At 37.1% G+C, this 72089-nt stretch overlaps 1 pseudogene; it reads left to right on the top strand.

The window, feature by feature from the left end:
* LOC110262164 lies at positions 57487-64685 on the top strand (annotated as a pseudogene).

Below are 72089 nucleotides of genomic sequence, written 5' to 3'. Positions count from 1 at the left end.
GCTCTATCTAAAAAGGATAAGCATGCTTTCATTTCAACAGTGGAGGCTCTCTAGCACTTGAGATCATGTCTTAAATTTAAAACCTTAGTCTTGTAATTTTTTTTTCTTTTTAGGACTGCACCTATGACACATGGAAGTTCCCAGACTAGAGGTCAAATCAGAGCTACAGCTGCCAGCCTATACCACAGCCACAGCAACACAGGATCCAAGCCACATCTGAGACCTGTATCACAGCTCAAGGCAACGCCAGATCCCTGACCCACTGAGCAAGGCCAGGGATCGAACCCATATCCTCATGGATACTAGGCAGATTCATTTCTGCTTCACCACAACAGGAACTCCAGTCTTGGCATTTTTGTAAGCTCTCTGTAACAGTTAGAAATATGAATCCCACCTACAGTCCTTGTATTCCTCCATTTTACCATAGTGATTCATCTTAGAAATGTTTTAGTTTGAAAAAGCCATTTTTTTCAATACACACTTTATTCAGATATTCAGGTATATGCCTTACCAGTGTATACTATAGTTTTGGTATTCCATCCTCTGGTGCTAGTGGTATCTTTAAAGCCTTTAAACAACCAGATCAGAAAAGCAGTTCTATCTTCACATTTCCTTGAGAGTTTGTGACCTGCACCATTCTTGGTACTGATTTTGCATTGTGAGGATTCCAAAAGAAAGAGTTAAATTCACACTGAAATTGCTTAAGCACAAAGGAATTGATTTACTGGCCAATAAATGGCTTATATAATCACTGAGCTAGCAGAAGAACCAGAATGTAGGCTCAGCTTCCAGGAATGGAAAGTGACAACCCAAAACTGAACTGACACAGCAGGAAACCACTTTGCAAGTATACCAGGAGGCTTCCCCTACAGCTGCCAGCTCCAGAACCACACCACCTCTGGACCACGAGGAACCTAAATGCCAAGGTGAAAAGCAGCCACCTCCAGAAGAACTTTGTGGCCTCTGCTAAGAGCCACCAGTAAAACAGATCTCTCCACTGAGTTCAGTTCTGAATTGATGTCTCCTGTGAGAACACTTGACTAATAAATCCATCCCAGATCTCTGACTGCAAGGAAATCTAGAAAGTACAATTATTTGCTTTCCAGGCTCCGCTAAATAAGAAGGCTGATGAATAAAAGTAAATCAAAGGATGATGAATGAAAGTTAAACACATCAATCCCTATCTGCCCCATACATCAGGGGGAAACTGTACTAGGCATCTGTCCAAAAATGCTTATAGCATTGCTGTTTGCAATTTCAAAAAAAAATTAGAAATGGGAAATTAGTATCTAAGTGTACATCCAGTTATGTACATAGACAGGAAAACTCAACTCTCACACAGTAGTAAATTTATTAATTATAGCTATATAGATGATTCTTAGCAACATAATATCAAGAAAGTAAAGCAAGTCAAAACTATTATACACAGATGATACAATCTTCATAAAACTCCAAAGCAAAAAAACTGCATTGTTTAAGGATACATACATATGTAGTATAACTTGAAAAAGCAGAGAAATGATAACTATCAAATTCATGAAGAAGGAAAGATTGGAATTGAGAAGAAGTATTCACCTTTCATGGAATTGGTATTAGTCTTGGTCAATAGATTGGCTATGGGTACTCATTTTATTATTTTACTTCAAGACATGCTACATTCCATACTTATGTATTATATAGTTACATGCTAAAATTTTAAAGCTTATGCAAGTTTGGTTCCATTAAAAATCATGAGGTTCAAATAAAATAATAAAATAAAATAAAATAAATTAAAATAGCTCTTCTACATAAGCGCTGTACCCACTACAGGTAGTAAAGTTTAAGGAGACTATTGACAAGCTATAGGGTCTTTATAGAAGTGCTTCTCAAACTTCACTGAATGTTGGAATCATCTGGAAGCTTTAAAAATTCCTGATATTAGCTTTCCACCACTGGGAAGATAATATAGTGAGTCTAGAGTGCAGCCCAAGTACCAGGAGTTCATAAAACTCTCCAGGTGATAACATTTGTTTGCAAGGTTGCAAAATATTGCTTTAGAGGAATAAACTGAGGTTTAATAGTTCCACAAGAGAGCCATTAAATGAGTATTGATCTCTAGAGAAGGAAATGGCTAAAGGTAGGGGCAACTTTGGTAGGGCTATCATGTTAAATGGTGATTAGATTTATTCTGTCTACTTCAGATAGTCTTCAGTGCTAGCCTCCCTTATCTTATGTTTCGCCTCAAAACATAAGTCATATGTCTAAGAAATTTGGAGGTTCCTTAGGATCATATTTTCATGTTTCTGGGATCTTAAAGTAGCCAGTTATGCTCAATATACTGAGTTAAGCATTGCTAGAATTTTATACAGGGATTCAAGGAATTCAGCATTCCTTTTTGGTGCAGGTACCTGTTAATCAAGAGAACAGACATATGGAGAAAAGCTGTTACAAATGCACTCTAGAGACAGGCAAGCAGAGAGCAGGGACCCAGATCAGGGGTGAATTTTCTCAAACAATAAGACACTTTAATAACCTAACCTAAAGATCTGGGAATGTGTGTATGCATTTGGGTTAGGCAAAACTTTAGGAGATGTGACAGCATACTTACAGAAGACAAGACAAATCTATGATATTGTGTTCCCTTAAGTACATTTAATAAAAAGCATTTTTTGTTGTCTTAACAATCAAAATAACCTGATGGGGAAGCTCATGGTTCAGGGATTCTCTCCCTCCCCAGGACATCCACCTTACACATATTTCCATACATCCAGATTATCTATGACTAGTTAAGTCACTCAGAAAATAATATTAATATAGCCCCAGTACTGGCTTCCAGCCCCTTATCTGTGTAAACTCTTTTCTGTTTCACAGAATTCACCTCAAATCTAGCAAATGTGAGCCTCACTCAATAAAAAAGGATAAATAAAAAGCAAATGTAGACGACTATGGCAAACATATCCTGCTTGCTAAAGAAGCATATGGTAAAATACATACTTAGTAGAAGTTGTGATGGGAGAAGAATATGACCAATTTACCAAGTTTTAGAAAGTACAACTTAGAAAGACGCACAAACAAAGCAAATTTTCCAGTTACAGATGGGGGGCCCCTAGTCCCAAACTTCAGTGCACAAGTCAAAAAACTACTCTGGACCACATGGAGATCTCTGTTACCTAAGCAAAGATGGCTGAAATGGATGAAAATGAATGATATAAAGCATTTAGTACAGGCATGCTTTGTCAATTTACCCTGCTGACCCCAACCAAGCCTGTGATTTTACACAAGGTGTGTTATGTGGAAAGTCTACTCCCAAACCAGAAAAAAAGCAGATTGGAACAAAGACTAAAAGAGGAAGTAATTGATACATGCATAACCCCACCTATTCCAGGACTTCTCAGGCCAAGGTAAGAGGTCAAGTTTAAGCAAGAGAAGGAGCAAACCCTCCCATTTGTTCCTTATTCTTTCAGACTGAAGGACAGGAAGAGAGGAGCAGCAGAATACCCCCACATGATTTTCAGCCCCTTTGATGTCTCTGCCTTAGAAAATATGGCCCCATCAGTGTTCTTGGACTTGAGTAACTCCTCTCCTCTTTGTGGAATGAAGCTTATTTCCTTTCTTTCTTCTGATATTTTTTTGTGGAAATGGCAAAAGCAGGGGAAGAAGGGTCCTTGAGTTCCATTAAGTGATAAACATATCCTTTTTGAGAATGAAGCACTAATACAATCTTCAGATACAAACAGATGCATGTGTGGGTGTTTTAAGGCTCAACCTTAAAAAATAACCTTTGAAGATTCTGCATCTAAGATGTCCCTTTCAATACCAATTATCGAGGGGTAGGGAGGACAAAATAACATTCCTTGAGAATCTACCTACGTAGTGACAGGAACTACAATATGAGGCAAACATAACCCCGTGGAGTTCAGGGTTGTTATACCCCATGTTACAGACAGAAATAGAGGTTGAGGAAAGTTTTCCTTCCTGACCACTAGACTGACAGTAGCAGAGTCAGGATTCAACCAGACCATGTCTCCATTAGCCATGCTCTTTCTCTTGCAGTACAGGCCTCATTTCAAAGCTGAGATCCTAGAAATAGAATATAACATGTGAAAATGCCTAGAGGGAAGTAGTGATCTATTCCATCCAAAGCAAAGAGTCAAAAGCAACCACAGCCAGAACCAAATAAGAATGTTGCTCTCCCAAGCCCAGCAATCTTAACTGAAGAAGGAAATAGCAGAAATCAGAGAAAGGAAGTTCAGCATCAAGTATTTCCCCCATAAGTAATTGATCTGAAACATACATACTAGACAGGAAAGGTAGTTTAGAAAACTATAAAATCAGTTCTTTTTGGATAAAACTATTTAGTATAAAAAGAAATGAATTTAATATATAAATAGGCATAGGTACCCTTTCATTTAAGTCACCTGCATCTCAGGGGTATTTGTCCAGAAAGCTACTTCTGTGAAAATCCCAACTTTATACTATGAGGACAAGCTATGTTTCATATTCTAAAACCTGCATATCTAAATAGAATGAACAAGCCTGCCAGTACTTCTGACAGCCTGCCTGTTACGATTCACTCCCCATAAATGTATTGTACGTCTTACACTACACATGAAAGCTGCCCATTTTCTCTTCAAAGCTCTACCTTTATAAACGCTGTTGTTAAGTTTCTCTAATTACATTAGAGGGGAAGCTTCAGGCATATATTATTTGCATTTAACAGCTACCTATAACATTTGATAATCTCAGTCTACTAAGACCATGATGCCTTAGGCCCACGGCAAACTACAGGCAATTGCAGAAGGACCTAGCTAAAGGCAAAAAGAAGGGCCTAAGGGCATCCATGGTATGGGAGGAAGGGAATAACCAAGCTATGGATCCATAAATAAGAAGATTTCCTGTAAATAAAGGAACTCATTTAGAGAGAGAAGAGAGGATAACTCAATAATTCTGGCTGGGAGATAAATCATGCAGATTTTCTAAAACTTGGGCTTCTCCATTACAAATTCTCCCACAGAATGTTTACTTCCCAGGGCACAGTTTGAAAACCTTCACTTTAGCTGAGCTCTTAGGGCCTCCTCCACATGGGTGATCTCAAGAGCAAAGAACAACCCTTTTATGACAAACTTAGGAAGTTTTGTTACTGACTGAATATTCATGATAATGATATTTTTAGAAAAGTGTGCACAACAAATCTCATAAGAAGTGCTATTTTTCCACTGTATGTCATTTAGGAGATTTTTATGCAGGTCCCTTGTCTTATGACTCCTCCTGGGGTGGCTCCTCAAAGAACCACAATGCATTAAAATTGTATTTCTATATTAAAGGGAGTGTAACAAAGGCCCAGAAATTTCTTTTGATAAGATACCCCTCACAAGCCACAGAAGCCAATGTCAGATTCTTCACATAGTTCTAGGGTTGCTGGGGACCCCACATTTTAAAACTACATTTTGCTCCACAGAGAATACTTGGTAAGTGTGTGTCATCCCTACAAAACAATGACCACGTTTCATTTCCATTAGCAAAATTTGCAACCAGGCAAAAGAAATGGGAACTCCTAGAGCCATCATGCATTTCCCACTAGATAGACAGGCCCAAGGTCTTCGCCATCAATTTAATGCCCTAGGACAATTCACAATGTTTTCAAGATTAAGAGCTCAGATTGTGTTATTGATATCAATTAATTACACCTGGATGTCGACCAGCCCCTCAAATTCAACATGATCAAAAGTAACACATCATTTTTTCACCAAAATCTCTCTTTTATGCCTCTGTCATAAATAGTAACTTTACCATCTACTAAGCTAGAAAATTCAGCAGACTACTCCCCTTCCTCATTAAGTCTAATCAGCTCTGGCTCCAAAATATCCCTCATTTCTGAGCTCTTCCTCGTCTACATCTTCAGCCTGTGCTGTCGTCCTTTCTTACCTGGACCATTCCAATAGTCACGAAACCAAGTGCACTCCCAAAATTTCTTTCTACCCCCTGCCATCCATCCTCACAGCAGCAAAACACAAATCTGATTGTACCCCTACCCTGCATCAAAGCCTAGGCAGATTCCCATTTTCTTCAGGATGAAGACCAGTTCCTGGGAAAGCTTGTAAGAGCCCTTTACAAGCTAGTGTCACCCTGCATTTTCAGTCTCTTGCCCAGAGGTCTGAGCCTACATGCCATATGCTTCACTACACAAAACTCGTCATTTCCATAATGTGCTGTGTTTTAGCTTGTGATATCTGTTAAAATATTCTCTCATTCTTTATATACCGAATATCTACATTTCTTTCAGAATCTTGCTCCTACATTACTTTCCCTGAATGATCTCTTCTTCCCCAGACCCCTTATTGCTCCTTTTTCTGTACTGCCATCGTGCCCCCTACCTTCCTCTTGTGGGTTGAACTGTTGCCCTCAAAAATATATGTTTAATCCTAATCCCTAGTACCTGTGATTTTATTTGGAACTAGTGTCTTTGCAGGTGTAATGGAGTGGAAATGAGGTCATACTGGACTAAGTTGAGGTCTCTTCATTATAAGTGTCCTTAAAAGAAAAAAGAAATTTAGATGCAGACACACATGACTGCATCTAAATGAATGTGTGAATGCTGTGTAAAGACAGATATCTATATTGAAGTGATATATCTCCAAGCCATGGAACACCAAGTATTCCTGGCAACAACCAGAAGCTAGGAAAGAGGCATGAAAAATTCTCTCACACCCTGCAGAAGGAACTAACCTAGCTGACGCCTTCATTTTGGAGTACTTACCTCCAGAACTGTAAGAGAGTAAATTTCTGTTGTTTCAAGCCACTAGTTTGTGGTACTTTGTTACAGCAGCCCTAGGAAACTAACCTGCCCAACCTTTGTCTCTTTATACTTTGCTTTATACCTGTCTCTCCTATTAGACACCAAACTCCTGCACAGAAGGCTTGTAGCTTGTCTTTGTACCTTAATCCTGTTTCCAATTGTCCTCCTTCCAGTTTTCAGTGCATAGTTCCTGGCAACTTGTGGGCACCAAAAAAAAAAAAAAAAAAACAAAAAAAACAAAAAAAACAGAATAAAAGAAAAGAGATAGCAGTTAGGAGAGAAGCTAAGGAAAAGCATTGTCATCATGGTAGATGCATTCAACAAAATAACCTGTTTTACCATCCATCAATTGCTTTTAATTTTGTCATCATTAAACATTTTTCCCTAGAAAATATTCCATTTTAATGTGTTTGCTTACAGAGGAAAAGTATAGTTTGTCTATTGACAATAAAAACTTATAGCTAGTGTTTGGGACCCAACATGCAGATATGATTTCTGTTGTCTCCATAGTATGGGCCCACCAAACTTAAAAAAAAGAAAAAAAAATTTCATTGAATTTTATGAATGATTCTGAATGTTATCAAAGTTGGGGTTTCTCCATCACAAGATTATTGTAAAACAATGGGTCTTCATTTCCATGTGCCCACAGCTGTCAGCCTCCAAGAAGCAGTGCCTCCTCAGGTGACATTCACCCTCTCCTATTCATCACAGGCCCCAGCACATTGTCACTTCTTTTTTCTAGATCATCTCATTTATATTATCTGCTTGGGGTCTCCAGCCCACAAACCCCCATAGGAATGATGATGGTAAATATGTTTCAAATATGTTAAAAGAAGGCTTTTTTTTTCCAAATTATTATTCATATTTTAAACACTGCTTATAAAGAAAATGCATGTGTGAGTATGTGCATTAAGATCAATTCCTAGTGTTGTTGGCCAAGAGATTCAGGCTTTGAGAATCTCATTAATGAAACTATTTTATAATTACCTAAAACTTGGAGACGTGACCCTTTCATGCTTCTTCTCTCACTCTCCAGAATAGTTTTCCAACACTTTGAGGCAAAGGAAAGGGCACAGAAAGGAACTTTGCTATTCTCATTACCTAAATCACAGCAAACTTAGGTTCACAGTAAATGCCCTTGTGGTATTTATCGTTTTGAAAATAAGTTCACAAAAAACATGGATAACTCTAAAACGCCTTTCATATCACAGCATTAGCTCACAAACACCCACAGAAAGCGTCTCAGGCACAATTTACACGCGCTTTACTTGGTTCCTCCCTGCTCTTCGTTGTGTCCTTTTCCCTTGGAGAAATTAGAAACGGAGTAACAGAGCTAAAAGCTCAAGTTAAAAATTAAGGGAAAGAGAAATTTTCAGATACAAAACAACCAACAGCTCCAGTTTTAGTTCCTAAGAGATATACCATTGTTCTGGAATTGAACAGCGTTTGTTTTGTCAATTTAAGTTTCTCTCTCTGTATTGAACACTACCCTCCACAAACATACACATCCTTACATACATACTCCCCTTAATTTACCCCATTTTCTTCTCTGTGGAAGAAAAGCTTCCCTGAAAAATCATCCTTGTGGGGAGCCGAGAAGATGCAGGGACTCAAAAAAGGGACCTTGCCTGATGGCAGAAAAACCTGAAGGCAAGTTCCTAACCAAGGAAGGGAGCTCACCTGAACGGTACATGACGAAGGTGGGCTTCTGGTCAGGATAAAAAGCCTGCCTGCAAGATACAAGCCGAGGGCAGGCTGCAGGTTACATATCTCTCATTTTGATGTTGATGGGAAAGAATTGGGGCTTTCCTGGGAAAACAATTTCCATGTTTGCGCTGGAGAACATGGATTGTTTCTCGGGTGACCTAGTCTTTCCTGTTGTTTTATTTGTTATTCAGTTTTCCTCAGTCTTTCCTGATTTTTTGCTTATTATTCTTATTTCCCATTCTTATTTTCCTGTGGTGATTTGTGATTTAACAAAGTTACAACAATAATATAATAAGAATTTCATCCTGAAGGACTTTCCCCTATTTAAATCCAACTTAGCTAAAACATAACACCTAGCTATGAGTTATAGAAGCTTTTAAGTGATATCTAGTTAAGTTGGTTTATATTTTCTTACACTGTCTCCCTGCCACAACGTTTTAAAGATAAGCACCAGTCTAAAAACAAGATTTGTGAATGCCAACTAGTTATACAGTAAACTTTAGAGTTAGGATTTTAATGAGGTTCATAGAAGTTAGACATATATTATTTTTGACCAACAGACACATAGCTATGAGTTATAGAAGCTTTTAAGTGATATCTAGTTAAGTTGGTTTATATTTTCTTACACTGTCTCCCTGCCACAACGTTTTAAAGATAAGCACCAGTCTAAAAACAAGATTTGTGAATGCCAAATTCTTGTGTCTGTGAACTCTTCAAATGGTAAAGACTGGCTGTCCATGGGATTATTTGTACTGTCTCCTCCTTTCCATGATGTATTGTACCTAATTGCCCCAAATTGTACCCACTAAGTTTAGTTAAAACAAAGATCTTAAAACATGATGTATGGCTGCTATACCATGTAATAGTTGACCAATGTACTTTGAACACTGTGATGTAATCTGTAGCAAAAAGCTGTCTATATAATCAACCACTTATGCCAATAAAATTTGAGCAGTCTGGCGCCCTGAAAGAAGGGACAAAGAGGCTGTCTCCATTGCAAAAGCCGACGTCCGTCCCTCTCCTTTGGGAAAAAGTGCACGCTCCCTCGCCGCAGGAGCTGGCCTCCAGCAACACATTGTATGATTAATCTGCTCCTGAGGGAAAAAACTTGGAAATCAGGATCTCAGAATCCCATATTAGCAAATGTGGTTGCTAAAGACAGTACCACCTGAGTTCACAGAAATAACTTCCACGGGTACATTAGCCAGGAATCTCAACTTGTTTGCACCATATTGTTATTACTTTGTGTCCATATTTGAGATATGCATTTCTTTTCCTTTCCTTTTCTTTTTTTTTTTTAGGCCTACACCTGTGGCATATGGAGGTTCCCAGGCTAGCCTGTAGCTGCAGGCCTACATGACAGCCAAAGCAATGTGAGATCTGAGCTGCATCTGTGACCTACATCACAGCTCATGGCAATGCTAGAGCCTTAATCCACTGAGCAAGGCCAGGGAGCAAACTCACATCCTCATGGATACTACTTGGGTTAGTAACACACTGAACCATAATGGGAACTCCCTGAGATTCCCATTTCTTTAGGGAAAAATACAGTGATAAGGGAAAAAAATGAATCACAAGAAGGAGCAAACAGAGATTTTCAGATTGCTTCCCAAATATTTTGACAAATGATGGTTTATGTGTGTCATTTCTGACCAAAGTCCTTCCTACTTTATCCAGTTCTAGTCTAGTCTATGTATTACTTTTAATAGGATGCTGATGGACTAAATCAAGGCCACAGAGTGACTGCTTTATAAGATTTTCAAGATTACTTTCCCCAGTGGAAGGTAAAGGAGGCAGAGGAAACATTGGGGAAGGGGATTAAGAGGAACAAACTCTTATGTATAAAATAAGCTGCAAGGATATATTGTACTACATGGGAAATATAGCCAATAGTTTATAATAACTATAAATGAGGAATAACTTTAAAAATTTATGAATCACATACTGTACACCTGTAACTTACATAGTGTTATACATCAACTATACTTCAATTTATAAATTTTGAAAAATAAAATAAATCCCATAAAATAAAAATAAAGATTACTGAAGTTACCATTGTGGCTCGGCAGAAATGAATCCAACTACTATCCATGAGGATGCAGGTTCGGTCCCTGGTCTCGTTCAGTGGGCTGGGGATCTGGCATTGCCGTGAGCTATGATGTAGGTCACAGACACAGCTCAGATCTGGCATTGCTGTGACTGTGGCTGTGGCCAACAGCTGTAGCTCCAATTCGACCTCTAGCCTGTGAATTTCCATATGCCACAAGTGTAGCCATAAAAAAAACAAAAATAAAAAATAAAGATTACTCTCCCATTAGACATGTCATTGCACTAAAAACAATCTCTGTTCATCCAGTTCCCCAAACTTAACTACATAATAAAAGTTGATTCTACAATTCCCTTTCAGTTCTATAAAGAGAAAAAAAAAATAGAAAAATAAAGAAAATCCCTACTCCTAATTATTTAAAAGTTTCCTGTGGCACAAGAATAACTGAATTTTCAAGATACAGAACTATTACATGAAGAGAGAGCAATTAAAGCATGTGTACAAAGGCCTGGTTGACATCGACGTACTTAGAAAATAGGCCACAAGTTGTGTGTGTACAGAGCATGTTTCTGGTTATCCTAATGTATATAAAAAATAAATATTTTAGGCTATCTCTATGACACCTCTTACCAGACAGACTGTTTAGTTTGGAAGGTGGAAGGTGGGTAATTTTCCATTCTCAAATAAATAACTTCACAGATGAGCCCAAATCATGACTCCTTTGCAGCCAGGCTGCTCAGAACTGGGAATGAGCCAGAGAAGTATGTTGGGTCACAGGAGTGGGAGGGGTAGTGTTGAAAGATGTAGTCTATGATATAAGATAGAGTGTGGAGGATTTGGCAAGGCCAAGCACAAGGGTTCTTCTAAAACACCTTGCAAGCTAGGGGAACAGAGGTCAGACACATGTCTAAGACAAGGCAGTAAACCCTCTAGTTATCAGAAGAAATGGTGGGGTAAGCAGAGAAGCAGAGGCTGAAAAGACACATACACACACACATACACACAAACACGCACACACACACGCACACACATGCAAAGGGCAGAGGCCAGAAGCCTAGTCTCTGAACAGTAGGAAATCCCTGAAAATTGTACTGCCTTCTAAGAAACTGTAAGACTTCCTTGACAATTTGTAGGATTTGTAATTTTGATAAGTCACTGACTGGCCTTGACGAAGAATTTTCAGAGTCCCTGTGATGAAAATATGTGTGTGTTCAAGGAATTCAACATCAGGGCAAATTTTGTATAACCACATTGATTCATCTGTCAATACAAATGCCAACACCAAAATATTTGATTATTATAGCCTCATAGGACATATTACTATAATAATCACACCTATTGTTCTATTTCTTGAATTTCTCAAATGTTTTCATTCATTTTCTCAATGATATTTAGACTAAATGAATCCTGGGGAGAGATCTCTTTCTGAGCCTTTTAAAGATGAATCTCCTGTTAGAAATGGAAGTGTGTGTCAATTTTTCTAAAAAAACTTCTACTAGATTTTACTTGGAATAACATTCAACATACGAACTAACTTGGGAGAATTGACATGTTCAAATAGTATTTAATTTAAATCTTATTTCATGCCTTTTACTTAAGTGTTTGTTTTTACATAATTCTTACTAGAGTTGTTTCTTGGTATTTAATTCCTATTGCTTTTTGAATACAATTTTCCCTCATTTTGATTTCTAATTGGGTTTAGCAAGTTTAAATGAAAACAATTGATTTTTTAACTTACTCATTTTTTTCTTTTTATCTTTTGGCCCCGTTCAGTCATTTCTCCCACCCTCCAACCCACACCTCCAGTAACTACCACCAATTTGTTCTCTGTATCTATGGCCTTTTTTTTTTTTTAATTCCACTTATAAGAGAGATCATTCATACAGTATTTGTCTTTCTGTGACTGACTTATTTCACTTATTAAAATGCCCTCAAGGTCCACTGATGTCACTGCAAATGGCAAGATTTCATTCTTTTTCATAGCTGAATAGTATCCCATTGTATGAGATATATACATACCACATTTTCTTTATCCATTCACCCATCAATGAACACTTAGGTTGTTTCCATATATTGGCTAGGGTAAATAATGCTGCAATGACCATAGGAGTGCATATATATATATTTTAGTTAACATTTTTATTTTCTTTGGATAAATATCCAAAGTGAAATTTCTGGATCATGTGGTAGCTCTATTTTAAAATTTTTTTAGGAAACTCCATACTGCTTTTTGTAGTGGCTATTACAAGCCCACCAATACTGCACCCCAAAGAGTCCCTTTTGCTCTACATCCTTACCAAAATTTCTTATATCTTGTTGTCTTGATAATAGCCCTTCTAACTAATGTGAGATTATATCTCACTATGGCTTTGATTTTCATTCCCCTGATTTATAATTTTAGCATATTTCATGTACTTCTTAACCCATCTATATGTATTCATTAGCAAAAGGTTTGTTTTGATCTTCTACATGTTTTTAAATTGGATTGTTGGGGCATGTTCATTGTTAGTTTTTGCTACTAGGTTTATGAGTTCTTTATATAATTTCAACATTAGTTTCTTATCAGATATATGATTTGCAAATATTTTCTCTCATTCAATAGATCGTCTTCACATTTTGTCTATGGTTTCCTCTTTTGTGCAAAAGGTTTTTATGATATACTCAGTTATTTTTGTTTTTGTTGGTGGTGTCATATTCAAAAAATCATCTCTAAGATGTATCTCAAGATACTTACTGTACATTTTCTTCTAGGAATTCTATAGTTTCAGGTCTTATATTCTAGTTTTTATGTCATTTTAAGTAAATTTTTAAAATTTTTTTTATTTTTATTTCCCCAATACAATTTTTTTCGTACTGTAATTTTTTTTCCCACTGTACACCAAGGGGATCAAGTTATCCTTACATGTACACATTTTTTCCCCCACCCTTTGTTCTGCTGCAATATGAGTGTCTAGACATAGTTCTTAATGCTACTCAATAGGATCTCCTTGTAAATCTATTCTAAGTTGTGTCTGATAACCCCAAGCTCCCGATCCCTCCCACTCCCTCCCTCTCCCATCAGGCAGCCACAAGTCTATTTTCCAAGTCCATGATTTTCTTTTCTGTGGAGATGTTCATTTGTGCTGGATATTAGATTCCAATTATAAATGATATCATATGGTATTTGTCTTTGTCTTTCTGGCTCATTTCACTCAGTATGAGATTCTCTAGTTTCATCCATGTTGCTGCAAATGGCATTATGTCATTCTTTTTTTATGGCTGAATAGTATTTGAAGAAATTATCATTGGAAACTTCCCAAATCTAAAGGATACTGAGTTCAAGATACAGGAAGTGTAGAGGACCCCAAACAAGTTGAACCCAAATAGACCCACACCAAGACACATTATAATAAAAATGGCAAAAGTTAGTGATAAAGAGAGGACCAAAAGGCAGCAAGAGAAAAGCAGAATGTTACCTACAAGGGAACCCCCATAAGATTATCAGCTGATTTCTCTCTACTGTAATTTTTTAATATGATGTAAGATAGTGGTTGAGTTTCATTCTTAGAGTGTGGCTGTTCAGTTTTTCCAACACTGTTTATTGAAGGTACTGCCCTTTCCCTATTGTATATTCTTGGCTCTTTTGCTGTAAATTAATTAACCATGTGATTTTGGGTTGATTTGCAGACTCTGCATTTTTTTCCATTGATTTATGTGTCTGTTTTTATGCCAGTACTGCAATGTTTTGATTTCTATAGTATTGTAACCCTATGTAATAGAAATTAGGGAGTGTGATGCCTCCAGCTTTGTTCTTCCTTCTCAAGATTGTTTTAACTATTGAGGGGGTTGTTTCATACAAATAGTATTCTTTCTATTTATTTGAAAAATGACATTTGAATTGTGAGATGAATTGCATTGAATCTGTAGTATGCTATTAGTAATATGGGCATTTTAACAATATTCTTTCAGTTCATGGACATGGACTATCTTTCCATTTATTTGTGCCTTCTTTAATTATTTTAATAATTTGTTATACTTTACAATATACAGATCTTTTACCTCATTGGTTAAACTTATTTCTAGTTATTTTATTCTTTTTATGCAACTAACTATAAATGGATTGTTCCATTTATTCTCTATTAAATTGTTATTCATATATAAAAATGAAATGGATTTTTTATCTATTGGTTTGTAGCCCGTAAATGATACAGGAATTTACTGAATTTGTCTATTAGTTCTAACAGTTTTTTAATGGAGTCCTTGAGTTTTTATATATCATATAATATCATCCATGAATAGTGAGAGTTGTATTTATTTCTTTTCAATTTGAATGTCTTTTTTTTTCTTTTTCTTGCTTAATTGCACTGGCTAGGATTTCCAATACCATATGGAGTAAAAATTGCAAGACTGAGCATACTTTTTTCGTTCTCAATCTTAGAGGAAAAGAATTTCAGCTTTTCACAGTTGACTATGATGTTAGTTGTGAGCTTGTCATCTATTTCCTTTATTATGTTGAAGTATGTTTTCTCTTTGCTCTCTTTGTTATGAGTTTTATCATATATGGACAGTGAATTTTGTTAAGTGCTTTTTATGCATCTGTTGATATGTTTTTTGTACCTATTTTTTTTCTGCTTATTTTGCTTTTTAGGGCCCCACCTGCAGCATGTGGAACTTTCCAGGCTAGGGGTCAAATTGGATCTATAGCCTTTGGCCTATGTCACAGCCACAGTGAGGCAGAATCTGAGCCATTCTGTGATCCACACCACAGCTCATGACAACACCAGATCCTTAACCCACTGAGCAAGACCATGGATTAAACCCACATCCTCATGGATTCTGGTAGGGTTCGTTAATTGCTGAGCCATGAAGGGAACTCCAATCCTTCCTTTTCTTAATGTGGCGTACTACATTGACTGGTTTGTCAATCTTAAAGCATACTTTCATCCCTGGAATAAGTCCTCTTTGATTATGGTGTATGACCCTTTTAATGTATTGTTGAATTCTGTTTACAAATATTTTGTTATGGATTTTTCCATATTTGTTTCCCAGGTTTATTGGCTTTAATTTTGGAGTACTTGTCTTGTTTTGGTATGAGGGTAATTCTGGCCTTGTAAAATAAGTATAGAAGAATTCCCTCCTCTCAAATTTTTTGGAAGAATTTGAGAAAGATTCATATTCTTTTTTGAATATTTGCTAGAATTCACCAGTGAAGGTCCTGGGCTTTCTTTGGTGGGAGATGTTTGGTTAATGATTTAATCCTTACATGTTATCGGTCTGTTCATATTTTCTGTTTCATCATTATTCAGTCTCAGGAGGCTGCATGTTTCTAGGAATATATCCATTTCGTCTAGGTTGTTCAGTACGTTGGTTTATAATTGTTCATATTAGTCTCTTATGATCCTTTGCAATTCTGTGAGTATTAGTTATAACATCTCCTCTTTCATTTCTGGTTTTATTTATTTGAATCCTGTCTCTTTTTCCCTTGGTCTTGCTGAGTCAAGCTAAAAGCATATCAATTTTTTTCTTTGCAAAAATCCAGCTCTTAGTTTTATTGATATTCTCTTGTCCTTTTAGTCTCTATTTCATTTATTTCTAGTCTTTGCCTTTTCCTTCCTCCTGCTAACTTTGGTCTTTGTTTATTCTTCTTTATCTAGTTCCTTGAAGTATAAAGTTAGGTTGTTTATTTCAGACTTTTCTAGTTTCTGGCTTTTATCAGTCTGAACTTTTCTCTCAGAACTGCTTTTGCTGCACCACTCAAGTTTTGGCATGTTGTGTTTCCATTTTTGTTTCTATCAAAGTATTTTTTAATTTTTATTTATTTATTTGACCCATTGGTTTTTCAGTTGCACTGTTTAATCTCCACATATTTGTAAATTTTCCAGGTTTCTTCTTATAATTATTTTCTAGTTTCATACCACTGTGGTTGTAAAATATAGTTGATGTGATTTCAATCCTCTTAAATTTCTTGACTTGTTTTTATGTCCTAACATACTGTATACCTTAAAAAATGTTCCATGTGCACTTTAGAAAAATGTGTATTCTTCTGATTTTGGATGGACTGTTTGTATATATTTATTAAGTATAACTAGTCTAATGTGTCATTTAACACATGTCATTTGATCGATTTTCTGTCTGGATGATCTATCCATTTTTGTAGTGGGATATTAAAGCTCCCCACTATTGTTATATTATTGTCATTTTATTCCTTTAGGTTTGTTAATATTTATATACTTAGGTGTTCCCATGTCGGCTGCATAAATATTTTTATGTGTTATATACTTTTGTTATATTGACCATTTTATCATTAAGTATCACCTATCTTTATCTCTTATTAGAGCCTTATGTTTCAAAGTCTATTTTGTTTGATGTAGTATAGCTACCCTAGCTTTCTTTTGGTTTCCATTTGCATGGAATATTTTTTCCATCCTTGCACTTTAAGTCTGAGTGTGTCCTTAAAGTGTGTCTCTGGGGAAAAATTGTCATTTTATGCAAATGACATGGTACTCTATACAGAAACTCTAAAGACTTCACAGAAAAACTACAAGAACTGATAAACTCAGCAGGGTAGAAGCATACAAGTTTAATATACAGAAATTACTTGCATTTTTTAAACTAACAATGAAATATCAGAATGGAAATGAAAAGAAAATTCTTAAAATTGCATCAAAAAATAAACTATGTAGGAAAAAAAACTTGACCAATGTTAAAGTCTTATATGCTGAGAACTATAAAACATTAATAAAGGAAACTGAAGATGATTCAAAAAATATGAAGATATCCTATGCTATTGGTTTGGAAAAATTAATATTGTTAAAATAGCCACACTACCCAAAGCAATCTATAGATTTAATGTGATCTCTATCAAATTGCCATGACATTTGTCATAGAATTAGAACAAATAATCCTAAAATGTATACGGAACCACCGAAGACCCAGGATTGCCAAAGTAATCCTAAGGAAAAACAACAAAGCAGAAGGCATAACCCTCCCAGACTTCAGACAATACTACAAAACTACAGTAATTAAAACAATGTGGTATTGGTATTGGGACAAAACAGATATATGGATCAATGGAGCAGAATAGAAAGCCCAGGAATAAACCCACACACTTACAGTCAATTAATCTTTGACAAAGAAGTTGAGAACATATGATAAAGAAAAGAGAGCTTCTTCAGCAAGTAGTATTGGGGAAGTTGAACAGTCACATGTACATCAGTGAAGTCAGAACACACCCTTACACCAAACACAAAAATAAACTCAAAATGGCTTAAAGATTTAAATATAAGACATGACACCATAAAAATTTTAGAAGAGAACTTAGGCAAAACATTCTCTGACATAAATTATATAAATAGCTCACTATTCCAAAGCAAGAGAAAAAAAATAAATGGGACCTAATCAAACTTACAAGTTCTTTCACAGCAAAGAAAATAGTAAACAAAATGAAAAGGCAACCTACACACTAGGAGAAAATATTAGCAAATCATGTGACCAACAAGAGCTTAATTTCCAAAAAGTGCATAAAACTCAATAACCAAAAAACCAAACAATCCAATTGATAAATGAACACAAGAACTAAATAGACATTTCTCCAAAGAAGACATAGCCAACAAGCACATGAAAAGATACTCAACATCACTAATTTTTAGAGAAAGGCAAATCAAATGTTTGATGAGCTACCACCTCACGCAGATCTCAATGGCCATCATTTAAAAGACCACAAATACAAATGCTGGAGAGGGTGTGGAGAAAAGTGAACCATCCTACACTGTTAGTGGAAATGTAAGTTGATGCAGCCACTATAGAAAACAGTATTGAGGTTTCTCAAAAAACTAAAAATAGAATTACCGTATTACCCCACAACCTCACTCCTGGGCATATATCCAGAGAAATCTGTAATTTAAAAAGATACATGCATCCCAATGTTTATTGCAGCACTATTTACAATAGCCATGACATGGAAACAACCTAAATGATGATCTACAGATGAATGGATAAAGAAAATGTATGTATGTACAACAGAATACTACTCAGCCATAAAAGAATAAAATAATGCCATTTGCAGCAACATAGATGGACCCAGAGATTATCATACTAAGCAAAGTAAGTCAGAAAGAGAAAGACAAATATGATACGCTATCACTAATATGTGGAATCTAAAATATGACACTAATGAAGTTATCTATGAAACGGAAACAGACTCATAGACATAGATAACAGTATTCTGATTGCCAAGGGGGAGCAAGGTGGAGGGGGATGGTTTAAGAGTTTGGGATTATCAGATGCAAACTATTTTATATAGAACGGGTAAATAACAGGGTCCTCCTGTATAGCAGAGGGAGCTATATTCAATATCCTGTGATAAACCATAATGGAGAAGTATTTGGAAAAGTATATATATATATATATATATATATATATATGAATCACTTCACTGTGCACTAGAGATTAACACAACACTGTAAGTCAACAATACTACAATAAAATAAAATTTTTGTTTCAAAAAATTAAAAATTAAAAAAATAGTATTTTATATGCAGCCAGTAAATTAGTCTTTTTTTAAATCCATTCAGCCATGTCTTTTGACATTTATATTTAAAAAATATTTGTAAGTATTTTCTTATTGTCATTTTATTAATTGTTCATTGTTTTTGTATTTCTTCTCTGTTCCTTCTTCACTCTCTTCTGCGGTTTGATGGCTTTTTTATTGATATATTTCTTTCTATTTATCTTCTATGTATATGCTATAGAATTTTGCTTTGTGGTTACCATGAGGCTTACATAGAACAGCTCTTATCTACAACAGTCTATTTTAAGTTGATAACAACTTAAGTTTGATCCTACTCTAAAGCTCAACCTTTTTTATCCCCTCCATCAAGTTTTATGTTTTTTTGATGCCACATTTTACATCTTTTCATCTTGTGTATCGCTTAATTATTGTTATCGTAGTTATCTTCCCTACTTGTCTTCCAACCTTCATACTACCTTAATAAGTCATTAACCTAGTACCTTTACTATATATTTATGTTTCCTCTGAGATTTATTCTTTCATATGTTTTCTTGTCACTAACCAGTGCCCTTTCTTTTCAGCTTAAAGAAATCCCTTTAACATTTCTTATAAGGCTGAACTTATAAGGTAGCAAATTATGCTCAGATTTGAAGTTAAGGAGATTTACCTACTTATATTAAAGCATTATCCTGAGGGGCAGGTATGTAATTTAACATACACATCTAGGAGCCTGCTGGAACATGCTAAGAGAATATTGACTGATGGGCACTGTCTCCATGCTTTCCCTTTTCTGTGCTCAAGAGTACTAACATACCCTGTACAAAAGTTTTGCACATGTTTGGCCCCCTGTTATTAAGGCTTCCACCTACAGGACACCTCTTGGCTGCCTAATCTGGATGCCAGGGGGGTTACATTCCTGGTTCTATGAAATCATATTAATCAGTGTCATCCAGAATTGATCTAATTCTCTTCCTGGAAACCCAATTTTCTCAGCTGTTGCTAGGGGACACTATATTGCCTGGCTCTGGTGGCCAATGGTGCTTATACTTATGGGTCCCACAGAACCCTGTTGATAATAGAAAAATAGTTTTTAAACAACTACCACTGCCAGGGCATAGAAAAAGACACTGGATTCAGCAGACTGATCTTTCTGTGAAGGAGGCCTATCATCCAATTGTCATGGCTGCATCCAGAGAAGGCAGGCTTTAGTTAAAAATAAATGTAGTGGCTGAATATAAACCTTTGCAGAGAACTTTAAAGGAAAGCACCCTCTTTGTGCTCTCCCACTGCCATGCCCCAGAATGGGGATGTCCTACAAATTTCTCAAACCAACACATTCAATATAGACTTCCTTTTCCAATCACTTTTGTTATTTTTATTATTGGCAATATCAGTTTCTTTCTTCTCCAATACTAGAAACATTATTGCTTTAAATTACTTATTTTTCCTCATTGACTATGTCCAGCCTCACATAAACTCATGGCTCTTATTTATTGCACATGGATCTCAGATTCCTCACTTCCTTTGTCTTTTCAAAGTTATCAACCTAGTGAGACCTTCACTGTGGACCCTAGGCTGTATTTCTTCCTCCTTTTTTAAAAGAGTATTTTTTAAATTGAAATGTAATTGAAATGCAACATCGTATAAGTTTAGGGTGCACAATGCACTGATTTGATACATTTATATGTTGCAATATGATTACCATTAGCATTAGCTAGCATCTCTATCACTTTACATAATTGTTCCTATTTTGAGATGAGAACAATTAAAATCTATTCTCTTAGCAACTTTGAAATCTGTAATACAGCACTGTTGACTATAATCACTATGTTGTGCATTAGCTCTCCAGAAATCATTCGTCTACTAGTTGCAAGTTTGTACCCTTAAATAACATTTCTCCAATTTCCCCACCACTCAATTCCATGGTAACCATCATTTTACTTTGTTTTTACAAGTTTATCTGTTTAGATTCCACATATAAGTGATATTACAGAGTATTTGTCTTTCTCTGTTTTACTTACCTCAGCACCAAAATCCATTATATTGTTGCAAATGACAGGATATCATTTTTTTCTCATGATTGAATAATATTCTACTGTGTGTGTATGTATACACACTATATTTCACATTTTCTTTATCCATTCAACCATCAATAGATACTTAGGGTGTTTCTATGTTTTGACTATTATAAATAATGCTTCAATAAACATGGTTTGCAGATACATTTTTGACATCCTGGTTTCATTCCTTTGGAATATATATCCTAAAAGGAAATTCCTGGATCACACAATAGCTCTATTTTTAGTTTTTTGAGGACACTTCATACTCTTTCCACACTGCTCAATTTCTATTTCTTCCAACAGTGTACAGGGTTCCCTTTCCTCCACTTCCTTACCAAGACTTGTTATTTCTTGTCTTTTTTATAACAGCCATTCTAACATGTATGAGGTACTACTTCATTTTGGTTTGGACTTGCATTTTTCTCACGATTAGTGATGTCGAACATATCATGTACCTGTTGGCCATCTCTTTTTTTGGGGGAAAATGTCTGTTGAGACTTCTGTTCATTTTTATTTATTTATTTATTTTGCTCAATTTTTATGGCTGCTCCTGCAGCATTAGGGGTCCAATCAGAGCTTCAACTGCCAGCCTACACCACACCCACAGCAACATCAGATCTGAGTCTAGTCTGTGACCTACACCATAGCTCATGGCAATGCCAGATCCTTAATACACTGAGCAAGGCCAGGGATCAAACCCTCATCCTCATAGATATTAGTCTGGTTAATTACCAATGAGCCATTATGGGAACTCCTTTCTGCTCATTTTTAATTGGATTGTTTGGGAGGTTTTTTTTTCCATTGAGTTGTATGAGTTCTTTAAATATTTTGGACATTAAGGTCTTATCCAATAAATAGTTTACAAATATTTTCTCCTATTCTGTATTTTCATTTTGTCAATTGTTTCATTTACTGAGCATAAATTTTTTGGTCAAATAAAATATTAGCAAAATGAATTCAACAGCACATTAAAATCATCATACATCATAAGCAAGGTGAATTTAATCCCTGGGATACAAGGATGATTCAATATATGCAAAGCAATAAATGTGATACACAACAATAATAGAATGAAATGTAAAAATCACATGATCATCTCAATAGATGCAGAAAAAGCATTTAATAAAATGCAATACCATGTCATGATAAAAAAAAAACTTAACAAACTGGGTATAGAAATGACATATATCAACATAGGTTTATATGCAATAAACCCACAGCTAACATACTCAATATTTAAAGACTGAAAGTTATTCCTTTAAGGTCAGGAACAAGAGAAAAATTCCCAGTATCACTCTTCTTATTCAACCTAGAACTGCAAGTCCTAACTAGCACAATTATGCAAGACAAAGAAATAAAAGATATCCAAATCAGAAGGGAAGAAGTAAAATTGTCATTATCTGCAGATCCCATGATCTTATACACAGAAAATCATAAAGACTCAACCAAAAAAAAAAAAACCTGTTGGAACTAATCAATAAATTCAATAGTTGCAAGATATACAACCAACATTTAGAAATCTAAATGGCTATACTACACAAGGCAATATACAGATTCAATGTAATATGTAATTCCTATCAAATTACCAAAGACATTCCTCACAGAACTAGAACAGAATATTGTAAAATTTGTATGGAAACACAAGAGACCTCAAATAGCCAAAGCAATATTGAAAAGGAAAAACAGAAATGGAGGAATCAAGCTTCCTGAGTTTAGACAATACCACAAAGCTACAGTCATCAAAATAATATGGTACTGGCACAAAAAAAGAAATATAGATCAATGGAATAGGATAGAAAGCCAAGAAATAAACCCAAGTATCTATGGTCAACTCATCTGTGACAAAGGAGGCAAGAACATAAAGTGGAAGGAAGATAGTCTCTTCAATAAGTGGTGCTGAAAAACTGGAAAGCTACATGTAAAGGAGTGAAAGTAGAACACTATCTAATACCATATACAAAAATTAACTCAAAATGTATTAAAGACCTAAATATAAGGCCAGATGCTGTAAAACTCCTAGAGGAAAACAGGCAGAACGCTCTTTGACATAAATCACAGCAACAGCTTGTTGGATCCACTTCCTACAATAATGAAAATAAAGATACAAATAAACAAATGGGATATAATCAAACTCAAAATCTTTTGAATGGCAAAGGAACCCATTAAGTAAAATGAAAAGACAACCTACAGAATGGGAGAAAATCTTTGTTAATAATGCAAGAGACAAAGGCCTAATCTCTAAAATATATAAACAACTCATGCAACTCAACACCAAAAAGCCAACAACCCAACTGAAAAATGGGCAGAAGACTCAATAGACATTTTTCTATAGAAGACATATGGATGGCCAACAGGCATATGAAAAAATGCTCAATGTTACTAATTGTTAGAGAAATGCAAATCAAAACTATAATGAAGTAGCCCCTCCCACCAGTCAGAAATGCCATCATTAACAAGTCAACAAATAACAAATGCTGGAGAGGGAGTGGAGAAAAGGGTACCCTCCTCCACTGCTGTGGAAATTTAAATTGGTATAACCACTATGGAAAACAATATGGAGGTACCTCAGAAAACTAAATGTAGTAGTTCCCATTGTGGCTCAGTGGTTAACAAAACCGACTAGGAACCATGGGGTTGCAGTTCGATCCCTGACCTTGCTCAGTGAGTTAAGGATCTGGCATTGCCATGAGCTGTGGTGTAGGTCGTAGACATGGCTCAGATCGGGTGTCGCTGTGGCTCTGGTGTAGGCCAGTGGCTACAGCTCCAATTTGACCCCTAGCCTGGGAACCTCCATATGCTGCAGGAGCAGCCCTAGAAAAGGCAAAAAGACCAAAAAAAAAAAAAAAAAAAAAAAAAAAAAAAACTAAATATAGAACTACCATATGACACAGTAATCCTACTCCTGGGCATACATCTGGACAAAATTTTCATCGAAAAAAGATATATGCACTCCTATGTTCATTGTAGCACTATTCACAATAGCCAAGATATGGAAACAACCTAACTGTCCATAAACAGATGAATGGATTAAGAAGATGTGGTACATATTTACAATGGAATATTACTCAGCCATAAAAAAGACAAAATAATGCCATTTGTAGCAACATAGATAGAACTAGAGACTCTCATACTAAGTAAGCCAAAGAGAAAAAGACAAATATCATATAACACATCACTTATTTGTGGAATCTAAAATGTGGAACAGATTATCCTATCTAAATAAACAAACAAACAAACAAAACAGAAACAGACCATGGCCACAGAGAGCAGACTTGGAGTTTCTGGGGGTGGGGAGGAGAGGGAGTGGGATGGATGGGCATTTGGGGGGTTTTTTTTTTTTTGGATGCAAGCTGATATATTTGGAATGGATGGGTAATGGTACGCTACTGTACAGCACAAGGAAATGTGTGCGATTGGCTCACTTTGCTGTCCAACAGAACTTGAAGAAATATTGCAAATCAACTATACTTTAATAATTATTATTATAAATAAATGAAATTTTAAAAAGTAGGACTACATCAAATTACAAAGCATTTTCCTCTTTTTTTTTTTTTTTTTTTTTTTTGTCTTTTTGCCTTTTCTAGGGCTGCTTTCCGCGGCATATAGAGGTTCCCAGGCTAGGGGTGTAATCGGAGCTGTAGCCGCCAGTCTATGCCAGAGCCACAGGAACGTGGGATCCGTGCTGCATCTACCACCTACACCATACCTCACGGCAACGTGGGATCCTTAACCCGCTGAGCAAGGGCTGGGATCAAGCCCTCAATCTCATGGTTCCTAGTCGGATTCGTTCACCATTGCGCCACGACGGGAACTCTGCATTTTCCTCTTTCTTAAAACACCACTTTCAACTTGCTCTCCTCCTGCTCAAGATAAATGATGTATCCCTACCTTCTCCAACATCAGTTCCAAACTTTCCTACCCATGAAATTTCTGCAATCTGTAAAGTAAGCAAATAACATGTGCTTTACAAAGTTTTTAAGGGTTAAATAAATGAACATTCAACAAGACTTTATAGTGCAGGGAACTATATACAGTATCTTGAGATAGACTATAATGGAAGATATGAGAAAAAGAATATATATATATATATATATGACTGGGTCGCTGTGCTGTACAGCAGAAATTGACCCAACATTGTAAATAAACTTACCCCAAAAAGAAGCCAAATATGCATTGTAAGTGTAGGAATATAGTCTTTATTACTACCCAGAAAGAAAAAAAAAAAAAAAGAAAACTCTTTCAACAAGAGTTTCTTTAAAGATTAAAAAGAGGAGTTCCCATCGCGGATCAGTGATAATAAACCCAGCTAGTATCCATGAGGACATGGATTTGATCCCTGGCCTCAGAGGCTTAAGGATCCAGTGTTACTGTGGCTGTGGCTAGGCTGGCAGCTACAGCTCCAATTTGACCCCTGGCCTGGGAACTTCCATATGGCACAAGTCCAGCCCTAAGAGGACAAATAAAATAAAATAATAAAATAAAATAAAAAGTAAAAAGAATTCACCTTAATTTTCGAATCACTAATCCTTCACATTCCAGTCTCCATGGCTTTGCTTTTTAACACTTCCCTACTGGCCACTGACCAGCATTAACTGCCAAAATTCTTTTTCCTTTTTTTAAGCAAAAAATAAAAAATTCATTATTCTCAAGACCAGTTTATCTTTGAGACCCCTAAGTTACCCTAGACCACAGGAGCTCTCATTACTTCCAATTTTCAATAAACTAAAGAGTAAATTTTTCCCAGGAGCAGACAATGCAAAAATTATTTTATTTATATTTTTGAGTAGAGAATTATGCACAAACAATACAAAGTTCTAGTGTAAGTTTCCCTGGTCTTCTTGCCTAAAGGCTGTCTGTCACTCTTGCCAGTATTGCAAGGACATTTCCAGAGCTAGTCTATAAATATATCTATATAGTATGTACATTTTTTTTATAAATTCCAGATTTATTTATTTATTTTTGTCTTTTGTTCTATTAGGGCCGCAACCACGGCATGTGGTGTATGGAGGTTCCCAGGCTAGGGGTCGAATGGGAGCTGTGGCCACTGGCCTACGCCACAGTCACAGCAACCCGGGATCCAAGCCGTATCTACCTCCTACACCACAGGTCACGGCAATGCCAGATCCTTAACCCATTGAGCAAGGCCAGGGGGTCGAACCCACAACCTCAGGGTTCCTAGTCAGATTCATTTCCGCTGCGCCACGATGGGAACTCCATGTACATTTTAAACAAATAACACTTGCAGAAATTTTTTCCAGTTTTATTGAGAAATAATTGATACACATTACCGTGTTTAAAGCACACAGCATGGTGGTTTGATTTACATGTATTGGGAAATGATTACCACAGCAGGTTCAGCTAACATCCATTTTCCCATAGAGATAAAGAAGGAAAATAATTTTCTCCTGGTAATGAGAACTCATAGAATTTACTCTTTTAACTACTTTCCTATATATCATACAGCAGTGTCATATCTTACATCCCTAGTAAATATTTTGTAACTGGAAATTTGTACATTTTGGCCACTCGGTATTTGTCTTTCCTTGTCTAACTCATTTCACTAACCACATCGCTTTTAAGGTCCATCTATGTTTTCACTAATGGTGGGTTTCCTCATTTTTATGCATGAATGATATTTCTATATATGTATGTACACATATCACAGCTTCTTTATCCATTCATCCATTGAGACACTTCTGTTTCCATGTCATGGCTGCTATAAATAATGCTGCTATGAATGTGGGGATGCAGATATCTTTTTGAGTTAGTGTTTTCATTCCTTTGGATATGTTACCAGAAGCAGAATTGCTGGACCGTATGCTAACTCTGCTTTTAATTTTTTGACGATCTTCCATGCTGTTTTCTATAGTAGCTGCATCAATTTACAATTCCACCAACTGTGCACAATGGTTCCCTTTACTCTCCATCCACACTAGCATTTGTTATCTCTTGTCTTTTTGTTGATATGCATTCTAACAAGCATGAGGTGATATCTCATTGTGGGTTTTTTGTTTGTTTGTTTTTTGTCTTTTTGCCATTTCTTGGGCCGCTCCCACAGTATACGGAGGTTCTCAGGCTAGGGGTCGAATTGGAGCTGTACCCACCATCCTAGGCCAGAGCCACAGCAACTCAGGATCGGAGCCACGTCTGCAACCTACACCACAGCTCAAGGCAACACCGGATCCCTAACCCACTGAGCAAGGTCAGGGATCAAACCCGTAGACTCATGGTTCCCAGTCAGATTCACTAACCTCTGAGCCACGACGGGAACTCCACTCATTGTGGTCTTAATTTACATTTCCCTAATGGCTAGAAACATTGATCATCTTTTCATGTACCTATTGGATTTTCAGATATATTCTTTGGAAAAATATTCAGATATTTTTCCCATTTTTAATTTGGTTATTATAAATATATATTGATGTTTTATATATATTGAGTTACACGAGTTCTTAATATAGTTTAGATATTAACTCATCAGATATATGGTTTGCAAATATTTTTCCCACCCTATTGATTGTTTTTTCACTTTATTGATAATTTTCTTTTTATGTGCAGAAGTTTTAAGTTTGATGTAATCATCTTATTCATTTTTTACTTAGTTTCTTGTGCTTTAGCCATCATATCCAGAAAAAAATCATTATTAAAACCCATGACAAGTTGCTTTATTCCTGTTTTCCTCTAGGAGCTTAATAGATTCAGGTTTCACCTTAAGACTTTAATCCATTTTTAGTTACTTTTTTAATGTATGTGTCCAGATTTATTCTTTCACATGTGAATATCCAGTTATTCCCACACCATTTGTTGAGATGACTTTCTTCTCCATTGAATATTCTTGGCTTTCTTATCAAATATTAGTTGATCATACACACTTAGGATTATTTCTGGACACTTAAGACTATTCTGTTGGTCTCTTTTTCTTGAGCACATTTTTCTCCTCAAATTATTTTATATGTATTCATTTTATTTTCTTTGCTATTTCAAGCACAGGTCCTCAATGGGTTACACTCACAACCATTCGAGTTATTATCAGAGACCACTCCATATGCTTCCTTTGTGGTTTTTTTTCCTCTCACTGCACCTATTACGGTGCAGCAATTATGAGCAAATCTGTTAATCTTGTTCACTCCTCCTCATTCCATTTTGTTCAAACAGTTAAATTTTTAAATATAGTACCAAACTTTTCAAGTTTTTCATAGCTCAATTTGTTTTCCTAATAATAGGAATGGTAACTTTTGATCATTTTATATGCCATGGATGCTAATAAGTGTTTGAATATATATAAAGTCTTTTAATCTGTAATCTTATGATTACTATTATTATCATTTCCATTTAATAAGTGAGAAAGCTGAAGATCAGAGAGATGAAGTAATTTGCTCAAGTTCACATAGTTAACTGGAACCCAGATCTGTCACCAAAGCTCTTAATTACTCTCCCATTTGGTTTTAGTATAACTTTCAGGTATACCCAAGAGTGGGATTGTGGGGTCATATGGAAGTTCTATGTATAGATTTCTAAGGTATCTCCAAACTGTTCTCCATAGTGGCTGTACCAGTTTACATTCCCACCAACAGTGCAGGAGGGTTCCCTTTTCTCTACAACCCCTCCAGCGCTTGTTATTTGTGGACTTATTAACGAGAGCCTTTCTGACTGGTGTGAGGTGGTATCTCATGGTAGTTTTGATTTGCATTTCTCTTATAATCAGCGATGTTGAGCATTTTTCCATGTGTTTGCTGGCCATCTGTATACCTTCCTTGGAGAACAGTCTATTCAGTTCTTTTGCCCATTTTTTCATTGATTGATTGGCTTTTTTGCTGTTGAGTTGTAGAAGTTGCTTATATATTCTAGAGATTAAGCCCTTGTCGGTTGCATCATTTGAAACTATTTTTTCCCATTCTGTAAGTTGTCTTTTTGTTTTCTTTTTGGTTTCCTTTGCTGTGCAAAAGCTTTTCAGTTTGATGAGGTCCCATGGGTTTATTTTTGCTCTAGTTTCTATTGCTTTGGGAGGCTGACCTGAGAAAATATTCATGATATTGATGTCAGAGAATGTTTTGCCTGTGTTCTCTTCTAGGAGTTTGGTGGTGTCCTGTCTTATATTTAAGTCCTTCAGCCCACTCTTGAGCATATATCCGGACAAAACTCTACTTAAAAGAGACACATGCACCCGCATGTTCATTGCAGCACTATTCACAATAGCCAGGATATGGACACAACCCAAATGTCCATCAACAGATGATTGGATTTGGAAGATGTGGTATATATACACAATGGAATACTACTCAGCCATAAAAAAGAATGACATAATGCCATTTACAGCAACATGGATGGAGCTAGAGAATCTCATACTGAGTGAAATGAGTCAGAAAGACAAAAACAAATACCATATGATATCACTTATAACTGGAATCTAATATCCAGTACAAATGAACATCTCCACAGAAAAGAAAATCAGGGACTTGGAAAATAGACTTGTGGCTGCCTGATGGGAGAAGGAGGGAGTGGGAGGGATTGGGTGCTTGGGCTATCGGACACAACTTAGAATAGATTTACAAGGAGATGCTACTAAGTAGCATTGAGAACTATGTCTAGACACTCATATTGCAGCAGAACAAAGGGTGAGGGAAAAATGTATACAAATAAGGATAACTTGATCCCCTTGCTGTACAGTGGGAAAAAAATAAATAAAAAAAAGAGCTTGCAGGTATAATCCAAGTTTAATTTAAAGTAGTATTTCAGTAGAACATTATAAGCCTTTTTAAAACAGAGATGTAGATTAGCTTCCCCAGGAGTCCCAGCTATGGCATAGTGGGTTAAGAATCCAACCACAGTTGTTTGGGTTGCTAAGCTGCATGTTCGATCACTGGCCTGGCGCAGTGTGTTGAAGAATCTGGCATTGCCAGACCTGCAGCATAAGTCACAGCTGAGGCTCATATTCAATCCCTGGCCCAGAAACTTCCATATGCCACAGGTACGGCCATTTAAAAAAAAGAAGAAAAGGAAAAATAAGGTCTCTCCAAGAGTCCTGCTAAGATGCAAGGTATTTTTTAATGCAATAGAAGTGTATTATCATAAGAGTTGAAAAGATTGTATAATGTGATGTATTTGATTAATAAAAATCTAGGTATTTATTAAATTCATTTGTCTACCATTATGCATAATTTTATGAATTGTGATTAACTTTACAAAGGTACAAATGTCTCCTCTTCCACTGTTCTTGATGAAGGCACACTTTCCTTTACTGGGTCCCTTCTCTTTATTCACTCATTACTATGCTACATTCCCTGGAGGTTGCACTTCTTACTCTTAATATGAATGTGTGCTAATTTTTCCTGCTCTGTCAAGAGAAAAAAATATATCCAAAGAAAAAGAGAGAGAATATCTTCATTCCTCTTTCCAAATTCTGGAGCCAATAGTCATGAGGTTAGGCATCCCAACTGAAGCTCTGATCAGGATGAAGTACAGCTAAACACAAACTATCTCTGATACCCAGCTTGGGTGAAGCTACCAAGGGTCTTGATTCACTTGACATATATATTCTGAGGGGCTATTCATTCCAAGCATGGTGCTAGGGTCCAGGGTTGCAAAAATGAGAGATGCTGCTCTCAAGAAAGTCTCCTCTACTGAGTAATCTTTGACCTTCAGGCCAGAGAAGAGGACAGAACATGTTTAAAATTTCCTTTTCAAGCTTTATTTTTTATGGTGTATCATGTTTCTATGAGCTTTTCATATTGTAAATGTTCTGGATCTTGAAAATAAAGGTGCTGATTTTAAACACACTCTGCAGTATTCATACAGTGGCCAAATGCAAAAAGTAAATAACTGTTTTCAAAGTTGTTGATGAGCTCTAGCTTAAAGATGCATATAAACACATATATATATTCATATATTATACACATTAAGCACAAGTTTTCTATTTTAAATTGATGAAAAAAAGAACAAAGCAAATGGTGAGTCCTGGAAAAATACATTAACAATATGTGGGAAAACACAAGGTATACAAATGCAAAGTATATCTAAATCACTTTCCATCTCCTCTAACTGTATTCTCTTTTCTCCCACATTCCAAATTTTCTATTTAGTTTTTGAAATTGAAAAAATTTCAAAGAGCTTACAATTCACTTACATTTAAGTCATCAAATATTGTTTTATGAAAGCTTTTTGATGTGTAGACTTTTTGTCATAAATGTTTTAAGAACTTCCTCACCCTATTTCCTTTCCATAGAGAAAAGATGACAAACTTCAAAGGTTAAAATTTTATTTGAAGTTGAAAAATCAAGGATCAGAAGTTGTCTCACTTTGGTGAAAGGATATTCTTCATTCCTCAATGGAACCAGCTGAGTGCTTGAACAATCACCTGTGGATACTTTTTTAAGATTTATCGCACTGAGCAGGCCACCTCACTTTCTGTCTTGAAAGGTGGACTGCAGTCTCCTAAAGGGACACAGACTTATTGTCTCTGCTTTGCACTGGTGGCCAGTGGCTCTCTCCACTTTGCCAGCAGTCCTGGTGATTTCAATGAGGAATACGCAGTGGGGAGGAGGCTGCATCCTGTGTAGTCCCTGCAAGGGGATTGAAGAAGTCCCTCCAGACCTCCAGCTTTCAGTCTCCCCCAGAGAAAGACCCACAGAGCTACAAAGTAGGTACATAAAGTACTTTACCAAAGGACCTGTGCATCTCAGGAAAGCAAAATCACACAAAGTTAGGGTAAAGAGAGGCTACAATTTTACCTAATGCAGTATTCCCTTTATAGCATGCAAAGACTCAGAGGTAGCTGTTTCCTCTTTTCAACCCCTGTCTCTTCCTTCTTCTACCTTTAACTCCCTCTCCTTTCCACATGGCCCATTTTTTCAAGTTCCTTGACCAGTTCCCTCTCTTTATCCAAGGAAACCCTCATGTCACCACAGAAAGAAAAAGTTCTGCTCTCATCCTTCACTTCAGTTCCTTCCTGAACCTTGAAAAAATTATTCTCTCAGGAAGTCAGATGCTATGCAGGCAATCCTCTTTTCATTAATGACATATTTTCTTAGATGAAAGTGAAATTGTTCTTCAACCAGCAAACAACATCAGCTTGCTTATTTCCGAAGTAGAAAGTTCACATGTTGCTAAGGGTTGAATTATTTGGAGAATGATTTGGACCATATTTGGAGACAGGGTCTTCAAAGAAGTAATCAAGCTAATATGAGGTCATGATAGTGCCCCTCATCCACTTTGACTGGTACCTTTAGAAAGTGCTTGGACACAAAAACACAAACACAGGGAGAATACCATGTGAAGATGGAGTCAGAGATCAGGGGGGATGTATCTAGAAGCCAAGGAACACCAAAGATTGACATAAAACAATCAGAAGCTGAAATAGAGACACAGAACACATTTCCTCACCACCCTCAGAAGGAACCAACCTTAGCAATACCTTGGTCTCAGACCTTTAGCCTCCAGAACTGTGAGACAATAAAGTTCTGCTGCTTAAGCCACCCAGCTTGTGGTTCTCTACTACAGCAGCTCCTTCTTGGAGGCAGGAGTCCAATCTCAATCTGACCTGTTGGTTAGGCTGACCCTGCCAGTGAACCTTTAAAGACTCTATGGGCCTCTCTTATAAAAGAGGAGCCTCCATACCAGCTGCAGAGAGTTGCTTTGCTGTCTGAGAAGAGCTGTGTCAGCTCTAAATGTTTAACTCCAAAGCTCCTTTCATACCATCAGCCCATGGACACACAATTTGGCCATTCCCCTCCCAGGTTTTTCCCCTCCAGTGCTCTGCCAGAGAAGCAGAGCACACATTCTGGCCCCTCCAGACCACAGGTCCCACTGCTACCCTCATCTTCCACTTCCCAGTTGGAAAGCAGTATTTTCTAAACTCTGGGGAAGTCTTCCTCTTGTGTTCCTGGCCAAAAGATTTTTGCCTGCACTTAAGACTCTTCTGCAGTAGGATTTAAGCTTTAGAAAAACAGTCACACAAGATTACATGTTTTTTTCTTTTTTTACCCCTGCTTTCCTCCTTGGCATAACCCTCCCTTACCAATGGACACACATGCAGCTGGACTTCAAACATAAAAAGTAAAAAAAAAAACAATGGAGAAAAATGGATTAAAACTTTAAATATTATCTCACTATTCAAAACTTACAATAAATTGTGACAAATGCTGCAATTAAAAGTATAGCTGCGGAAGCGTAAAATAGGGAGATGACGCACGCCAGGCTGGAGTTTTGGAAGGCTCCCCCAAAGGGCCAACTTCAGCCAAGATGCAGGTGCCTCAGAGGCAGAAAGTAATAAAAAGCATGATCCATGGGTGGCCAGAAGCTGATCCCACATCATTAGCTACTGCTGCCACTTTGACAACTTTTCTATTAGATTCCCACCAGGACACAAAGACGATCCCTCAAACTACTAGAGCATGACCTTCCATTTGTGTGCTCACAAGTTTCTTCATGGTGATTGTGCTGATAAAAAATGGCTATCACAAAGTAACAACTGTGGAAAGAGAAAACCTATTTCTTTTCTGCCTATTCTCCTTTCCCTTTCAAATCATATGCATTTATTTGCTGTTGCTTCACCTGCCCTCCTGCCCTGTCTTCTTTAATTTCTCTCCCAAGTTTCTTACCATTCATTTACATTGCCCAAATCTCAGCTGTATGTTTTGGTCTTTTTTATCACTTCATCCATCTCCCACTAAGCTTAGGGATGAAATAATCTCAAGAGGAAAATGGACCTGACCTCCATACTCACGCACAATGTTCCAAAGAATTTACTGAGGTCCTAAAGGGAAATTTGAAATGTGAGCTCCATCTGGAACTGTCAAAGGTACATAAAATTAACTACAAAAGCTGTGAAACAGAAGGAGGGCTATGCCTGTACTCCAACTGTGTAAACACCTCAATTTTTTTAAGAATGCATGATAGAAACAAGGACTGTGTACACTATCTCTGGGAGAGACCTACCATCTCCACATCCAGAATCCTGCTTTCTTCCTCAAGTCATTTTATTTACACTAGACCATGTCCATCCCCATAGAACAGTGGGTCCCTGAATAGGCTGCCCAAATATTACCAGTCCCCAGCAAGAAGCGCTGAATCTAAATTTTTGTATTTAAGCTCTCTTATAATTCTGAGTATTAGTCAGGTTAGGGAACCAGTGCCAAAATTCCATTCAGAAAACACCAAATAATCATCCCATTTTTTCTGTCATAAACAAATCCATAATTTCCAGCATATTTTTAGCCACTCTACACCCATGACCACTCTTCAAGTTACAGATGGGCATCCCAAGAATCAAACAGGCAGGAGCCTGGTTCTGTGACCAGAGGCAACGTGGTCCTTAAAGGACAGCCCGACCTGGTGTTTTTTCTCTAGCTCTGGACACCAGTTGTGTCCATAGTGTGAATAGCCTAAGCAGGAAAGTCAGTGCTCAGGGCAGGGGCATTTCTCAGAGTTTGATTGTTATGTCACCATGACCAATATAGAGCTGATGGGTAAGAGAGAAATGGCAGCCACACTCGTTCTGGTTGCTTAGTAAGCAGCAACCAGGCTTACACTGGAACTCATTTCCTTCAATCATCATCTCGAATTTCTCCATTTCCCCACTGTCATCTCTAACCAGCTGCCAAAATGCCCCCAGCTATGGACCTGGAGTTGTCACAGGGCTTAGTTTTCTCAAAGCTACTACTAGTACATTTTTCCTGGGCCATCTCTCAAGATGACTGAAAGGACACACTTTCCTCACTCTAGCCCTTAGTCAGACCCATAGGTGTAGCCCAGGGCAAAATATATTAGCAGTTTTCTTTCCTGTGAGAGTGCATTCGTCCTGTACCCAACACAAATGTAGACGACTTACTAATAGCTGAAATTAAGAATATCCAGAGCCAAGGTGATGGTTAGTAGCTATTATGAATTGGTGTCCCACTTTTAGCTGGAACAATTAAAGCAAATATGTCATGGCTTCAGAGTACTGGGAGAATTATTTCCATGCTGAATACGACCTTGAACTGGAAACCATGATACATAATGAAACATTTTGGAGAGACAGAATTTTTGTGATCATTCCAACAAACTGGTTGAAGCAGTGTCACATTAATCTGAAGAGACTTCTGTTCTTTAACTAGCTCTGCCAGGGAAGGAAAATTATCTTCTCTGCAAAGCCCTTGCCTCAGTGAGGGGATACACATGATCACAGAGGAATTTTCATTTGAATGGTCTTTGTTTTTAAAAAAAGAAAAAAAAAAAAAAGCCAGATTCCACCTCATGGGACAACATTAAAAATTACATACAAAAGATTGAAGACAAAGTATGCTGTAAAACTGATCACTGAATTCTCATTCTATACTTCTAGAATCAACTCTTACATGTTTTCACCAAAGAATATGGTAAATGAAAGCTTTTAATAATTTGATTTCTGTGGCAATAAAAAACGGTCCTTTCAGAAAGAAATTATTTTCAGAAAGCATAGACTAAATTCTCATGACTCTTTTATGCTTAAAATTAACCAAGGTCACCCTGTAATAAGAAATTCAGTTCATTGGCCTGACAGAAAATTACAGTCCTCAACATGCACAAGTATTTCTCATTTCCTTCTAATCTGTGCATAGCTGACAAAATTGTTTTACTAATAGCAACATTATTAAGAAGAAGCCATTTCTCAAAGCAACATTCAAAGTGGTGATAGAGTTTAACTGTTCTCTTGCCTTCCACCTAATACTAGGCCTGTAGGATTGGGACTTTTGAAGGATGGGGCTACCTATCTGGCTTGAGAATCCCTTTGACATGAAAACAGTGACTAGGATAAAAGTGAGTCTTCTCAGACTATTATTAAACTTCTGGCTGGAACTTCATAGTTATTTTTCTAGGGGAGGTGCCTATGGGCAGGTCTTAGCAGGCAGGCACATCTAAGATGATTCCAAAACTCCCATCCCAATAACCATCCCTCAGTCATGGCCAGGCTTGGCAATGGACTGAACCTCACAGTGTTCTTCACACCAGGGATGAGAAATGCAGAGATTGAGAATGTCCCTTCTGACGCTGGAATATCCTTTTTCCTCCAGTTTTTTACAGGTGTCTGTGGACTGAGTTTTTAACCCCTGTCTTGTACTTGTCTAAGACTCCTTTTAGAGAACATCCAAATATTTCATACCAAGTAGACACAGCTCTCAACCATCACCTGGCTCTTCTCTCCTCACTTGTCTTCTCTGATCTTTTCTCTACTTCCCTTTCTTCCTCAGCATGAAAGTCAATTCCTCTCCTTGCTATCCATCTTGTTTACTTGCCCTGGCACACAAAACTTCTTTGTTTTTAGGTATCACTTCTAACTCCAAGCAGCTTATCAAGATATTTTCCCAAATAAAGAGTTTATTCCCTAAAAACAAACACTACTAAGGTAACAGAATGTTAATCTCTATTCTCAGTTGGGTCATATTCTTGAGAAGAAAATTATCTTGTCTTTCTACAGGGTGGAGTGGAAAGAAGCATTTTCTTCCAGTTACCAGTGGTTCAACTGTCATATTGTCACTCTACAAATGAGGAAGCAGGGAGGGGAGTGAGAATCAGAATGTATATAATTTGTCTACATATCGGGATCTATAAGAAACAGAGTAGAGCTCCAAGCCCTAGTATCAAACCAGTGAAACTATGGTGGCTTGAACCAGGGTGGTGACAGTATAAATGGAGAATAATAGACAGATCTAAGAATAACTTGGGGATATACTTGTTAGAATTTTGGATTGGAATAAATGAAAAATAAAAACAAAGGGAGACTCTAAAATTTGTTTCTGGCTTGAACAAGCAGATAGGTGAAAGTACTATTTAATAATATGGTAGAAATTATAATAATTTTAAGCAAAATTTAATGTCAGTTTTTGATAATCATGTTTGAGATATTCATAAAATATCCAAGATATATCAACATACCAATTAAACAACTATGACTTAAAAAAATGCTGGGATGTCTGGAGGTCTCCAAAAAATAGTGGAGTTCTGGCCTGAAGATATTGATTTGGAATTTCTCAGCCTATGAATATTACCTATAGAAAAGACAATGGAAAATGTAAAAGTGTGATAGGAAAGAATACCAAGGATTGAAGTTTTGAGAGAATTAGAAAAGAATGAGCACTCAATCAACAAGTACATGTGGTACTAAAAAGAAGAAATATCAGAAGTAATCTCCTGCTCAAGAAATGACCATAGAGCAGCACTTATCTAGCAGCCTTAAACAACAGCTCTTTTTATTATGCTCATGGAGTCTGTAGGTAATCATTTCAGAAAGAGTACGGCTGGAGAGCTGCTATCTGCTTGATAGCTGTGCTTCAGCCGAGCAGCCTTAAAGACTAGGGTATCTAGATGGTTGAGTCAGTTGGAATCATCTGAAGCTTATTCATTCACATGTCTGATGTCTCAACTGAAAGTACTCAAAAAAAAAAAAAAAGACATAGTAACAGAAGCATCTACGTGCATCCCCTCCATGGGGCTTGACTTTACCCCAACTTGATGGCTTAAATTAGTCCATCTTCTTAATGAAAGCATAAGACTCTATGCCAAATGTCCCAACTAACAAGGGAGAAGCTGTTTGCTTTTCCTTTTGTGACCTAGCCTAGAAGTCAGGTGACATCACTTCTGTTGTATTCTATTAATTACAGGCAAGTATCAAGTCCCAAATTCAAGGGCAAGGGAAATAGACCACCTCTTCACAGGAAAATGGCAAGGTTGCAGAAGAGCATGTGGCAGGGGAAATATTTTTGCAACCAACTTCATAAAATATTATCTTCCCCATTAAATTTCAAATGCTACTGAGAAGTCAAGAGGGAGACTTTAAAATGTCCAAATGAATTTGTAATGTGAGGTGATTAATGCCCCTATAAGAGTCTTCCATAACTTCCTAATGAAATTAATCTTGTCTTCTTTTAGTCCCTTATCTGATCACATATACAAACATCTTTAGATATCTATATGTCTCCTACTAAGGCTGAAGCTATTTGTGAGTAGGGAATAGGTCATCTTACTATTTTTCATATTTTTATTTTAGGACTTAACACAGTGCTTGATACATAGTAGAGACTCAAGAGATGTTTGTTAATAGATGACTCTGATCCTTTCTATCTTCTTGCCTATCTCCCAATCCCCTATTTCCAACTACTTATAGGACAACTCTGGTAGGCTTTCCAGCCATTTCCTCAAACTCAAATAAACAAAGGCTCACATTATTCATTCCATGAAGAATTGGTTAAAATTATGTTTGTCAACACATAGCAGGAAAAAAATAAATATTTTTAGGTGCTTATTCTCTATCTTATAAAAGAAGCCCAGAGCTGGCATGGTGATTTTATGGTGACATTAGGAAGCCAGACCCCTATTTTTCTGTTTTTCCATTCTTAGCACTTTACTTTCATCATTAGAGTCATTATGGCCCAAGACGGCTGAACATACTGCAGATTAGCAAGAGGAGGATAAAGCAGAGAACAAAGGGAACACATTTCAGCTGAGCCAACTGCCTTTAAGCGGCCTTTCCTCAGGTACCATAGAATTTTTCCATTTACAATTTTCTAGCCCAAAGTTTGTTAATGACCCACTCCTATCTACAAGGAAGAATGAAACATATATTCATTCTGACAAGAAAACTTAGGGCTCTGTTATTAAGGACAAAGTATACAGTGGACATCCTTCTGTCTCTGAATTTCTTACCCAGCATTTCTACTTCTGTTTATGCCATCAACATTTCAATGTTTTAATTTTTGAACTCCATTTGACCTTTTTTTTTTCACTTTAGAAAAATAACTCCAGTAGCTGGAATTGGAAGTGGAACAGACTGGAGGCACGGAGAAGAGTAAACTACAAGGCTATTGCAGAAATTCAAGAGGTAGAAAATAAAACCCTAAACCAAGGCAGTGATAGCAGGGGTAAACAGGGGAGGATGTGAAAGAACATTGAAAGGAGGAAGATTTACAAGACTGCTGAGAACCTACATTTTAAAATCAAACTGAAGAAAGAATATATAATGCCCACTAGGAGTAGCCTACCAACATAAAACACCAAGGCACTGGCAGAAAGCCAACTACTTAAATGGATTATTCAGGAATAAGTAGGCAGGGAAACTTGTGAAAACATTTTGGAATTTATTGAGGTGGTTTTAAATAAAAATACTTGTGTGTATTCTCTGTTTTCTTGCACCAAATTTGTTCTATTAACAGAGCTAATCACTCTGAAAGGCTTGCAGTAGTTCTGAATTCAGGATATGTAAGATAGTTTATATCAATTTATCAAAATGTATCTAAGTAAAACACTGTAATTCATAAATTTGTGTCCAATGATACTTATTACCATCGCTTTAAGGTTTTGCATGAACAAAAAATGCATTAATTTTTGGTTTTATATCTGATGCAAACAAATATAAAGTGAAGTGGGATAGATAGAAAGATTGGGGTGGAGAAGAAATACAAAGTTCCCTGACTTGCTTCAAACTCAACTTCTCAGCTGAAGCGTGAATCCACTTGCTGTAGAGATGTAGGAGAGTGAAAAGTGCTTTGAAATATGAGACTTTTATTCTGTGGAAACAGAAGGTCCCTTAAATTAGGAACATCAATTTTATCTACCAGGTAATATAGAAGAAAAAAACACTATCTTCTTATTTAAATACATAATGGTAGAACAGACTGAAGAAAAGGCAAAATATTCTCAATCTGACCTCCACAATTGACTCTTAGCATTACAGCTTATTAGTCTCTAAAGAAAGATTCAGCCTGCCATGGTTCCCAGGTCCACTCATTCATTCATTTATTCATCCAACAAATATTGATTTGGTGTCTACTATGTACCAATCGCTATTGTAAACACTAAGGATAATGCACTGATTGAAATAGGCCTTTCCTCCTTATACAAATCTAATTCACGTTTCCAATCTCCCTTTCAGTTAAGTGGTGCCATGAGATCAAAATTCTAACCTATAGAATGTACTCCATAAACCTCTTTCGCAAACTTCCATACTCTTTTTATTTCCATCAGCTGAAGAGAGAATACTCTAAGGACCTGTATTGGGGATGTAGAAAGAGCAGCAGGGTGGAAGGAACCTCTGCCACCAAAGACAGTGTAGAACAAAGCTAGTGCTTCCTCCTCCATTCCATCATCAAATCACATTAGACCATGAACTGCAGGAAAAATAAACTCTCACTGTGTTTAAATGCCATTTGCATTGGTGTTTTGGTGCTATTTGGTAATATAATCTTCTATACAGATCTTGAGACCACAGCAGATGCTTGCTGTATTCGCAGAATAGACAAGTCAGCATGACTGTGGCTCAGTTATCAAAAGGGGAAATGATATGAATGTAAGCCTCTTACAGAAGCCTTGGATTTTATTGTGAAGTCAGGGCACCACTGCAGGTTTTTTGATGAGAGTGACATAACCACATTCGGAATTTTTTTCTCAAAAACTCTTTTATTTTAGTTGATTTACCAGTGTTGTGTCAGTTTTTGTTATACAACATAGTGACCCAGACATATATATATATGTATATGTATATGTATATATAATGTCATTTTGCATACCATGTTGAAATTCTTACCAGTGCTGGAACAGTTAGTTAAGAGGCTATTGCAAAAACCAGGTGAGAAATGTCAGCTTAGGTTAAGTTGGTAGCTGTGAAAGTAATTTTTTAAAGTCATATTTTGGATACATTTTGAAGATAAAGCCAAGATTCCTAATGGAGCAATATTAATATTTTTATCCCAAATACCCAGCTGGAGATAGCGAATAGACAATTAGGTTGATGAGTCAGTTCTTCTCAGGAGAAGTAAGCTATAAATTGGAACTTCTAATTTTGAAGTTGTCAGCAGGTGGATCATACTGAAAGCTGTGAGATTAGATAAGACCACCAAGGAAATAAGAATAAAAAGAGGATATAAGTCCAAGGATCAGGCTTGGGATATGCCAAAATCAAGCAGATGGAAAATCAAAAGAAACTAGAAGAGAGAGCTAAGAGTCAACAAAGAGCAAATAAGTTAGATAACTAAGAGAGACTGGGGCCTCTGAAGTCAAGTGAAGAAAACATTTGAAAGAGGAGGAAATGACCACCAATGACAACTTCTCCTTGACAGGAGAGCTGAGGATGAAGAACAGACTGTTTGACAACATGGAGGTTATTGAATGTTATGAGAACAGTTTCAGTGGTGGGAATGAAAATCTGACAGGAATGAGTTTTTAAAAAACTAAGAGTAGTTAAATTAGATGCAGAGAACATAAAGCTTGCTTCTGTGGAGTTTTGCTTTTAAGTTGGCCTGCACCAACTTTTATTTGTAAGGTTGAGAACAAAGGTTCAAATCGAGGCTCCAAGTTTTGGCCCACCTCCAACTTTTTCCTACACCTCCTTCCCACACCACACCCACACATATACACACACACACAAACATACAGACCCTCCAGGCAGCTCACTCAAGATCCACCAATCTCTCTTGCATAGAGCTGCCTTTTGACCACCCTCAAGGTATATACACTGGTTGGGTCAAGAGGTCTTGCCAGGGAATAAGGTCATAAAAGCAGAATCAGAATCATTGGGGACAGTGAATTCTGGGGTACCAAGTATCCAAAACATGGGCTAGAAGGGGAGGGGCATGACAGAGCGCATGGGTGGAGAAAGGTCAGGCTAGGAATCTCTAAAGTGAAAAGGTTCCAGTTGCACCTGTCTAAGGGAAATGTAGGCAGTTTTCAATTTGCATGGTAGTGTAGGAACACAAAAATGAGTGTGCAAGCTGAAAGCATGCAAAAGTGATCTTAATAATCATGGAGAAAACTTGGATTTTTTCCATGACCTTTAAAAATCTTAGTCAAAATATCAGAAACTCTTTTACTGTTAGTTATATATATCCATGACAAACTAACCTTTATTTAATGCACTGTATTTTTAAATATTGGAAACATTTAAGAGTTAAATTATAAAGAATAGATTTAACAGTGCTTGCCTCCTTCTCATTATATGTCCTGCTATATGGAGTGAACATCATTTATGTGCAAATTTCTGTACTCTTAAGTTTGTATCATCTTCCAATATTTTACCTTTTGTGCTTTCAATGTCATGAAATATCTCTAAGAGTTCCTTTAATGTGAAGAATTTTCCAGCATTATTTTGTCTGGGACATTTTCATTCTCAAGCATTTTCTTCGTTTATATTGTTAAGTTCTCCTTTACTGATTTCCTCTGGTGGCATATCTCAGGTCTCTTGAATAACAAAGTGTTGACATTTTCATAGTCAGCTATTTATTCTGTAATTCCATCAATGTCCAGCTGGAATTACACTTACAGAGTTACCACTTTTCTTTCTTTGATGCAATTTCATTTTCATTGGCTAATTTCCACTTTAGAATAACCATTTTTGTAAAATACCACATGGGTTTTTTACTGAAAGACAACACAGTCATGCAAGTTTCCTGTCTGTATGTGAACTGAAAAACAGATGCACCCATCATCACCTTTAGACTTTCACAGAAGTGACATGATCAGTCACTAATCATGATGCACATCTATTATTTACATAGTAATTTGTGAAATGAAGAGATGGCAGCCTCATCTGTGTTTTTGCCATTATTTAGGTAATATACTGGGGGAACTGAAACTTGAACTCTGTTGTTGGGGGACTGTTGTTATTTAACTAAACTGTGGTAACTAAAACTCATGCCTATTAGAACCATACAGGTGAGGACTGCCTTAACTGCTTTGCAAAATTGCAAAGAACATGGGTGGTAGTTTGAGGAGACATTTATGACCAAAGAGGATTTTTTTTAAGTGGAGAAAATTATAGCCTATTTTTATAATGATGGGAATGATCTTAAAGAGACAAATAAGTGGGTGGTAAAGAAGGAGGAGATATTTACAGGAGTAACATCCCTGCATAGGCAAAAGGGGAAAGAATCCAGTGCCTAAGTTGAGGGTTAGTGTTAGACAGAAGCATAGTTTATTCATTTTAAATGCAAAGTAGAACACATGGGCAGTGGGGCCTAGTAGGTTAACAGCAAGTTCTCTCCAAGTCCATGTTGCCAAGGTGGAGGAGGAGGGAGTGGGAGGGATTGGGAGTTTGGGCTTAATATATGCAGACTATTGCCTTTGCAATGCATTAGCAATGAGAACCTGCTGTGTAGCACTGGGAACTATGTCTGGTCACTTATGATGGAGCATAATAACGTGAAACAAAGAGAAAGTACACATGTATGTGTAACTGGGTCACCATGTTGTATAGTAGAAAATTGACAGAACACTGTAAACAAGCCATAATGGAAAAAAATGAAAATCATTGTATAAAATATTTGTAATAATAAAGAGAAAACAGGGGTTCCTGTTGTGGCACAGTGGAAACGAATCTGACTAGGAACCATGAGGTTGGGGGTTCAATCCCTGGCCTTGATCAGTGGGTTAAGGATCTGGCGTTGCTGTGAGCTGTGGTGTAGGTCACAGACATGGCTCATATCCCACATTGCTATGGCTGTGGCATAGGCCAGCAGCTACAGCTCCAATTAGACCCCTAGCCTGGGAACCTCCATATGCCGCAGGTGCAGCCCTAAAAAGACAAAAGACAAAAAAAAAAAAAAAAAAAAAAAGAGAGAGAGAGAGAGAAAAGAGTGAAAAAAAAAAAAGGAAAAAGTTCTCTCTTCACTGCTACTTTTTTCTCAGCAAAATTAAAAGTCAAATCTTTCAATGAGAATAAAGAAGGAATAGGAAATAGTAAAGCATTGAGGAAAGAAGAAACTGGACAACACGTTTGTCTTGGAGACAAGAATAGTGAACTTGTGATGGAAATAAAGTAAGATTTCTGTATATTTATGAATTTCCCTCTGAACTAGTACAACCACTATGGAGAACAGTATGGAGGTATCTTAGAAAACTATACATAGTACTACCATTTGGTCCAGCAATCCTACTCTTGGGCAAATATCCAGACAAAACTTGCCTTGAAAAAGACACATGTACCTGCATGTTCATTGCAGCACTATTCACAATAGCCAAGACATGGAAAAAACCCAAATGTCCATCGACAGATGGTTGGATTAGGAAGATGTGGTATATATACACAATTGAGTAGTACTCACCCATAAAAAGAACAAAATAATGCCATTTGCAGCAGCATGGGTGGAACTAGAGACTCTCATACTAATGAAATAAGTCAGAAAGAGAAAGACAAATACCACATGATATCACATATCTGGACTCTAACATATGGTGCAAATGAACCTTTCCACTGAAAAGAAAATCATGGACTTGGAGATTAGACTTGTGGTTGCCAAGGGGAAGAGGCAGGGAGTGGGATGGATGGGGTGTTTGGGGTTAATAGATGCAGACAGTTGCCTTTGCAAGGGATTAGCAATGAGATCCTGCTCTGTAGCACTGGGAACTATGTCTGGTCACTTATGATGGAGCATGATAATGTGAGAAAAAAGAATGTACACATGTATGTGTAACTGGGTCACCATGCTTTACAGTAGAAAATTGACAGAACACTGTAAACAAGCTATAATGGAAAAAAAAAATAAAAATCATTATATTAAAAGAAAAAAGATTTCTGAACCCTCTAAGAACCACACAAGATTAGTGATTAAAAAGAGACCTGTCAGCTTAGCTTTGTGTTTTTCTCCAGCCACTTCTTTTTGTCTGAATCCTACACAGTTTAAGAAACAAGCCTGCCTTTATTTCCAACTGAACCCTCTCCAGCCAGTAGGTTTATCACTGAGATTCTATGCTCAGAGAAGACAAATGGACTCCGGGTTGCACAAGACCCCCAGCTCCTAGGAGAGAGTTTCTCTCTTATCCCCTTAAGCACATAATAGTCCAATAAATGGAAATCACAACCCAAGAAAGTAAAGTTACCCTTATAAAAACAAGTAGAAAAATACATCATTGATTTGCCAGGTTCCAGTTATTTAATATCAAACTGAATTGAAAATAAATATTTTTTGAAGCAGGATACAAATCAAATAATAATTTCTTTTTTCTTTCACCTAAATTTCTATGGTTTTCTGACTTTTTCCCCCCATACTGTGACTTCCATATAAATCCAAAAATGTATAGCAACTGAGTAGAATATGAGTTGAAGCAGAATGCAGTATAATAAATCAACTAAAAGAAAATTCAAAAGTAAGACTAGTCCAATGCATAGACCACATGGTAAAGATTCAATAAAGCAGCTATATCTTTCTTTCATATAACAATCACCACAGAACAGTCAAAGAGGCAGTGAAGATTTTGACATCCTAACAAAGAAGATACCTTTTACATTTCCTAGAGCAATGAATAAAATAATTTAAATGAACAGAAAAAAACTAACCAAAAAAGGTGAGTTGTCAAATGGCTTATCCCTATAAAATAAAATAAAAAGCCCTCTTCTGAATTTCACCCATCTCCTTTATCCTACTTCAAACCTTTTTTAGTAGCTCCAAGTGAAACCCAAGGACATAGCTGCCCTACCTACCACTTTCCAGCACTCCAACCTCTTCCCTACCTTTTGTTTTCCGCACACGCTGCTACTTCTGACAACACTTCACCCCATTACTTCCCAGGTGGCTCGTATCCAACCTTCAGATCTCACCATAAATGTTATTTTCTCAAAGACTTTTCCTTCATTCCCCAACTAATTTGTTTCCCTTTCCTCTTTCCCTCTCTCTCTCTCTCTCAACACCTTAAAGTTTACTTCATAGAACATAACACAATTTGTAACCAAATATTTATTTGTTTAATACCTGTGGCCCCCATTGTATTATAAACCACATGAGGGCAGGATGAATCATGACTTATTCACCAGGCATGGACAATAGATAGCCCAGTGCCTGGAACTTGGTAGTAATTATTATTCATAGAATAAGTACAGTACCTTTCATAGAAGATGTGAGGCAAAGGATTGTTTCATGTGTTTGAAGCCTTTGAAGAAAAAAATCAAGGAGAAAAAGAATGGAAATCACTCAACTACTGCTTGAGTAGAAAAAGTGAGCATGAGATCCTAAGTAGGGACTAGAAGACCTGGCTAGGGATCAAATGACCTCAGATTCACAACTCCTGGACTTGCCACTTAACAGCTGTTTTGAGTTTGAGAAAGGAGCAAACTCCCTTGACTTCAAGTCTATTCATCCAAAAAATTGGAGGTGGGCTCCAGAAGATATCCAAATAGAAGAAACTCTCTGGCATCCCCCCTCTCATTTTTCAGATGCAAATTACTACAGTATAGTTTAATAGTCCTTATGCTTTGAGGGTCATAGAAACCTGATTTACTCAAGCACACACAAAATATGTTTTTAAAAAACTGAGGAGTTTTACTTGATTATTAAAGAGTCCCTTGCTTTCTCTTGGATACCTGTTACCCTCCAGGCTGCATCTTAAGATGTGTGAATACTGAATTTTCTGTTTTATCTTTCTATTTCATGTCTTAATGAGATTCTCATATGGAAACAAAAAAAAGGTTATACTAATACAAATGCAAACATAATCTCTTTTATTATGTACATAAGATTTTGCTTCCTAGCAAATCAAAAAAGTGATTTAGTTTTTAAAATATTTTGTTCTTCTTAATCAGAATTTCAGAATGCACATTTCTAGTGAGATATACTTAAGCAGTGTTTGTGCTTGAGTTTTTTCTGTTTTGATACCCAGACCTAGTTTTGAAAGTTGCACTGGCCCTCTTAGAACTGGTCATGAAGAGAGAAATACACTTCAATTTCACTTTATATTTCACACGCCATTGTGAGTAACCCAAAAATAACTGAAAGTATCTAATTTCAATAATGCTTTAAGAAAGAATATCATCATGTAAATCCAGTCAGAAATTTTGTCATGTACTAGCTCATTGTTGTCTTATTTTAAGAAATTTCCACAGTCACCCCAATCTGCAGCATCCATTGCCCTGTTCAGTAATAGCCATCAATGTTGAGACAAGACCCTCCACCACCAAAAAAGATTATGACTATCTGAAGGCTTCAGTGATTGTTAGCAATTTTTAGACATAAAGTGTTTTTTAAATAAGGTGTATACATTATATTTTTATATATAATGCTTTTGCACATTTAATAGACTACAGTATAGTGTAAACATAACTTTTATATACACCAGGGAACTGAACAATTCATGTGCCTTTCTTTAGTATGATATTTGCTGTATGGAGGTGGTCTTAATCTGAACCCACACTATATCCAGTGTGATCCTATAATGTAAAAAGGCTGGCCTATGGGGAGAATGCAGCATGACTCCAATTAATTTAAGGAACTTCTAGTTTTCTCTAACAAATCTAGAGATGTGGTTTAGAGCAGAAACAATGATGAGGGCAAGTGGGAAGAAGAAAGCCCAAGGGTAATCAAGGGTCCGGGAGAGAGGCTGTCAGTGTGGGTCCCAGGGACCAGACTGGCCATGGATCTTAAATATAGCAGTATTTGACACTGAGCTGAAAACTTCCTGTTAGCTGTTTCCTTTCTTTCTTGTATCATTACAGAATTCTAAATTTTGAAAGCTAGAGTCATTTGTACTTCTGAGAATGGAGATGGGCCCCAACTTGTCCTCTGGAGCACTGTGGCTGTGAAGAGAAGGCAAGAGGTGAAAGAACTGCTATTCAAAGTAAGAAATGATCATCAAGCAAATGTCAAAATTCCCCTAGAGTTGTCAGACACACTTGGTTTACTGCAGAATCATGGTGTACAAAGCTAAGTCAAAATTGAAACAAATACTAAGATGGGGAAAACATAGTAATATTCAGAATAACCTTGGCATTTCCTTACCTTGGCACCCAATATGTATTAAAAACACAGGGAGGCTTGTAGTTAAGACCAACAGTTATGGAGACAGATTTAAGTTTGAATCCCAACTCTGCCAGGTGACCTTGAACAAGGTACTTAGCAAGTGGAGGCCTGTTTATTCCTAGTAAAATGGACATAAGGAGAAGAATTGAGTGAAGTGAATATTGAAAATACTCAGTAAGCATTTTACCTTAGGTTTTTATTTTATCTGAATTTAAGTGAGAGAACAGTGTTAAATGCATTAATTATTATAAGCCCCTTCAGTGGCGTGCCTAAATTTCACATCAGAAACTCGAGGGGGAAGATAAAAGATAGAAGCTTAGTAGGTGGTCAGTAGAGAATTACCTTCGACATGGTCTAAACTAGCCCAATTTGTTTCTGACAAAGCAGTGTAAAATCGCTGGCATTGCTAGGTTAGGATGGCCTCCTTCTTTCCCCCTTCTGCTTCTAGACAGAATAGCTTTTTAACCACCCCCACAATTCCTGTGTTTATTCTTAGAGCTCATCAGGGCAAGGATTCCATCCATTTCTTCAGGCCCCCATTCCTGTGCACTAGAGCCATCCTTTTCAGAAAGGGCTATTTTTTTTTAAGTTAATGTCTATGTTTATGTAAGGAAAAAAAAGCTTGTCTGTTTATCAGAGTGAGCTTCCAATAATTTTAGAAAGTGGTTTGAGAGTAGGGGTCAACAACAATCACCTCTTGTTTTATTCAGGACTCTTTCAAGGCAAGTAATAGCCAACCCAAATTACTCCAAGAAAAAAAAAAAAAAAAAAAAGAAAATGTTGGCTTACGTAATGGAAAATCCAGGAATTGGTCTACATTCAGGCACAATCAGAGCAAACATTCAAAACAATGTCCTCTAAGATGTCTCTTTCCATCCTTTGTTCTGTTTCCCTCTGTGTTAATGTTAGTCTCTCTGGAATGCACTTTCCTTACAGCTCCTGACTTCAGAAAGAAAGGGCCACTTCTCTCTTCTCAACATTCTCATCAGACCCATTGACAAATAGCCCTTACTCCACTCCTTTCCACACAATTCCCAACTAAGTGAGGTAGATGCTAGAAAAAATAGCCAAGTAGAAAACAAAACGCCAGTGTCCTTTACTCTTGCAATCAGTCAAGATAGAGCTCTTTGGTAAAGCCTGAGATTTGCAGGATGTAACTTAGGCCTGAAGGCTTTAGCAAGGTTTGCTACTTTCTCTTCCTCCAATTAAAGATGGTGGGTTCTAAAAAATGAACCCTGGCTTATAGACAAAATCATCTGCAGAGGCAGATGATAGAAGAGAAAACTTGGACTTACTTAATATAAGAAGGGCTGTGCATGGTGACCTTGCCAATTGCAAAGTGTGGCCCAACAAACAACCCCACAGCTCTTCATCCACTCATTGGGGAACTGGAGCATGCCTGTGAAGAGGGCCTGTCAAAATGCCCCCTTAAAACATTATGTACCTCTCCCAGGGCTCAGTGCAGTTTTGACATGGAAAAAAGATACCGAGTTTGAACTGCTTGAGGCTACACAGTAAGAAAAGGAGCAGAAGGAATTCTCTTGCTGCAGGACAGAACTGTGAACTAGCCAAGCTGGAATGGCTCTTTTCCACCAAGGCTCCCATCAAGTGGAGACTGTTTGTCCTAGGGCCACAGCCTACCACAGTTCACTTCCAAATACATTATAATCCAGCATTCAAAAGAAGAAATTTGTCCTCTGGAGCCAGCACTCTGCAGTCACTGCCTGAAGCCACAGTCTTCCAACTAATCTTGTGTTGATTTTGTTGATTAGATTCAAAAATTGCATTTCTATTTCAATAAGTCAACTGGCATATAAGCAACTTATCACTGTTTGGAATCTAGAATAAAACTATTTCAGTGTATCTATGAAATGCACATTTCTTAATATACTTTTGATTTCTTACCCTTTTTTTTAAATTTTTCAAACTATAATTTCTAACAGTGCCCACTTGGTCCATTTCATAATCTAGCCTCTCCTATCTTGATGCTTGGCAAACATCCCTAGTAGAGGGTCCTCAAAAAGGTTGTTATTCCACGGTTTGTCATTCCTCTTTGAGCCCACACCTGGTCCTCTTCCTCCCTGATTTTAAAAGTGTCTAGATCCCAGTCGTCCAATATGAAATCTAATTTTCCTTTCCTTTGTCTCAAAGTTTAATTAACATTTTCATTAATGTAGCAGGACAGAGACAAGATGTCAGAGTAGAAGGACATGAGCTCCCTTTCTCTCACAAAAACACCAAAATCACAACTAATTGCTGAATAGCCATATAGACAGAAAAGACCGGAACCAAAAAAGATATTCTACACCCAAAGACAAAGAATCCAGATGAGACAGTAGGAGGAGCACTTTTATGATATAATCAAATCCCACACATGAGCTGTGGGTGACCAGCAAACTGGAAAAAAATTTTATTGTGGAGGTTCTCCCACAATAGTGAGAGTTCTGAGCCCCACTTCAGGCTCTCCATTCTGGGGTTCTGGCATCAGGAGGAGGATCCTCCAGAGCATTTGGCTTTGAAGGCCAACAGGGCTTGAGTGCAGGAGATCCATGGGCCAGGGAAAAAAGGGACTTTACTTTTGGAGGGTGTACACAAGGTTTCACATGCACTTGGACCCAGGGAAAAACTGTGACTCCACAAAAGCCTGGACCTGACCTACCTGCAGGTCTTAGTGAGTTTCCTGAAGGAGACAGTGGTCAGCTGTGGCTCACACTGGTGATATGGACACTGACAGTGGAGGCTCCAGGTAATATTCATGAGCATAAGCTCTTCTGGAGGTTGGTATTTTGGCACCAACACCTGGCCACACCCAACAGTGTGTAGGCTCCACTGCTGGGACACATCAGGCCAAACAACCAGCAGGGTGGGAAACATAGCCCTTTCCATCAGAAGGCAGGTTGCCTAAAGTAATCCTGAGCCCACAGGCACCTCTAAACACACCCACCCCTAGACACTGCCCTGTCAACCAGAGGGACAATATCCAGATCCACCCACCAATGGGAAGGCACCAGGCCTTCCCACTAGGAAGCCTGCACAAGTCTCAAACCAACCTAATCCACCATGGAGCATACACCAGAAGCAACAGGAGTTACAGTCTTGCATCTGTGCAATGGAGACCACAAACACAGAAATTTAAACAAAATGAGATGGCAGAGAAATATGTTCCAGACAAAGGAACATGATAAAGTCCCAGAAGATCTAAGTGAAGTGGAGATAAGCAATCTGCCTGAAAAATAATTCAGAGTAAAGGTAATAAAGATGATCCAAGATTTGGGGAAAAAGAATGGAGGCACAGGCCAAGAAGATACAAGGAATGTTTAACAAAGATCTAGAAGATTTAAATAATATACAGTATGGGTTGAGCAATACAATATCTGAATTGAAAAATAAATTATAAGGATTTGATAGCAGAATAACAGAGGCAGAAGAGTCAATAAGTGAGCTGGAAGACAGATTGGTGGAAATCACTGCTGTGGAGCAGAATAAAGAAAAAGAATCAAAAGAAATAAGGACAGTCTGAGAGAACACTGGGGCAACATTAAACACACAAACATTTTCCTTATAGGTGTCCCAGAACAAGAAGAGAGAAAGAGCCTGAGAAAATATTTGAAGAAATTATAGCCAAAACCTTCCCTAATATGGGAAAGGAAACACTCAAGTCAAGAAAGCATAGAGAGTCTAACACAGGATAAAGAGGAATATGATGAGACACATATTAATCAAACTGACAAAAAGTAAACACAGAAAATATTATGAGCAAAAAGGAAAAAGCAACAAATAATATACAAGGGAATTTCCATAAGGTTATCAGCTGATTTTTTTTTTCAACAGAAACTCTGCAGGCCAGAAGGGAGTGGTAAGATATATTTCAAGTGATGAAACAGAAAAACTTACAACCAATAATACTCTACCCAGGAAAGGCAAATATACAGTAAATATAGGAAATTATCCACACACAAATATGATCTCAAAATGAGCAATCATGAAAAGAGGAGTATAAAAATGCAGGATATTGTAAACGCATTTGAAATTAAGAGACCAGCAACTTAAAATAATCTTGTACATACATAGACTGTTACATCAAAACTTCGTGGAAACTGCAAACCAAAAATCTATAATAGATACACAACTTCCTTCCAAAAAAGCAAAATAAATACAACACTAAAGATAGTTATCAAGTCATAAGTTAAAAAAAGACAAAGGGAAGATAAAAAAAAACCTAATAAAACAAATCCAAGACAATTAACAAATGGCAATAAGAACATACATATCCATGATTACCTTGAATGTAAATGGATTAAATGCTCCAACCAAAAGGCATGGATTGGTTGAATTCAAAAACAAGACCCATATATATGCTATCTACAAGAGACCCAGTTTGGATCTAAGGACACACACAAGCTAAGGGAGGAGATGAAAGAAGATGTTGCATGCAAAAGGAAATAAAAAAAAAGCTGGAGTAGCTACACTTATCAAACAAAATTGACTTTAAAATAAATAATGTTATAAGAGACAAAGAAAGATAATACTTCATGATCAAGGTATAAAACAAAGATATAACAGTTATAAATATATATGGACCCAACATAGGAGCACCTCAATATCTAAGGCAACTGCTAACAGCCATAAAAGGAAAAATTGGCAATAAAATATAATAATAGTGGGGGACTTTAACATTCCACTTACATCAAAGGAGAGATCATCCAAACAAAATCAATAAGGAAACATATGACTTGAGTGACACATTAAACCAGCTAGGCTTAATTTATATTTATAGAACATTCCATCTAAATGTAGCATAATACACATTCTTCTCTAAGTGCACATGGAATATTCACCAAGATAAGTCACACGCTTGGCCACAAATTAAGACTATTAAATTTAAGAAAATTACAATCGTATCAAGCATCTTTTCCAACCACAGTGCCATGAGATTAGAAAACAGCTACAAGAGGGAGTTCCCATTGTGGTGCAGTGGAAACGAATAGGACTAGGAACCATGAGGTTGTGGGTTCAATCCCTGGCCTCACTCAGTGGGTTAAGGATCCAGCATTGCTGTGAGCTGTGGTGTATGTTGCAGACACGGCTTGGATCTGGCATTGCTGTGGCTCTGGCATAGGCTAGCAGCTGTAGCTCTGATTAGACCCCTAACCTGGGAACCTCCATATGCCACGGGTGCAGCCCCGAAAAGACAAAAGACAAAAAAAAAAAAAAAAAAAAGAAATCAACTACAAGAAAAAAAACTGTGTAAAACAGAAACACATGGAGGCTAAACAATATGTTACTAAACACTAATGGGTGGATCAGTGAAGAAATCAAATAGCAAATGAAAAAAAAAATACTTAGAGACAAATGACAATAAAAAACACGATGATCCAAAATCTATGGGATGCAGCAAAAGCAGTTCAAAGAGGAAGTTTATACCAATACAATCTTTTTCTCATGTATTCTTGTTCTCATCCCCTCCACACTTATTTTCTCACTCTTTTCCTTGCCTTCCCTCTGGCTGTTTTCCTCACCCAGAGATATGCTCAAGTCTCTCAATTGAAAAAAGCAAGCAATTCAAAAAGTACAAAATGAACATTTTCTTCAGACATTGTTACTTCTTCAAGCCATCATCATTTCCTCTCATTCCCGTAAGTACCAGACAGCTTCACATGGCAGTGTTCCTTAGCTCTTGACTACTTCTTACCTCTGGTTTGCTCCTCATTGTAAGCTAGCTTCCACAAACCTATTGCGTGTTTAATTCTACTCATTAGACAACCCTGCATTCTAATTAACTCTCATGAGGACAGAGACCTTGTGACAATTTTTTCCCAGCACTCCATGTATATTTAGCACATATCTGATGTTCAATATTTGTTCAATTGATAAATAACTTTTTGCTACTGTTACTCTCACTCTTTTGATTTGACAACTTTTGTAGCTTCTTGAACACTATTTTTGTTTTCTCTCTTCTATTTCTGGTCCTTTTCATTATCCTTATCTGAGTCCTACCTTTTTTTTTTTTTTTTTTTTTTGGTCTTTGGTCTTTTGTCTTTTCAGGGCCACACTAGCAGCACATGGAGGTTCACAGGCTAGGGGTATAATTGGAGCTACAGCTGCTGGCCTACGCCACAGCCACAGCAATGCCAGATCTGAGCAGCATCTGTAACCTACACTACAGCTAACAGCAACACCAGATCCCTAACCCACTGAGCAAGGCCAGGGATCGAACCCACAACCTCATGCTTCCTAGTCGAATTTGTTTCTGCTGTGCCACGATGGGAACTCCTGATTCCTACTATTGAATGTAGACATCCCCTGAGATTCTTTTCTTGGTTTTTTTTTTTCCTCATCCATGTTTTCTAACTACATAATCATCATTCCCAAGATTTCAAATCTCACATATATTAGGATGAGTCTCAAATTGAGCATTTCTGAGCTTAACTTTCCCTTAATTTCAATAATTATTTCTTGCAGCGGGTATTCTGCAGAAGCCTTCAGCTGAACTTTCCCATACCTACAGTCCCCATCTCCCCCGACCCAAGCCTCATTCCCCTGTATTCCCTACCACCACTCCTGGTATTACCAGCTGCCAGGCAGCAGGTTCCCTCTTCCTCTCTCTCACATATATAGACTATAAGACTGCTACTATACACTGAAAATACAAAGATGAAAAAGATTTGATGCCTGCCTTTCCTCCAAGGATATTGTAGTGTCTTCAGGTTGACAAAACCATAAATGCATAATTTCAGCGTAAGATGAAGATGGCAACAACAGAAGTGCCCTTTTGAGGCCATCATAGCCTAGTATGGTGGAGGTGGGAAAGTGGTCTTGAGGAGTACAGTCATTGGAAGTATTCCTAGAGAATCTAATCTCTGATCTGTCTCTAAGGACAGGTACTAATTAGGGAGGTAAATAGTTGGAATACAGAGATGATAATTTAGTATGATGTGTGATTAAGACCTCTATCAGAATAGGTGAAGTACACAGGAATCCTGCCTAAGAGGTCAGAATTTTGAATCAAACCTGCCATACCCAATGTGTCTTGCTCTATTGTTCTCTGATGGAGAAATTTCATATCCTTTTATCATCACACATGTTTTTATCTATTACACAAATCTATCCACATATTGGCTGTAATAATAATGATAGCTAGTATATATTGAGTACACAGCATGTGCCACTAGCATGACTCTAAATGCTTTTCTTCTTTAACTTACTTCTCAGGAAAATCCTATTAGGTACAAATTATTATTACACTCATTTTATAGTTGAGGAAACTGAGGCCCAGAGAGGTTTAGCCATTTGCTTGAGATACAGCTAAAATGTAAATCCAAGCTCTTGAGATAGATGCCTATGCTTTTATTTATTATAGTGTATTATCTCACTTTTGGCTAAATATATTTTGCCTTCACCTTCACTCTTGTAGGATTTGTGTAATTTTGGTATTTGCTCATCAGATAATAAAGACCCCAAAAAATAGACTTTGTGCCAAGATATCAAAAACTTCTGTCCCTAACTGGAAATTTTAAGCGTTCATGAGAAGATTCTATATGTAACATATATGCCAAGTGATCTAAATAAAGATCACCTAAGAAAAAAAACAAAACAAAAAACCCACAAAACTTATGCAAAGATTGGTGGATTTGTCCTCATGTCTTTCCTGATAATGATCTGATATTTGCCATGGAGATGAAAAGATGCTGAATTTTGGGGGAACCACAAAATCATAAAATGTGGAAAGGGCTTTTAAACAAATTATATTATCATTCATCTTAATGTACCTATATCAACAGTATCAGCAAATGTCTCCACATTGGAAAAATACCCTAAAACTCTCTACACAAAAATCAATTAATTTTCTCTTCTTATCCAAGAGAACACAAGCTGCCAGAGCTAATGCAAAGGTACAGTTGTAGAAACTATTGTTAACATTAGATTTTTAGATTTTACTGAAGTGTCAAGTACAAAACATGTGGTGTGAGGCATGATACAGAAAAACTGCCTTCTTCTAAGATACACCAAGCAGCTTAGACTTTAAGAATTAAGGCCAGTTGAATTACTTCTTTGGGATCACATTAGCTAGGGACAGAGTAGGACTATAATCTGAGTTTTGTCTGCTGGGTGTCCTATATCAAAGTCCAGAGCTGAGAACTGGAAGTAATTTTAGAAGTCACCCCACTCACCCTTCCTTATTGTCTCTTTTCTTTAGAAACAAAAAACATATAAATCAGGAAGGTACAAAGGTTACAGTGGCTTACCCAAGGCCTGATTGGTGACAGAAACAGGCTTCTCAGTGCTCTCACTCCCATGTCAATGTTTTTTCTGCATCTGACTGCTTATCTACTCTAAGGTTCCAATTTGGCAAAACTTGATCATATGAAAAATTACAGTTAACTGTCATCTTCTTTTGGTTCCCGGAAATTTCGTATACTGTTTCTCTAAAAACTGAAAAAGGGACCAGTGACAAGGAGTGGGGAGAAGTGGAGGGGGGATCAGTGAGAGAATACCCAGGTAAAGAAGAGTATTTACTGCTAATATTGTTTAGAATTGTCGTCATGTGGTAAGAACAAAAAAAGACCATATTTTGGTAGGTTTCATTATTTTTTTCAATTCAAGACAACACATTGCCTCATTGCCTGCACCTTGGGCGGCAATTTACAACAGTGTCACAGGAAGAACATACTTCTCTGGGCTCTGAAAAGCACAAAAGGGAAAAAAGAAGCAAATATTCCCGAGCAGTAAACTATACCAAATATAAAATTATCTCAATTTCCCAATGAGAAAATCCTCTACGTAAAATTTTTTGGCTACCTTGATTATATAACTTTTTAGGGATGTAGATGAAAGAGTTAAACCACTCCATAAATACAGAATTTGTTCAGTTTGTTATAGACATATTTAAAATTGAATGTTACGTAAAAATCATATAAAATGACCATTAGCATGGCAACATGAAAACACTGGACTTTCCCTATACTTACATTGCATATAACTATTTATTTAAGCTCTTCACATTCAATCTTGTTATCACTGCATCCCTCATACTAAAATACTGAACACAGTTTTGAAAGCATATTATCTTTATTTCGCTCTAAATTATTGGGATTTCACATTTTTTTTCAATCTCTGTAGGATACCATCTCCAGAAATTTTACACACAACAAAATGAGTCATTCCCATTAAACTTTTAGATAGTGGTTTCGTTTTGTTTTGTTTTGTTTTTTATTCATACTATAGGATTTTTTTTTTACTGTTTTTCTTTTTAAAGTGATTTTTGAACAGCTTATTTTAAATAATATCCAACCATGAAATTGTGAGATTAGACCTCCAGGAATAATCACTAAATATGTGATTGTCATTGCCTCCTTTTCAATTTAATCTGTCAGTGATTTCATCTTATCTTTGGGCAGAGATGTTAAAAAACTCCATCTAGAACTAGAATTAAGAAGAAAGCAGAGTTCTCGTTGTGGCTCAGTGGTTAACGAATCTGACTAGGAACCATGTGGGTTCGATCCCTGGCCTCACTCAGTGGGCTGGAGGTCCAGCATTGCCATGAGTTGTCCCATGCAGCTCCGATCCCGTGTTGCTGTGGCTGTGGTGTAGGCTGGCGGCTACGGCTCCAATTAGATCCCTAGTCTGGAACCTCCATATGTCATGGGTGTGGCCCTAGAAAAGACAAAAAAAAAAAAAAAGAAAAAAGAAAAAGAAAGCAATGACACTGGTGCCAAGCAAAATGCTGACACCCAGGGTCAGTGGGTCCCTATAATCTCTGACTGCAGAGTAGTACATCTGTGCCCTTGACCATGCAGTGATGAACTTCCAAAATGAAATTGAACTCCTTGAAGAGCTAGTTCCACAAAGGATCTGACCCCCAAACGCCAATAAAACCAACCAGCACAATCATCAACCACCAACACATGTGCATCTACTCTCCATCCACTCACATGACAGCCCTGTGGTTGTGTTCCAGGTGCTAGAATAACTAGAGCTATGCCTAGTCATGGGACCAGAGATCTATAGAAGGTTGTTAGATTCTCTTCTCAAACCTTAGTTGCTCAAAGCTGTTTTTATGCCTTCAGATCCTCTGGTTGCACATTTAGAAAGGAGCAGAAAGTTCATATTTGGCCCTCTTTGAATTTGACTGGTTATCTCCATATGAGTTCATCTTCATTGACGATTATTTTTTCAGGGCTTTTAGATTTCCATTTCCTGGCCAGTCCTATTAATTATGCAATTGCACACACTTGTGTAATCCCAACAGTAATGAGTAGGTGAGCATCAGTTTATTTTTTTTATTATTTTTATCTGAAAACTTTTTGTTGCAAGGATCTGCTAGAGCACTGACCTAGTTTACAGACCTCTTTTCTCCTCAAAGTGTGTGTGTGTGTGTGTGTATATATACATATATATACATATATATACATATATACACATATATACACATATATATACATATATATACATATATATACATATATATGTGTGTGTGTATATATATATATGTATATATATATATAACTCAATCAAGGATAACCGCAAACTACAAAGCCACTGCTTAAAGCAAATTTTCCCATTTAAGAAAAATTTGCTTCATGTAATTTATCAAATAAATGAGTCGAGAACTCTTTCTTGGATTATATATTTCTTTCCTGAGAGAACATAAATTCTGTCTGCTTTCACTTTAAGAGGATTAACAGTAAATTTGATGAGAGCCTCAAGATTTAGACTAAAAAATGAAAACAGATACAAATATTTGTAGAATAAGACTTTGTTGTGAAAACTTTGTATGTTTATTAAATTATTTACTTAATTTTTTAGAATAGGCAGAGTGTTAGAGTAAAAAGGCATGAGAAAGATAACCCTAACTCATCTCTAGCTCTCCAAGGCACCTTGGGCAAATCCTTTAGACTTGTCAGTTTTATTTCTTTAACAGTAATATTTAAATACCACATTGCTATAAAATTCTATGAAGATAATTTTTTAAGTTATATGAAAAAGACATTTAAATTCAACTGTCAAATAACATATTCAGAGCACATGAACCTCTTAAAAAGCAATAAAAGAAGAAACAATCCAATTCTTTAATGATAGGCAAAAGACTTGGAAAAGCATTTCAGAAAAGAGTGCCATTCAGACAGCCAATAAACATATGAAAAGATGCTCATCTTTGGTTATAAGAAATGCACACTGAAACTTCAATGCAATAACACTACAACCCACTAGGATGAGTTTTTAAATTACCAGTATTGGCAAAAATGTAGAGCAATGGGAACTACTGCTAATGGGAATGTAAAGTGATTTGGCCACTTCATAAAGCTGTCAATGTCTGCTAAATCTAAACATACATACCATCCACAATTCCTCTCTTATGTATGTGCCCAATAAAATGAGTGCACATGTGCATGAAACAACAAAATATTTATAAAATCTTTATTCATTCAGGCAAAAAAAACTGGAAATAACCTCAATGTCCATCAGTAGACTCAATAAATTAATTGTAGTATATTATACAATTAAATGTATACAACTTTTTAAAAAATCTAAATTACTGCTACCTTTAACAAAATGGATGAATCTCAGAGACATGATGTACAAGCCAGAAGAGTATTTCATTTACAGGTAGTTCAAAAACAACAAAACTAATCCTTGGTGATAGAAATCAGAATACTGGTTATCTTAGGGAGCAGAATACAAAGTCAAAGGCTGGGAATGTTCTAAATTTTTATGTGGGTTGCAGCTGTATGGTTGTATTCATTAATAAAAATGCATTAAGCTTTACTATATCTATTGTCAATTAAAAAGTAGGTTTATTCATTTAAAAAGTTATCATTTTACTGTATTATATGATGTCAAAAAATTTACCTCCAAAATCTTTAAGAGTGAAGAAAGATTTATCTGAACTTCAATAATACTTTCAGTAAAGATCATGTCTGTGAGCCAGGATTCCAGATCCAGAGACAATAGCCTGACAATAGCCCAAGGCACCATGAAGAGTAACTGGAATGAGATTGTGTCATCTACACCTATGAATTTGAGAAGTCCTCTGCCATCCAGCAGCCTGTCATTCTTTCTTGTATCAAGGGTTATTATGTGATCATGCAAGCCAAACCTAGGACTGAAAAAAAAAAGGCCACTTTTGCTATGTCAATTCTGCAATAGGTTGAACTAGATCTAAAGGTCACCCTGGCCTTGTTCTGCACTCACTAGGGTTGGCTCAGCAGATATGGAAGGTAATAATGGCATTAGAATTTTACATGGGTGCCTCCAGCCAGCCACGCCTGCATTGGGAGATATCAATGTGCATGCTGAGGTGTAGAAGCTGCACATGGAATCTCCCCATACCATCGTGGGTACCACAGGTCATGTGTTTAGTATGCTTAGCTGGAGATATCTGTCTCCCAAATACATCAAGATGTTTGTACTGGATAAAGCTGATGAAATACTAAGCCAAAGGTTCAAGGACCAGATCTATGACATATTCCAAAAGCTTAATATTAACACCCAGCTTGTTCTGCTATCAGCTGCAATGCCTTACAATGCATCTGAGGTGACCAGGAAGGTCAAGAGGGACCCAATTTTAACTTTTGTCAAGAAGGAAAAGTTGACCCTAGAGGGTATCTGCCAATTCCACATTAAGGTGGAACAAGAGGACTGGAAGCTGGACACACTGTGTGACTTGTATGAAACCCCGGCTATCACCCAGGCAGTCATCTTCATTAACACCTGAAGGAAGGTTGAGGCTCACTGGAAAGATGCATGCCTGAGACTTCACTGTCTCTACCATGCACAGAGATATGGATTAAAAAAAAAAAGATGAGATGCAATTATGAGGGAGTTCCACTCTGGCTCTAGCAGAGTATTGATTACCACTGACCTACTGGCCTGAGGCATTAACGTGCAAGAGGTTTCCTTAGTCATAAATCATGACCATCCCACCAACAGGAAAAACTACATCCACAGAATTGGTCCTGCTGGATGCTTTGGCTATAAGAGTGTGACTATTATCATAGTGACAGAAGACAAAAGGACCTTTTGAGACATCAAGACCTTCTACAACACCTCCATTGAGGAGATGCCCCTCAATGTTGCTGCCCTCATCTGAGAGGACCTGTTCTGCTACCTAGCTCCAGCCAGGTTTCAACTTTAGAGGATTGAGGAGCAGCAGGAGTGGAGAGGGAAGGGAACCAAGGAATGGATATCTCAGCTGTTTTTTCTTTGAATAAATGTCACTTATTGGGTCAAAAGAAGGAACCATGAACATTTTAGACACCGTTTTCTTTGGGGTAGATTCTTGCCCCAGGCATTTTCTCTCCTCCCAAAAAACACTAATTCATTTCCCTAACTTAGTTGACTCGCAAACCCCAGAGGTTCTCTCCGCCCCACCTGAATTTCTCTGAAGATGATTAAAGGGGAGCTACAATGTCACTTCATTTGCTGGACCAAATCTGGAGGGAGAATCCCTGACTTAGGTGGCCCAGGAGATTGCCCCCAGGTGGAGGTAACAGGAGAGAGAAAATGGTAGCGTTTTTACATTTGTATGCTATTTATTGATCCAGGAAAAAAAAATTCTCCATAAAATGGCTTGGAAACTGAAAAAAAATTACTTCAATTACTATTCCTTTGGTTTCATTCAAGTGACATTAAATTTAATATTTTTATTTTTAAATCACATATTTGCTATCATCCCATTTCCCTAAAATTATCTTGATATATTGATATACAGATAGATAGATAGATAGACAGACAGACAGACAGCTATATATATATACATATATATATATATATATATATATATATATATACACATGTGAGATGTCTAGGCAGTATTCACAAAACATTCACCAAATATTAATGATTTTTTTCAGATGGTAGAATTAAGATAAAACTCACTTTTGTCATGGACTTTTTTATATTATTGGAGTTTTTCATAATTGAATATATCACTTTAACTAAAATAATAGAGCCATTATTCTTTAAGAAAAATTAATAAGGCTATATTGATAACATGCATGGCCACTGGCATGAGCCCTAAGTGTGAATATTTGTCACAAATAATGCTATTACTTTTTATTATCTGACTATCTTTCCTAGCTGGAGGAAGGAATCTTGCAGATATTTTTAAGAGACAGGTCTCACCCCCACACAACCATATACGTCAAAAAAAAAAAAAAACTGTCTTTAGCATCTATTAGCAGTGCATGTAGCTTCAACTCTGCCCGTGGGAGCTTCCAAAAAGATTTGGAATCCTGAGGGGGTTATGTAAGGTGCAGGGGCATCTAGTTATTCATAAGGATGACTGCAGAGTTGAGTTGCCATGGATGGTGGCAGGCATTGCTTAGTGGCAGTATCAGTGGTATTCTACCAGGATTTTTTGAGATATGAATTTGGCCATGTTTTCAGATACAAAACCTTTCTTGTCTTATTACTATTTCCAAGCCTAATTCTTCTGCAAGCCACCTAATATATTTCCAATCAGTATTTTTTTTGTTAAAGCCATTCAGATTTGGCTAATTCTATTTGAAACGGGGAACTTTAATATCCCTCTTACTACCTTTTTAAAATTTTCTCTCCAGATGAAACTTGAAGAAAACTAACATTCTCTCTCCTTGAATCTATATCACCAAAAGAAGTCCCAGTCATTCCCATCTCCCACATCACCCACCACCTCTCTGGGATGCTTAATTTCCATCACTTCCAGAGAGTTTCCATATATACTGAGTCTGTTTAGTTAACCTTTTCCTCGTTGAGGCCCCTCACTTTTTATGAAACCAATTTAAAGAGCAAAAGTCAACCTATATTGTCTAGATTACCTTGGTGTTTTATAAAAAGATGACATTTACAAACATATTAGCACCTGGAAATAATTTTTTAAAGATCTTCCTTCTACACCCATTGTTTGTCAAGTATTTCATATCTTGACTTCTGTATTAGCTACATCTATACTTGGCATAAAAATTCATAACCATGAAAGTAAAATAAGTTGATCTCACATTCAAGAGACATTGACACTTTCGCAATAGTTTCTCACTCCTGAGCTATTTTTAAAAAGTAGGACCAAATGAAACCAGACCAGAGATTCACAGGGAATTATATTCCCTTATCTGTGGCTGATTTCTTGCTTTGTCAGAGGATACAGTATAGCAGATATTTGTTACATATTGAGGCTACATAACCTATGCACAGCCTTGCAGTGTATGGAGATTTCCCCAGGTGAAAGTTTTCCCAGGTCCTTTACAAGGACTCAGGTAGTGACTGAGGGCCCTGTCGATTAAATATGCTAAAGATTTCTACAGCCACATGACTCATGTTAATAAATTTATATTCTGTTTAAACCAGTTAAATAAAGCAAGGTCTTTTTGACCATTAAGAATCCTGAGTAAGAGAGAGTAGGGGGATTGCTTTATAATGAACTGCTTTTATTTCCTTCCTGTAAAACAAAAATGTACCATGATAGGAAATAATCTTTCAAATCCTAGTGTGCAGAGTATATCTATTACAAATAGTCCTTTCTACATAAAATGTCTCCAAAAAAGTATAATTCATTGTAGGGAGAAATAACTCTCTCAGATGCCAAGTTTGTTTTTTTTTTCTTTCTTTTTTTTTTAATCTCATTGAATGCTGTTCACATTCACCTTCAAGATAGGAAACTAGTGCCACAGTTTTCTCTGAAATGAACTATGTAAAAAAGATTGTGTGCTCTCTGTGATGTATTGTACCAGTAATTAATGTTCAATAAATCTCATGCAATAATTTTGGCATTGCATCAGCTTTGTAGGAGGTAATTTTTTACAATACTTAGCTTCATATTTTTGTTTATTTATGTAAATTACACAGAACTAAAGCCTGTTTATCATTAACTATCTCTGTGAACATTTTACTACACTGCCAGAGGGCTAATACCCACTTTATTATCTTGATTTTGAGTTTGTTGGCTTCTTGCATTATACAAATACTTGGAAGATTTATGTGGTATGTGAAACTCATTATAGTTTTGTGTAGAAGAAATGTAATATAAAGGCAGCTCAAAATCCTTTACGCAGTCCATATCTCTAAGTCACAGCAAAGACTCAGAAGTGATTCTTTTTATTTGACAACGAGATTAAGCATAAAAGGGACAAATACAAGCAATATACCTACAAAAAATAATTCTGTAAAATTAATAAATCACAATCCTATGATATACTTTCCTTCTTTATCCATCTATTAAATTTCACTGCCACTCCCTTAATTTACCCTCCTAAGATTTTGTCAGGGTTAATAGTCCCAGACAACAGAATATTCTTAATTCTGGTTGAAGGAGTAATGAAATACTAAGTAATATGAATTGCTCACAGAATTGTTGGAAGAACTGTGAAAGCAGACCATATACAGTGACTTCATTAATCACAACACAGAATTGGGCTTCTCAAGGAGTTTCCATCTTTACTTCCCTCTATGGAGTCATGTTTCCATCAGTAGGCTGGGATTAGACCTTCCCAATAAAAATAGTTCCAGCTCCAGAATTATGTCACCTCTTCCACTTTTCTATCCTAGCAAAATAGATCTTCATGATCTGCCCCTATCTCATGAAACTCAGCTTCCTATCACGGATTTTTGTTTGTTTGTTTTGTGAGTGCATCTGTACATGACAGGTGTCCTAATTCATATACAATACTCTAGCTACATAGGAGTCTGGGAAATGTTAGGTTTGGTTTTATAACTCCTGCCTTATGGGAAGATATAATAAGAGGGAGTTGAAATAAGAGTTGAAGCAAACCTAACCTTTAATATATCTCATAACAACTTTCTCATGTTTCCAATGAAAGTGGAGTAATTTTTTTGTTGTTGTTGTTTTTGTTTTGTTTTGTTTTGTTTTGTCTTTTTGTCTTTTCTAGGGCCGCACCCACAGCATATGGAGATTCCCAGGCTAGGAGTCTAAACAGAGCTGTAGCTGCTGGCCTATGCTACAGTTACAGCAATGTGGGATCTGAGCCGCGTCTGCGACCTAAACCACAGCTCACAGCAATGCCAGATCCCTAACCCACTGAGCAAGGCCAGGGATCGAACCCACAACCTCATGGTTCCTAGTCAGATTCATTAACCACTGAGCCACAATAGGAACTCCAGAGTAATTTTTTAAATGAAATCCTCATGTTGTTACTCAGCTACGTAAAATCCTTCTGGAAATCCAAAAACACTCAACATGGTAACTCCTCAACATGATTTACAGGACTTTTATGATCTGACCCCTACGTAGGTCTCTAGCCTCATCTGTTTCCCCCATACATGCACTTTTCTCTCAAATATAAAAGTTATTATGTGAATTCAGCCCTCCCAATCTTTTCAGATTCTGTTCCCTTTGCTTGGAATTTCCTTCTCTGTCTTCTTTCCCGAACAATGCCTACCAGTCCTTCAAATTAGATATCATTATCCCATTTTCCCAAAGATCCCACCTCATATAATCTGACTACCTATCTGATTTTCTATAATACCCTATACACATTGATTTATAGCACTCACTTCACAGAACAATCATTGCCCTGAATTATTTTTCAGACTTCCATAATAAGCCATAACTAAAGCAAGGATTAAAATCTATTACCTCTGTAACTCTAGTACATATCTCAATGCCTACTTAGAAGATTTTTTAAATAAACGAAGAATGAATAAATGCGTATAGTTGACTAACAATATTACTGTAGGCACAGGGCTAAATGAGGGAGTTTTCAAACACACATTTAGGAATACAGGCTTAGAGATGTCAGGGCTTTCATAAAAACAGATGGAAGAAGTTGTAAAATTCAATAATCTTGTTTAATAAAAAAATGAACATAGATTTACCTTCACAAGATCATAAAATACAATCTGAGCAGGACCTACAAGCATTTTCATTTCTAACTTCTTCCTTGAATGACCCTGGACCACTGACCCAGTCAAGCAGACATAAGCCCTTCCAGAGTCTAAAAAATTAGGCTTTAAAATTTAGGCAGGGACTTAAATATTTGACTCTACTAAAAATGAATTTGTGTATTTTCAAGCAAGTTATTTTCAGGAGATTTTCCACAGTTCTTTCTCAAAATGAGTTTAGAGTTCACAACTAACCTTTGCGAATTTTAAGCAGAAAAACAAAATAAAGCTATTAAAGGATTGAATGAGATAATGGATGAGAAAGGAAATATAAGGTATTATCATGCTTCAATACATTTCTTAGTATAACCCCATATTTTCCCTATGCTAGAAAATGAATATGTAATTTTTTTTAAAAAAACTGTATTTTGGCATTTTTATAAGGTTCCATAAATTATGGCTTAAAGAAAAAAATTCAGGAAAAAAAAACTGTCTATCCTTGTAAAGACTATGGCTCAATATTTCTTTTTCTGATAAATAATCTTGCAATTTTCCAAATAGAAGGAAAAATAATTTTAAAATATTTTATACATTGTACTTGATTTAATTTTAGTAAAATATAACACTTTACAATCTTAGAGGAATTTATAGTCTATTTAGTATTGTCCCCATCTGTCCAACTCAGTATTTTGATTCTTCATGAGAAAACTTGTAAAATGTCATGAGTAAATCTGAAAACTTGGATGAAAGTAATAATTCTTAGAAAAATGTGATTTACCAAGATTGACTTTAGAAGCAATAAAACATTTGACTAGAGATAGAGCTCTTAAAGGAATTAAATGAGTAATTTAAAATCTTTCCACAAGGAAAACAATAGCCCCAGAGGATTTTATAGATAGTCAATGACAGATAATTCTAATCTTGATACAAACTTGATTCCCATCAGGTCAGCCTGAACCTTATACCAAAAGCAAGGGAAGGACAATAGAAGAGATAAAAACTCATCAAACTTAAGAACATAGGTGTAGAAATCCTAAACATAACATTAGAAAACCAAATCCAATCAATAGCCTATAAAACATGATCAAGTCAGGATTAAATACAAGGATTGCAAAGAAAGCTTAATATTAGAAAATCTTTTGATGTTATTCACAACATGGCAAAATCACTGAGGTATATCATTTTGTAGACACAAAAAAAGCATTTAATTAATTCAACATTTTATTCCTGATAAAATTCTTAGCATCTAGTAAGAGAAGAGCATTTATTCAACTTGACAAATGCATCTAATAAAAACCTGTGACAAACCTCACACTTGGTACCAACACATAAGAGCTTAGAGCTATTGTCTGAAATTCAGAAAGAAGTTTAAGAGACATTCTATCACTTCTTCTGTTTGATATAAGTTTAGAGCTGGAAATATATGACCAAATAAATAAATAAATAAGTATTAGAGTTAGAAAAGAGTGAAGAGTGAACTAAACATTTTATTATTTTTTGTAAAATTATTGTTGTCTACATAGAAAATTCAATTATTGTCAACTGAGGGGATGTGAAGAATAAGAATAGGATATGAAGATAAAAAAGTAATAAATAATAAAGCAAGAGACAAAGATAAAAGTATTATAGATTGAGGGATGTAAGTAATCCCACCAACTGGGATTTTAAAATATGCAGATAAGATAGTACAATAAATAAAAGTGCTTGGCAATGAGATAAACCAAAAATCAATTGCATTTCTACATATCAATAACAAAGAGGTAGGCAGTGCAATTTACAATGAAATACTGTTTAGAATAGTAATAGACAAATATATTCTAGTATATATAAACTGTCTAAGAACATTATAAATCTTTACTGAAAGGCATTAAAGGAGAACTAATAACTGGAAAGGGACATCCTATTCATTGACAGGAGACTATTGTAAAATGTTAATTCTCCCCAGATTGATATAAATTAATTTTTTTGTCCTTTTGGGGCCACACCCACAGCATGTGGAAGTTCCCAGGCCAGGGGTCGAATAAGAGTTGTAGCTGCTGGCCTATGTCACAGCCACAATAATGCAGGATCCAAGACTTATCTGTGACCTGCACCACAGCTCACGGCAACACCAGATCCTTAACCCATTGAGCAAGGCCAGGGATCAAACCAGAGTCTTCATGGATACTAGTCAGGTTCGTTAACTGCTGAATCATGACATAAACTCTAAATTCAATAAAATGTAATCAGTGTTATCATGGAAAATAACAAATTGATTACAAAACTTATAGGGAGATACAAAGTGTCAGAACTTGATAAGACACTCCAAGAATAAGTTCAGTGTGGGAAGCAATTTATTCTAATACCAAAACTTATTTTAAAGTTTTAGAAAGGGAGTGGAGCAAGATGGCAGAGGAGTAAGAGGTCATGCTCACCTTCTCCCACAAACACATCCAAAAAACACATCAGCATGTAAAACGGCTTGCGCAGAACATCAACTGAATGCTGGCAGAAGAACTTAAACCTCCAAAAAGGGCCAGAAACTCTTGACATAACTGGGTAGAATAAAAAGAACAAAGAGAGAGAGAGAAAAGGAATCAGGATGGGACTAGCTTTCCAGAGAGAGAGCTGTGAAGGGGAAAAGGAACCCACATCCTGGGAAGCTTCCTAACTGACAGAAAGATGAGCTGAGTGGCAGAGACCTCAAAGTCACTTAGAAAAGTGCAGCAGATGGACTGAGAACAGCAAAGCAGAGTGAGAGTTACACAGATCATCTGAACCATCTGGACAACACAGCCTGAGATGCCCAGATGGGGCCTGGGTCCTGAGACTGAGGCTCCAGAGGTCAGTCCCAGGGAGAGGATGGGAGCTGGATGTGTAGGGACAGCCTGAGGGGCTAAGGAGCAGTGCTCCATGGGTGGGGGAGAAGTACAACACAGGCTGAGGAGGGGAGCACCACGGCAGAGGGAACCCAGCAGAAGGTCCAGACCCACAGGAGAGGTAAGATGCCATTGTTGGGGAGGGTGAGAGGAGGATGGGTAGACTGCCATAGGAAACTCCCTGCACTGGAGCATGTGGGTGCCCAAGGGCTCTCTCAGAGGGTGGGCTGGCTCTCACACCCCCAGGGAACACACCTGCCCTGTAGCTGCCACTGCCAAACACTCTGGGTGGCACCCAGACATGTGGTCATTGTCCTTTCCCAAGACCCTACAACTAGAAGCAGCTGGTACAGCACTTCCTGTGTGGGCTAAGTGGGACAGGGTGCTTCTTGTGTGGTCTGCAGGCAGCAGGGGCAAACCGCCAAAGTTATCCCTGATTTCAGAGGTGGGCATGGCCCAATGCCATTGGGGATACCTGAACAAAAATCACTTGCAGCCCCAACCACCTCAGAGGGCACCACAGAGAAGGACATTGTGATGGAATACCACCTGTTGTTGCTCTTGCTCCCCCAGGAGCACACCTGCCCTGCTGCTGCCACTGCCAAACACTCTTGGCAGTGCCGAGACACTTGATCACTGTTCCTTCTTAGGAACTTGCAACTAGGAACAGTTTATGCAGCACCTCCTGTGGGGGCTAAGCAGGATGAGGTGCTTATGGCAGGGTCTACAGGAGATGGGGGCAAACCACCACATTTCTCTCTGGCTCCAGAGGTGGGAGTGGCTTGCCACCACTAGGGGTCCATGAACAGACACCACTTACGGCTCCATTCACCTCAAAGGGACCACAGAAGAGGGCATTGTGACCAAAAACCACTTGCTGGTGCTCTCGCACCCCTGGGAACATACCCGCCCTGCTGCTGCCACTGCCAAACACTCTGGGAAGTACCCACATGCCTGATCTCTGTCACTTCCCAGAATCCTGTAACTAGGAGCACCCTGTACAGCACCTTCTATGTGGACTAAGTGAGATGGGTTGCTTCATGCATGGTCTACAGGTGGAGGGGGCAAACCACCACAGTTATCACTGACTCTAGAGACTGTTATGGCCCATGCCCACTAGGGGTCCCTGAACAGGCACCACCTGTGGTTCTAGTCACCTCAGAGAAGGACACTGCAATCAAACACAAGCTGTTGTTGCTCTCACTCCCCTGGGAACTCATGCACCCTGCTGCTGCTACCGCCAAATGTTCTGGTCACCTTGAAGATCTGCCTAGAGCTCATTACCACTTCCCAGGGCCCTACAAATAGGAGTAGCCTGTGCCACCATCCTGCAGGTTCTCCCACCAAGGTCTGATTGATGACCCTACCCATTGTCTCCTTCTCCCTGAAAACACACTGAGCATCCTGGGGATAATAGCCTTCTCACACCAAAGAAAGAGAGAGAAAAGATTCAAACTCCAACACCAAAAATAAATAGTAACCCCCCCCCCAAAATACAAAGGGGTATTCTTGCATAGAAGTACCCTTACAAGACTACAGTTTGGCTTCCCCAAACTCACAGAAAAAGAAAAACACAAGCAAGATGAAGAAGCTCAGAAACAATTCCCAGTTAAAGCAACAGGAGAATTCACCTAAAGCAGTCAGCAATGAAACAGACCTCTGCAGTCTGACAGACACTGAGTTCAAAAGGGAGATAGGGAAAATACTAAAGGAATTAAGAGAGGATATGAACAGTAATGCAAATTCCTTTAGAAAGGAACTAGAAAATATAAGGAGGAGCCAAGAAAAACTAGAAAATTCATTTGCAGAGATACAAACTGATGTAAAGGCAATAAAGACCAGAATTAATAATGCAGAGAAATGAATTAGTGACATGGAAGATAGAATAATGGAAATCACCCAAAGAGGACAGCAGACAGAAAACCAAATGAAAAAGCATGAAAGCAATATAAGAGACCTATGGGATATTATTAAGCAGGAGAATCTACACACAATAGGAATTCTAGAAAAAGAAGAAAAAGAAAAGGGGATTGGAAACATAGTTGAAGAAATTATGGCTGAAAACTCTCCAAATTTAAAGAATACTGATATCAAGATGCAGGAATCACAGAGAGCCCCCAACAAGTTGAACCAAAATAGGCCCACACCAAGACATATTATAATAAGAATGGCAAAAGTTAAAGATAAAAAGAGGATTCTAAAGGCAGCAAGACAAAAACAAAGTATTATTTATAAGGGAACCCCCATAAGGCTATCAGCTGATTTCTCTACAGAAACACTACAGGCCAGGAGGGAGTGGCAAGATATATTTAAAGTGCTGAAAGGAAAAAAAAATTGCAACCTAGAATATTCTATCCAGCAAGAATATCATTAAAAACAGAAGGGGAAATAAAGAATTTCTCCAAAAAACAAAAGTTAAAAGAGTACAGCAATATTAAACCCATTCTAAAAAATACTGAAAGGGCTTCTCTAAGTTTAAGAAAAAAGAAGAATTAGGAAGGAGGAAACCACATTTAGAAAGCAGTCACTTAAATAAGCCAACTTACAGATCTAAAAATGAAGAAGTTTAAAAAAAAAGACATCAAAATCATACAATGTGGGGAAGGAAAGTCAGAAAATATAGACTCTTTTTTATTTTAATGACGTGTGAGCCTATAGGCTAAAGCAAGCTGGTATAGGAAGGGGTTAACATACTTAAAAAACAGGGCAACCACAAATCAAAACTGAACATTACATTCACAAAAACTGAAAAGTACTCAAGCATAAAATAAATGGAAACCATCCAACCAAAAAAAGAAAGGAAGAAAAGACAAACATAGAATCAACTGGAAAACAAGGTTTAAAATGGCAATAAATACATATCTATCAATAATCACCTTAAATGTCAATGGACTGAATGCTTCAATCAAAAGACACAGAGTGGGAGATTGGATAAAAAAGCAAAAAACTTCTATCTGCTGCCTACAAGAAACTCACCTTAGAGCAAAGGACACATATAGATTGAAAGTGAGGGGATGGGAAAAAATATTTCATGCCAATGGACAAGACAGGAAAGCAGGAGTTAGAATGCTCATATCAGACAAAATAGACTTTAAAACAAAGGCCATTAAGAAAGACAAAGAAGAACACTATTTAATGGTTAAAGGACCCATTGAAGAAGAGGATATTACAATTGTCAATATATATGCCCCTAATATAAGAGCACCCAGATACCTACAACAAATATTAACAGATATAAAAGGAGAAACTGATGGGAATACAATCATAGTAGAAGACATTAACACCCCCACTCACATCAATGGACAGATCCTCTAGAGAAAAAATCAGTAAGGCAAGAGAGATCCTAAAGGGCACAATAGAAATGTTAGACTTAATTGACATTTTCAGGACATTACATCCAAAAAAACCAGAATACACATTCTTCTCAAGTATACATGGAATATTCTCAAGAATTGATCACCTACTGGGATACAAAGCTAACCTCAAGAAATTTAAGAGGATAGAAATTATTTCAAGTATCTTCTCTGAGCACAATGGCATGAAACTAGAAATCAACCACAGGAAAAGCAAAGAGAAAAAACTGATTACATGGAGACTAGACAGCATGCTAC

This window comes from Sus scrofa, chromosome 8 (assembly GCF_000003025.6).
Source record: "Sus scrofa isolate TJ Tabasco breed Duroc chromosome 8, Sscrofa11.1, whole genome shotgun sequence".
Lineage (NCBI taxonomy): Eukaryota > Metazoa > Chordata > Mammalia > Artiodactyla > Suidae > Sus > Sus scrofa.
The sequence above is the reverse complement of the archived record's forward strand: the minus strand, read 5'-3'. Positions and strand labels throughout refer to the sequence as shown.